At 38.0% G+C, this 72,089-nt stretch overlaps 1 long non-coding RNA gene across 1 annotated transcript; it reads left to right on the top strand.

The window, feature by feature from the left end:
* The first annotated feature begins 39,486 nt into the window (after window positions 1-39,486).
* LOC145546828 (uncharacterized) lies at window positions 39,487-60,486 on the top strand. The gene is made up of 3 exons (XR_014083318.1): window positions 39,487-41,313; window positions 51,593-51,750; window positions 60,215-60,486. It is a non-coding gene; the product is annotated as an uncharacterized LOC145546828 (long non-coding RNA).
* Window positions 60,487-72,089: the final 11,603 nt, after the last annotated feature.

Below are 72,089 nucleotides of genomic sequence, written 5' to 3'. Positions count from 1 at the left end.
AAAGACACATTTTTTTTCCCTTTTGTAAAATATGTTTATTCGCTCCTCAGTACTGTCAAAGTAAATATTTGCTAAAGGTGGTAACATTAATGGAAAGATGGGTCCACTTTCTCTTCCAATAGATGAGCAAAAAAGACCAAAATTAACACAGAAAACCGTTATTGGCATTTGCAATTACAGAAGATCTTACAGCAGAAAATAACTGGGCAATTGTTTTATCAATTTAGAGATCATACCCAACATTTACTTCATTTCACTCCATGTCTTGAATTGATAGAGTAAGCTATCTTACTTATAAGTAAGATGATCTTGATTCAAAATGTGCTGTGGAATTTTTCCATCAAAATCAATATGTCTAAAAATGTGTGCATGATGAATGAAATTGTATACCTTTAGTGATGATCTTCTTAATTCTCAACTATTTCTTACTGTGAAGTACAAAGTAGCTACAGTAAAATAAACTTGCATCAAGCTGTCCATTGTTTTCTTTAAATTGTTCACTGATTTCTCATTTTTGGATTTAAGTGCCTGACCTGAAATTGGCTTATTGATTGTGATTCACCACTGTGTGCTTCTTCTAGTAATTGGTTGTCAGTGAATGTGGCTTATACATTAAACACTAATGGTTTCTGTAGGAGTGGAAGATACTCGTGATGACCCAAGAATAAAATGCTTGGTATATAATGAAATACTGATAAACCTTAATGACATAAATAACATTGCAACTAGCAAATTCCATGAAACTGTTATAATTAAAAATGGCCTTATTGTCACAGACATTCATAATTCTAATATTGCTCAAATATTATCTCAAGTATGGAAGAAATTAACATATATATATATATTAATGATGAATGAGGAAATCACAAATATGCTGTTGGAAAATCAGCTTAACCTGAGACATAGAAAAGACTTCTGCCCTCTTCTCTCTTATTCTCTGTTAATACTAAATTTAGGCCAAGTCTCACAAGCATGAATGCCTTAGGGAACTGTACTGACATACTAACTCTACTACCATTAACTGGTAACATAAATGGGTAAAGAGAGTAGAGTAATAGACAATAAATGTGTTTATGAATCCCATGCATGGCATCTACCTATTTTCACTGCTGCTATTAACAAATATTCCAAACAGATCACACCTTGGTTGAGACTAGTTTTAACAGTTTGGTTTAGACTGTGTCTTCATTTTTGTCTAACTTGTAGCATCTATTCCCTCTGCCTTCCATCTCCAATAATTCAAGTATACTCTGCATGTCACTACACTGTTCTACTGAGTAACCAAGCTGATATTATCATTTCCTGTTGAAAGTGTTCTCAGTTTTCCTTCTTGTGTTGTGCTTAGTTGCTCAGTTGTGTCCGACTCTTTGTGACGCTATGGACTACAGCCCGCCAGGCTCCTCTGCCATGGAGATTCTCCAGGCAAGAACACTGGAGGGGGTTGCCATGCCCTCCTCCAGGGGACCTTCCCAACCCAGGGATTGAATCCAGGGCTCCCACATTGCAGGCGGATTCTTCCATCTGAGCCACCGGGGAAGCCCAAGAATACTGGAGTGGGTAACCTATCACTCCTCCAGGGAATCTTCCTGACCCAGGAATCGAACCAAGGTCTCCTGCATTGCAGGCGGATTCTTTACCAGCTGGGCAACTGGAAGCCCCAGTTGTATTTCTTTCTTGATGTAAACACTTCACTTTCCAATACTATCTTCCACCTTTGGCTTCACTGCAGCAGCTCATGATCCAGACATACGAATGTCTCACTGAGTCCTTCAAATCCCTCAAGATTTTTCAAGACTAACATCCACCTTCTAACATCCCTCACTCCCCAAAATTTATGTAGGATATAATCCGTTCCTTTAAAACCAACTGTTTTTCATCCAGGACCCGGAGTCTACCTAGATCAATACCACTTCTCACACTGTATTGCAAATTTTAGTGTCTATGTAGGCTTCTAGGACAAAGAAAATCTCATTCACATTTAAACAAAACCTAACAATATCTAGTATTCAAGGGACTTTCGATTAACGTGTATGTGTGTAGAAATGAATGAGTAAGATAGCCATGTGGTAAAATTAAAATTTGAATATGTGCTCATCAAAGCATGGAAAATGTTTCCTATAATTTTTTACATAGTGAAGATTGCTTCCAACAAATGTGAAAGCATAGATAGAAACAAAAATGAAATGCAAGTTTTCAAAGGAAACGTTTCCTTTATCTGTATTAGCCAAGGTTAGTTTGTACATGTATCTACCATTGTTTCTTAGCCTTGACCCAAGTGACTTTCATATCTGTGATTCTTTTATGATTTGCTACTTTTCTGTAGAACTTTCACTTGCTTTTCATTTAAGCAACAGAACTGTCCTTGGTATCTCAAAGTTTTTAAAGTAACTGAGTTCTTTAGCTGTATGTTTTTGAGATAACAGACTTTTCTATGATGTTCTGCACCTGGGTCTCAAATACACCTCAAAAGACACCCCCAAAAAAGCATAATAAACTTTCATTTGGTTCATGAATGTGTGTGTTTGTGTGTGTGTTTAACAGTGGGCTAAAGCTAGTGACTCGAAAATTCACTGTAGTATTCTAGAACATATATTATTACCTAGGCATTTATAAAAATCTTTACGTTTCTTTGCTGGACTTAAAATATTGCTACTGCATGTGTCTGTGATTACTCTGCTCTATTATGGGAACAACTCTTAATTGAACTTCCATTAAAATTGATTATAAAGACTGATGGAGGACCAAAGTCATTGTTTACTTTTTTAAATAAAGGCAATGGTGTATGTCTAAGATATGCCATAAAACTTTATTTTTTATTTTTATTTTTTGTATTTTTTCTGATCTCTTTAAAACATTATCTATTTTTATTAAATTACACTTTAAAAATGAGAAATGTTTACATGTCATATTGCTAAGTTACTTTAATATTTCTTTGTCTTTCTCCAGTTCTCTGGTGTACTACAAAGTTATAAAACTGTTCTCTGTGATTTCTGTGTGCACCAGAGAATTCAAATTATGAATCAAAATTTTAGTGTCAGATCCAGTTAGAATAATATCTCTGCCAATTAGTTCTATCTTGATTAAGAGATTTAATGTTTCTGAGCTGTAGAGAAAATAAGAATGCTATTAGAACCCATGTCATAAAGTTGGGAAGATTAAATAATAAAATGCATGTAAAACAGATTGAAAAGTGTATAACACATAATAAACATTCACAAATGTTGGTTGCTGGAATAATAATGAAGTCAATGATGATGATGCTATTTTCTCAATGCCCATTTACACGGCAACACCCTTGCAATCTAGCTTCTGCTTACATTGCTTTATGTATATAACAATTGCTGCCTATAATGATAACCATTCATCATATAGGTCAATAAGACATTCTAACATGCACCAGGCACTATTTAAATTGATGGCTCGGCTGATAAAAAATCTGCCCGCAATCTGGGAGACATGGGTTCGATCCTTGGGTTAGGAAGATCCCCAAGAGAAGCGAAAGGCTACGCAGTCCAGTATTCTGCCCTGGAGAATTCCATGGACTGTATTAGACACAACTGAGCGACTTTAAATATAAATGTAAAAAGCAAACAAAAATCCCAGTTTTTTGAAGCTTACATTTGGGCTGAGAGACAATAAAGAATATGAAAATAAAAGTGCACTGTGTTGTATTTTAGTTGTTAGTAAGTGCCATGGGAAAAACAAAGCAAGAATGGAGTAAAGATAAATAGGAAGCAAATATGAAGTTTTAAATAGGGCAGTCACAGAGCTCCTACTAAGAAGGTGATATTTGAAAAAACACAGAAAGAGGTGAGAAAACAATGTCCATTTCCTAGGAAAGTGCATTTCAGGTATACAGCAAAAGCTTGCTAAGTGTGATGATCAGTACAAAAACAGAGGGTTATAGAGGTCAGGATATGGCTACAGATCAGTTCCACTGTGACAGAGGTCATTATCATATTTTGCTTTTCTTCAAGGGAGTGGAGGTTTTGAGCTCTTGATCATCAAGTCTTTTCAGTTTAGGACTGCTGTATGTGCCTGCTTACAGAAACAATGGGACAAGAGAGCACCAGAAGGCAGCCGGGTTTATCATTTGATTTCTACACAGATCCTTCACTGTTCTTATTGTGTGAAAGCATCTCTACTTCCTACTGAATGGAGTCAGTATCCCGTGGAGGATGGTGAACATCTCTTTTTGCCAGTTGCTCCCTTGATATTGGAAATCTAAAGCTCTGACTGCAGCCATATCTTAAAATTCAGTGGGCCCTGTGGCATCTCCTGACAAGAGTGTGCCTCCTTTGGGCGCTGAAAGCTCCAGCACTGATGAACCCAGAGTGATGGGGCCAGGAAGCACAAAATCCTCCAGTCAATCTTTGTAAGGGACGGTATGTAGGAGAACTCCTGCTTTCTGGAAGGACACATGTATCTTTCCTATTTGAGAATATAACACTATAGCATGGTCTCTGATTTAATGAATGCACTATGTCCCGAGGGGATAACACATCATCTTTTCAGAGTACTTTCTTCAGTTACACCTTTAGAAGACCATTGCAGCTTTGTATGAGACTAGCTGGTTCTGAATGGCATGATGTAAGACTTGATCAATGGATTCTATGATCATGAATTCTGTGATTCTCTGAATCATCTCATATCTCCTTCACCGTGAAGAGGGTCTTCTGGTCAGTTGCTATGCTGTGTGGGATTCCATGTCTATAAATTGGACATTTCATAAGCCCTTCACAGGTTTGCCTGAGGCTCTGCAGGGAGGAAAAGCAAACCCAATTCACAAAAATTTCTCATGCTATGAGGACAAAGAACTGGCCTTTCCAGGATGGAAGGGAGGTGATGTAGCCAAATTTTCTCCCTGACCTTACTGATAGTTACAGTAATTGCTGCCTCTTGGTTTCTGGCAATTAAATGCTAGTGTGTGCTTCCCAGATGGCTCTAGAGGTAAAGAACACACTTGCCAATGCAGGAGACATAAGAGACATAGGTTTGATCCCTGGGTCGGGAAGATCCACTGGAGGAGGGCACGACAACCCACTCCAGTATTTTTGCCTGGAGAATCCCATGGACAGAGGAACCTGGCGGGCTACAGTCCATAGGGTCACAAAGAGTCAGACATGACCGAAGCAACTTAGAAAGCACATACACATGCATATGTGCTCAAGTCATGTCTGACTTTTTGCAACTGCATAGACTATAGCCCCTCAGGTTCCTCTGTCCATGCGATTTCCCAGACAAGAATACTGGAGTGAGATTCTTTCTTACCCAGTGACTGAACGCATGTCTCCTGCATTGCAGTCAGATTATTTACCACTGACCCACCTGGTAAGCCCCATTAAGTACTACCTCTAGCATCTATTATTTCCAGGTTCCCATCATTCCATGAACATTAACAACACCAGCTCTCTAATCTCCTCTCTTACCATCCTTTCTGGACTAGAAAGGATATCCATCAAGGGACTTAGTGATGATACCCCTTTCACCAAACATTCCTGAAAGACTTACTGAATGGTGTGTTCTTTGGATCTTTTCATGGATTATAATCTTCTGGTGGATTTTTTGCCCTTACATAATATAGCCATTTCAGTATGCCCACTTCTTTCAGCTTCTTAATTCCTTCCTCAATCATCTTCCAGGGTAACTTAGGCATTTTTACTTCACATAGACTCAACTATCATCCTTTCCTAGCATCTAATAGCCACTGCAGGAAGAACTTTGCTCCATCTGATGGTATTCTTAGTAGAATATTAAATCCACACCCTGAGAAAATGCCTTGCCCCTTCAGTCAATGAATTCTTCCTTATGCTGTCTTACATTCTGGCACTCTTGAACAAGTCCTCTTAAAATTCAATCCCAGGAGCACCCCTTGGCTCCTTCTGGTAAGTGCCTGCTAAATCTTGCAATTCCTTATTATATATTGTTTCTATCCCCCCTTATCAGCCTGAGCATATCCGCAGCTGGATTATGTTGGGATTTAACATTCATTATCAGCTTGGTGTCCAGGAGAGGGCGTGGAAGAATACTTGGTGCTTCATGAGAGGGAGAGGCTCTGGCAGCATATTCCAGCAAAGAGAAATGTTAGCTCTTACCAGTGACGGGTGGATCACATCTCTGCTAGACCAGAGAGTCTGAGCGGGCAAGGAGTCTCCATCTAGACATACCCAAGTCATAGTTTAACATCTCAGGTTTTCTCTACCATGCCCTAAGCTTTGTAAAACAGACTTGCCTTGACTGAGCATTTAAGTATTTCTGGGGTTTTATGCTTTCAATTCATCCAGGTGCTATGTCTGTTCATCTTATTCAGGTAATAACTCTATCACAGAGGCTCTCTGTCCCACTTAGCCATTAACTGCTTTTGAATAGCCCTCAGTCTCTCTGATGGAGAAGGCAATGGCACCCCACTCCAGTACTCTTGCCTGGAAAATCCCATGGACGGAGGAGCCTGGTAGGCTGCAGTCCACGGGGTCGCGAAGAGTCGGACACGACTGAGCCACTTCACTTTCACTTTTCACTTTCATGCATTGGAGAAGGAAATGGCAACCCACTCCAGTGTTCTTGCCTGGAGAATCCCAGGGACGGGGGGGCCTGGTGGACTGCCGTCTATGGGGTCGCACAGAGTCAGACACGACTGAAGCGACTTAGCAGCAGCAGCAGCAGCGCAGCAGCAGTCTCTCTGATAAGAATCCACTGTATAGCACAGGGAATTCTACTCAAAACTCTGTACTAACCTATGTAGGAATATAATCTAAAAAAGAGTGGAGATATAGATACAGATATAGATATGTATAACTGACTCACTCTTTTGTACAGCAGACACTAACACAACATTGTAAATTAGCTATATTCCAATAGAAATTAATTTAAAAGATAGCCCTCAGTCTCTCATTATCTTTCCATAAAGTGTCAGTATAATTTAGCTGTACTCAGTTAAGTTCACTGCCTTTGTAGGTATCCTCCCACTCCCAAATTTTTCAACGGTCTACATCATTTCATCTGCCGAGTTAAAATCTCCATTGGGACTGTTTTCTTACATTTTTAAATTTTCAAATCACTGCAGGTAAAACTGTTAGCAAGTACGCTGCCAGTGTGTGCCAGTGACTATCCATGTCCCCTTTATCAACCACAATGACACTCTCTTCACCTTTTTGGCAGTGGGTGAGCCAATCTCAAATCCCCATCTTATTGCGCTCTTTCTCAAATCACCCTACTTCTGATATCACTTATAATAGTCCAGGTTCATCAAGAAGCAGGTAGTGAGGAGCATTAAACATAGGCAAGGGCTTTAGTAGAGAAAATGCCTTTAAGACAGAAAATGAGAGGGAGGTGGAAAAAGCTGGTAGAAGCAAGTATGACCCAGAGTAAAGGAAAGTTGAAGGAAAGCATCTTAGTCTGCCTAGGAATTTTAGAAGCTTCGGCAAATTCACTAGAGAGTCCTGGAGCTATTTCAGGATGCACTCAATCATTGACTGGGAACAGCCAATAAAGAATATGGCATTGGTGAAATTATAGTAGTAGGTTCAAAGTGCAGCATCTGATACCTTTGGCCAATTAAACTCCCTAGAATTGGAGGTTTGTAGGTGCAACCTCATGGCTGCCACAGTAGATGAATGAAATACAACATATTAGTTTAGGGGGTGGAGAGGAGTGGATTATGAACTCAAAGCTCTAGAGGTGAGGCAAGTAATACAAATTAACAAAACAGGCAGCCTGATTACTGGAAACACTTCTTAAGCTTGAAGATAAGTTAGTCTCAGTGTTGAAAAAACAAAGTTTGGTGCTGTGAGGGCATGATTGTTGCATACAAAAATTGGAGTCCACCATCGTCAAATCATCTGATATTTTTTTAAGAAGCCAGAAATGTGTATATATATATATATATATATATATATATATATATATATATATATATATATATTAGTTCTACACACTGAAAACTAATTTTAAAAAATCCTATTAGGCTATCAGAATAGATGGCATCAATAAGTTTATGTTGGCTTAAAGACTTCAAAGTTTGCACTCCCCCATTTAACTAATCCTAGTAGAGGATTCATTGTTCTCACCTTCTTCTCTATTTACAGACTACAGGGAGAATGCTCTAGCTCATTCTGTATTCCCAAATGTGAGGTGGGATAACCCTAACTCTACCACCTACTCTTTCTTCTCTGTGCCTCATAGCATTTGAATTCCTGGCAGTGCTGCACAAAGATAACCGAGTGAAGCAAATTCTGTTCCCTGTGCTGTACTGCTGTCCTGGTCGCTACCAAGGATGCCTTCAACCCTTCCCTACAAGTTTCTGTTGATACACTCCTTTGAGTTTTCTCTAGCCCTTGCCAATATCCTTCCCAGATCTATTGTCACCATTGTATACTGGTCAACATTTCGACTCTAAAACTCTTTTGTCAGTTTTACACTATTACATTCTTTGCTTTAAACAAAATACTTTCCACGTGTACATACCTGTAGCTTGCCAGCTTTCTTCTTAATGCAGATGTACAAATGGAGATAATAAAAATGATGAATTTTTTCCGCTTGCTTTAGATTCTCACCATCAAAAATTGTCTAAAGCTAGAACGGGTTGAGAGATCATGTCTGGTACATTAAAATGTGTTTTTCCCCCCAGTGAGAAAATACATAGCTTTTATCTGAATCGTAAAGGAGTCCTTGACCCAGAAAATAAATGTGAAAATTTGTGTTCCTGGGTGTTTTCTTTTTTCTGCCTTAAAAACCCCCCTTTGTTTTGGAAGGAAATGTAGCTGGCCCCAAGCACCCTTGGGGCACTTTTATGTGTTCTCTGTTTCAAAGCCATGACTTCCTCATCCACCAATTATAGAAATTCAGGGAGGTAAATGTTCTCTTCTGCACACTCCTTTATATCTGAACCATTCCTCCTTTAGAATTAGTCTCACTCAATAAATACATGATTGCATCTTCCACCTTTCTTTGTTTAAGTGTTCATCCAAAGGAAAAGCATTTGAGGGACTGAGGTCTATTCACAAACATTATTTTCAACCCCTAGCAACCTAAATCTAAACTATTTATTTGATAAAATGCTAAATATTAGAATGCTAACAGCAGTTTAAACTGAGAAAGAAGAATTATTATCTTATCATGTGTAGATATAGAAGTCTCATTCATCCGTTTCTTTATAAAAACAATTCCACAAACTTACGTGTCCCATAAGAATGTTATTGAAGATGTTGTTCAGTGCATTAACGAGGGTCTTCAGTTCAACTGAGAGGATCCGTGGGATAAAGTTCACTCTGATCTCAGAACCACAAAGAGTTATTGCTTTTCTTGAGAAATTAGTTATTATCTTAACATACTGAGAACATAGCTGAATAAATGCCATTCTTCTGGAAAGCTTGGAGCCAATCTGTGAACCCTTCAGAAAGGTTAATGGTATTTATGTTTTGTTAAGCTCATGCTGGCTCCATTTTACTTCCCCATGTCTGTTTCTCTTTGCCTTGTTTCTATTCTCTTTTTATTGTAGAATTTAATCTTACCCTGTTATATGGCATAATGTCTAAGATCACTGTATATCTTAAGTCTTTTCTGAACCAAAGCAACATCCAAATACATTGAACATAAAGTTAACACTCCTCCAACTAACAAGTTCCTAATTACACTGAATGGCCACATCTGAGGCTTAAATATCATGTAAGATTTTATGAGAGCCTTTAGCCTGTCCAATTCCAAGACATATTACCACAGGTAAGATTAATTTTAGAGTTGTTTTCTGAGTACATGGCGACATTTATTGAAAACATATTGCAAAACGAACGCACCGAGTGAACTTCGGTTATGTTCGCCGGCAGAAAACTTGGGAAGTGTGGCTGCGGAGGCTGACCTTCTTCAATCCTTGGTTCTTACCGGTGTCAGGATAGTTGTGTGAGATGTAACTTCCTGAAGAACTAATCTGAACTTCTAACCCTAGACATTTGTAAAGTAGAGAATAATTTGCTGCTCTTCCATCTAGATAGGGGTAAAGAGAACATCATAAGCAGGACAGGGTTTCACTAAATTTCTAAGACTTCAACTCTTTCTTAGATCAGTAACTTCCCATAAGAAAACATAGACCTTAGTTGATATTTTCTTTATTTATTTATGTTTTGCTTGTAAAATAATGATTGTTGATTTCTCCAGTATTTTTTCCCTGCAAATTCTATGCTGTTTTTTTTTGCAATGTGGATAAAATTACTCCTGCTATTTCATGTGCTATAATTTAAAATGTCATTCATGTAGCTTACATTTAGTTATACTCCTAATAGGTTAAATGGCCACATGAAAATTTTCTATTTCAAAATGGTGGATATCACATCTCCACTGCCTAGCACCCTTCAAAAGCTCCCCACTGAATTTGGAATGAACCTAAAATCGATATCATGATATCTAATTCTCCCCTAATTTAATGTCTTCCTAACTCCTCTGACCTCCCTCACCCACCATTCTCCCTTTCATTTCCTGGGTCCAATAATACAAATCTTCTTTTATTCCTCTAAGGACCAAAATGGGTTTCCTCTCAAGCATTTGCACTCACTTCTCCCTTTTCATGAAGTGTCCCTGAGAATTTTGAAATGGCTGGTTCTTTTTCTTCATAAATAAACCTAAAGAGAAGACTTTAATAAATAATAATCTATAATAGACTACTTCCTTTTGTTTCCACCCAATCACCTCATCACATTATTCCTTTGTTTGCTTTACACAAATTACACTAATTAGTTTGTTTTCTTTTTATTAGTTTACTTACTTCCTGTTTGTTTTCCTTTGGTTGACTGTAAGCTCCTTGAGGGTAAACTAGTTTGTCGTATTGATTGTTTTTCTCCTATTTCTATGACAAAATCTACTTGGCTCTCAATTAACACTTTTTTCTGTTATTTTACTGAATGAAATAAAAAAGTACAATGGCTTATACAAACCATTGTATGTATATTGTGTTGGATATTAATTTAAGCTGTACTTTCTGAGTTGGTGAATAGATGTCCTAGGAATGTCTTCTCCCCCTATTCTCTAGCAGCTGGACTGAGGAGGACTGGAAATGCTGGAACTTTTTTCAATCAGTTACAGTTTTTTTTTTTATGCAAATATTTGGATCTGTGAAATATCTCCATCAGTTTTAGAAGGCTCAAATACATGGCAGAAAGGGCAACCTGTAAGATTTACGTTTCAATTGGCAAATCTCAATGGTTTCACTTGAAAGCAGCTCAAGTGTACTTTCTACTTGAGCCTCTTAATTGAAAATAATATATATTTTGCTCGTCCGCATTATTTTAAAGTTAGTCTCAAAACCCTGAAACCTAGAGTCACACAATGTGATTATATAAATCAGAAGAGCATTAGAATAAAATTGCCTTCTAAATTTCATGTGACAGAGTCTTTATTCTTGTTTAACCATATATTTAATGGTAAGACTACTTCATGATTTAACCTCATATTTTGTTCAAAGTATATGAAAGACAGTTGTGGAAAGTCACGATGAGAAAATAATATTAATTAAGTTTATATCATGTGCCAGGACCTTCTTTTCTGAGTACATTGATGCATTATCTCATTTAATCCTAGAAAAAACTTCTTAGTTCTATTTTACAAATGAGGTGATGGAGGCCAAGAGTGAAGAAATAGTGTGGAATTAGACTTTCAATCAAGGTAATCTGTTCAATGGACTTTGTGACTTTCAAAAGGGAAAAAGAAGAGCATTTTCTTCCCTTTCCACAGAGGAGTCTGTGGACCACCATCTACTTGCTATTTGATCACAGTCTAGGCAGATTGTGAAGTCTTTCGTTCTTCCCCCGGATCTTCCTTTACTTCTACCCAGAATTCTTCTGCCCATATTGTTGCTCATTCCTTATTTAAACATTTGTATTTTGTTTTATTTTTCTTCCTTCCTTCCTTACTTCCTTCCTTCCTTTCTTTCTTTCTTTCTTTCTTGAAAGACATTTACTCAGATTTTGATAAGGAGGTGGGGGAGAGAGTACCAGTCAGTCACCTGGGGATCAATAATGCCATCAAGGCAGGAATGAACTGCCTCAGAACGTGTTGAGGTGGAAGCTTCCCATACCCTCCTAGGCACAGGGCATGGCCTGTGACCTTCCACTCACAACTCAGATCACACAGAGCATTAAGAGCTCACTTTACCTTCTGGGAAAACTGTGGGCTGAGTGAAGGAGCTGTCTTTCAATCAGTTAGAGGCAGAATCCTCTGTCCTCTATTCTGGAGGCACTCAAAAGGCTCTGGCTGCTGGAGCATCATTTTCTGGCCTCTTTGATGGCTTTTTAAAAAAACATTTCTATTGGAGTATAGTTGATTTACAATGCTGTGTTAGTTTCAGGTGTTCAACAAAGTGAATCTATTATACACACATATATATATATCTGCTAGGAGAAGGCAATGGCACCCAACTCCTGTACTCTTGCCTGGAAAATCCCATGGATGGAGGAGCCTGGTAGGCTACAGTCCATGGGGTCGCTAAGAGTCAGACATGACTGAGCGACTTCACTTTCACTTTTCTCTTTCATGCACTGGAGAAGGAAATGGCAACCCACTCCAGTATTCTTTCCTGGAGAATCCCAGGGACGGGGGAGTCTGGTGGGAGGCCGTCTATGGGGTCGCACAGAGTCGGACACGATTGAAGCGACTTAGCAGCAGCAGCATATATCTACTCTTTTTAGATTCTTTTCCCATATAGGCCATGATAGAGTATTGAGTAGAGTTTCCTGTGCAACACTGCAGATTCTTATTAGTTATCTGTTTTATACATAATAGTGTGTATATGTCAATCCCAATCTCCCAATTCCTCCTTTTCCCTCCTCAACCCCTGGTAACTGAAGTTTATTTTCTATATCTATAAGTCTATTTTTGTTTTGTAAATTAATTTGTACCCTAATTTTAGATTTCACATACAAGCAATATCACATATGTGTCTTCTCTGACTTACTTCACTCTGTATGATAATCTCTAGGTCCTATCCATGTTACTAAAAATGGTATTATTTAATTTTCTCTGCTTTCTCTGATTACAAAATTATTCTTCCACTCTGAACAATTGTTAAAGAGTAAAGATATGTTTAAAAAATTTCCTATAATCTCTAAATCGCTAACAATTCTTTCTTTTTTTCCAGTCTGTTGCCATGTCTTCCCTTTATAATTAGAAGCTTTGTGTCCACATATCTTTATGTGTCATTTCAGGTCTTCCTAGAAGTAGATGCCAAGATGGGGCTAGACATGCAAGAGATTCACTGAGAGAAATGCCTGTGCCAGGACAAAGGGAAGAAGATAGGGAATCTTTAGATCATGATGCAGGCCTGATCTCAGGGAAGGAGTGTAGGAAGGAAAGAGGATGGAATAGGAAGAGTTTTAACTGTAAGGCAGTTCTAAAAGTTTCAGTGTAATGGCAGATCAGAGATAGAGCAATTGCAGCTGTCCATCAGTTATGCTCTGCATGGTTCATTGTCAAGATCATCAAATGGCAACTCACTCCAGTATTCTTGCTAGGAAAATTACATGGACAGAGGAGTCTGGTGGGCTACAGTCCATGGGGTTGCAAAGAGTTAGACACACTGAGTGAGGAACTAAGCAGGCACTCATGAGGTCATTAAGGGTGGGGTCCTAATCCAATAGGACTGCTACCCATTTAAACAGATGGGAAAACCAGAACTCAGAAAAAGGCCATACGAGGACACAGCAAGAAGGTGTCAACTGCAAGCCCAGGAGAGAGATCTCACCAGCAATGAACCAAGCTGGTAGCTTCATCTTGGACTTCTAGTCTCCAGAACTGTGAGAAAATAAATTTGTATTTTTTAAGCCACCCAGTCGGTGGTGTTGTGTTATGGCAACCTGAGCAGACTAACACTGTGGCTGATAGGACAGAAATTCAGAGAAGTATCATCTGGATATGTGAGTCCACTATGTTCTCTGCAGCAGCTCTGAGAGAATGGGACAGTATCAAGTCTACCACTCTGCATTTATTATCATATTATTAATTGGGCAGACAACTCTGGAAAAGCTGAGATTGTTTTAAATCTGAGTAAATTATAAAAGAGGTAGCAAGAATATACAGAATAACGATACAAAAAAGATCTTCATGACCCAGATAATCATGATGGTGTGATCACTCACCTAGAGCCAGACATCCTGGAATGTGAAGTCAAGTGAGCCTTAGGAAGCATCACTATGAACAAAGCTAGTGGAGGTGATGGAATTCCAGTTGAGCTATTTCAATCCTAAAAGATGATGCTGTAAAAGTGCTGCACTCAATATGCCAGTAAAATTGGAAAACTCAGCAGTGGCCACAGGACTGGAAAAGGTCAGTTTTCATTCCAATCCCAAAGAAAGGCAATGCCAAAGAATGCTCAAACTACTGCACAATTGCACTCATCTCACATGCTAGCAAAGGGATGCTCAAAATTCTCCGAGCCAGGTTTCAACAGTATGTGAACCGTGAACCTCCAGATATTCAAGCTGGATTTAGAAAAGGCAGAGGAACCAGAGATCAAACTGCCAATATCTGTTGGATCATCGAAAAAGCAAGAGAGTTCCAGAAAAACATCTATTCCTGCTTTATTGACTATACCAAAGCCTTTGACTGTGTGGATCACAACAAACTGTGGAAAATTCTTCAAGAGATGGGAATACCAGACCACATGACCTGCTTCCTGAGAAATCTGTATGCAAGTCAAGAAGCAACAGTTAGAATTGGACATGGAAGAACAGACCAGTTCCAAATAGGAAAAGGAGTACGTCAAGGCTATATGTTGTCACCCTGCTTATTTAACTTACATGCAGAGTACATCATGAGAAATGCTGGGCTGAATGAAGCACAAGCAGGAATCAAGATTGCCGGGAGAAATATCAATAACCTCAGATATGCAGATGACACCACCCTTATGGCAGAAAGTGAAGAAGAACTAAAGAGCCTTTGATGAAAGTGAAAGAGGAGAGGGAAAAATTTGGCTTAAAACTCAACATTCAGAAAACTAAGATCATGACATCTGGTCCCATCACTTCATGGAAAATAGATGGGGAAACAATGGAAACAGTGAGAGACTTTATTTTCTTGGGCTCCAAAATCACTGCAGATAGTGCCTGTAGCCATGAAATTAAAAACACTTGTCCCTCGGAAGAAAAGTTATGACCAACCTAGATGGCATACTAAAAAGCAGAGACATTACTTTGCCAACAAAGGTCCATCTAGTCAAAGCTATGTTTTTTCCTGTAGTCATGCACGGATGTGAGAGTTGGACTATAAGGAAAGCTGAGCACTGAAGAACTAATGCTTTTGAAATGTGGTATTGGAGAAGACTCTTGAGAGTCCCTTGGACTGCAAGGAGATACAACCAGTCCATCCTAAAGGAAATCAGTCCTGAATATTCATTGGAAGGACTGATGCTGAAGCTGAAACTCCAATACTTTGGCCACCTGATGCGAAGAACTGACTCACTGGAAAAGACCCTGATGCTGGGAAAGATTGAAGGTGGGAGGAGAAGGGGACGACAGAGGATGAGATGGTTGGATGGCATCACTGACTCCAAGGACCTGAGTTTGAGTAAACTCCAGGAGTTGGTGATGGGCAGGGAGGCCTGGCTTGCTACCGTCCATGGGGTCACAAAGAGCTGGACATGACTGAGCGACTGAACTGAACTGAAGTGAATATCCCCTAGGACTCAGTCTTTACAGAAGGTAGCTTAGCTGGGAAATTACTCAAAGACCTTTGCCTTCCAGGGTAAGTCCTTGTTTTTGCTTTGTCCATATGACTTTTGTGAAAGGAATGTTCTTATGTGAAAGAAACAGAAATGGTTCACTTGTAATAGCTACGTATTTGACAATCTCTAGTTAGGACCACAGGGGGCAGGCGTCTTGAGTAGAGTGGTTAATTTAGCTTCTCACAGTGATGGCTTCATCAGTCGCCAAGTTTACCTGATGGTAGAGCTGCTTCTGTAGAAGTGAAGCAGTATTTTCATAGGAAAGTAATTCAAGGGCTTCTTTCTCTGGTTTCAAAAGATCAGGCTTAACACTTGTCACAACTTTACAGGAAAAGTGTATCTTCTCTTTCTGTTTAAGAAGTGACAAGTATATTCCTGGCCTCTGTAGTGTTAGTAATGAAAATCTACATTTACTATGTAATAAATTGCTGAACTTTTAGTAACTACTCTAACAATAAAATTACATTAATTATATAATAATTTCTAAATTGGAATATATGTTGTCAAGTCAGGTAATACTTCCTTGTTTTTCCAGAAATAAAATCTGTAAAATCTATTTGCAGAGCAGTCATTGATCCAGAACATCTGAATGATACTCTGTATAGAAGCTTCAAGAGTTTCTAAAAATATTTAGAAAAATTTTATGTTGTGGCAGGCTAACAGGGCCAATGAAGACCTGAAAAATTATTATTGTAAATTAACACAATTGTGTTGAGATTTTGCTTTCAATTTCACATTCAATCTATTTACTTTCTCTGAATATACACATTCACACACATATATAATTAATTTATAAAAGAGAATATTGAAAATATTTATTTTGAAAATATTAGACTGATTATACAAAATTGTCAGACATACTACTATAGACCTTATAAGGCTGTATTTTAGCTGTGTCTTTTGTATTTAAGAACTGTTTTACACAGTTGCTTAGCAACAGTCTGGTCATTTAGTTCAAAAGTGATCTCTAAATCACAAAGCCTTTTGTCAAACAAATCAAATAATCTAATTTTCTTCATGTATAGGGGAAAAAATGCAGAGGTCTTTTGTCATGCATAAAGAGTTATAATATTAAATGCTGAAAAATAACATTCTGACTAGATTACTTGTTGTGATCTTTAAGTCTTTCTATCTAAGATATTCTTAACAATGAAGTCAATTGTTCTTCACTCTATTCCGTTGCTGGTTAATGTGACATCCAATTTATATTTGAAAGGTTAAGTGTGTGTAGAGAGACTAATCTTTTAAGAAAAAGCTGTTTGAAAATGCATTCCTTTATTTTCTGTTTTTGTATTGCCTGAAAAAGAGATACTAAATATATAAAAACATAAACATATATCATATTCATAGCACTTATTCCTATTATGGAAACTTGTAACATCCTGCCTGGTAGAGTTTTGTGCATATTTTATCCTCCACACTAGTCTCTGTGTTCCTTAAAGTCAGAACACTTTCTTATTCATCTTTGAGTTCCTAAACCTAGTAGTATCTTATGTATAACAGACATTACATAAATTTGTGTCAAGTTGAGTATTTAATAATAGTAATAATCGTAATAACAACCATGATATTTTTGAGCAGTTACCTATGTGTCATGTATTATACCAAGTACTCTATTTTAACTATAGAAGTATGGTTATTTTTCCTATTTATCTTAAGGACAGAGGAGAAGGAAATCTTACACTATAGCAACTGTAAGTGTTGGAAAACACTGAAATCGATGACCAAGAATTTGCAGTCTTCCACATTGTGATAAATAAGATAAATTTAAGTATTATATTTTTAAGCACTTTACTATTGATAGGTTGACAAACTGTCTCACAAACTTGGATCTCAAAACATATCAAGAATAACTGGCTATATCTTAGTGTGGCAGGTATCTTGATGGTGTCTCTGCAGCATCTACCATCTCTTCTGGTAACAATATACTGTTTTTATCTTGGGGAACCTCCTCTCCTCTATTCTCAGTTCATGTGGTTATAGTGGGACAACCCAACCCATCCTCCAACTGCAGGTGTGGGAACATGCTCCAGGCCTGGTCTGTGACAGGGGTGTTCCCTTGGATATCCTGAGGTAATCAATTCAGCAATGAATATATGATCTAAATGAAGGAAACAACTGGTAGCACCAGGGGTTTTGTTGCAACTGGAGGAACTGCTTCTTTCATTGGGATTGCTGAGCTGATTGGACATCACCAAGAGCAACTTGTGGTCCCTATTTCTTTAGCACTGTCCCTTTGAGACTGAAGCTAATGAAGAAATATAGCTGTGGCAGACATCATAGAATAATTTTTCTGGACAATACCTACCGACAAGTGATAAAATCATTGGGTGAAAGTTTGAGGAGAAACAAGTTTTTTATATAGTCTCAAAAGCGTCTCTTCCAAGTTATTGATCAATTACAAAGAGAGAAATATTAACTAATGGAGAAACCTGGCAGAGGAAATGTTAACCAAGCGATCAAGGTTAACATCTTCAGAAATAAGATCTATTGGCATTGTGTTCTTTCAACATTATGCATTTGGAGAAGAAAAAAGTCATTATTTCTATGGTATTATTGCCAAAATTGCATAACCTCAACCTAATTACTGGATAAAGAATACCAGAAAAACTCAAATTGAGACCCATCTACAAAACTGAGTGATCAATATTCATCAAAAGTATCAAGGTAATGAAAACAAGGAAAGAATAGAATTTTTACAATAGGAAGAGACTGAAGTGACAAAACAACTAAATGCTTGGTAGCTGTCTGGACTGGATCTTGGAAAAGAAAAAAAAAAACTTTTGGGGAAAACCAACTCTTTGCAACCCTACCAGGTTCCTCTGTCCATGGAATTTTCCAAACAAGAATACTGGAATGGGCTGGTATTTCCTTCTTCAGGGAATCTTTCTGACCCAGGGATCTAATCTAGGTCTCCCACATTACAGGCAGATTCTTTACTGTCTGAGCCACCAGAGAAGCCCCAAATAAAGCCCTAGTAAAATTCAAATATGGTCTATAGTTTACATAATAGCATTGTTTCAACGTTTGTTTCGCAGTTAGATAATTGCATTATGGCTATCTAAATGGTTAATGTTAGGGAAAGCTAAATAAAGAATATATGTGAACTCTCTGTAATAGTCTTCTGCATTTTCTGTAAGTTAATAAGATTTTCAAAATAAAATGGTTAAAAAAAAAAACACAAAGAAATGGAATTAAGAGATAAAAAACAATAGATTCCTGGCACTTTATATACCTCTATCCAGCTATATTTGAATACACTAGGCTTTTCAGGTACATAAACTAACTGAAAATTTATTTAATCATTTTAGCTGGATTTCTCTCATTGCCAAGCAAAAGCCATATACCAAATACATATCTGTTTCCTTTACCACTGAGTTTACTGTGGCTTGTCTAGAAAATGCCTTATGACCAATGAAATGTTTCACAGAAAGGAATTTTCCAGGTCGCTTCTATAATCAAGGCAGTAATTTTTTTACATTTTAATACTTTTGCATGGAGGCATTTCCATACTGTATTTCTCACTTTCATGTCTTTGTGGTAGAATGTACTGAAGATGATTTTTCATTCTTTCAGTGATTTTTGAGGCATCACTCTAAATGTAAATCATCTTACATCATAGAATGTGTTAGTATCATGATCAGTCGAGGTGCAGAAATATATGTTTCAACATAGATTGGCCTCTGATTAAGATTTATTTTGTCTCATGATTTTTATGAAATCCCCTTATCTTTATGGCTTTACAAATATTTTTCATCTGATAACCTTTTTATAGCAGTCCCTTCCCTCTGAACTTTCTACTATATATTTGCTATTGGAGAACACAAACTTGTTGCAATAAAATCTGATGAGGGCATCTCAGATAATCAGAATGCATGGGTTTTATGATATCCATTTAGGACATGGCAATTTTGTTGGGTTTTTTTTCTTTATATTTATAACTGTGGACTATAATCTATCACAGTGAATTTATTACATATGTGACTTTATGTGACTCAATTAGATATGACAGTGTGACTCAATTAGAAACTATAGTTTGTTTTTATTAATATTTTTCAGCACATGCTTCCTTAATAAGTCATCAGTACTCCTGTTTACCATAATGCATTTCTGAAAATGGCTTAAGAAAAATGAACATCACATGATGACAAGAACTAGAAGTTACTCCCTTGAGCAGATTCAATGTGCCTCCATGTGCCAGGGCCTGTGATTACCTCTTCCTGCTTACAGAGTCATTCATGATGTCCCTCTTGTGACAGGTTCTTTTTCCTAACTGATGCAAATGTAGTGTTTTTTGTCTGAATATCAATTCCCTACAGCCATCCTACCTGCTTACTCTCTTTTATCTTGAGTTTCTTCAAAATTTGTCTCTGCACACATATTGGGCTCGTAATTAATCTGAACTGATTGCACTTCTTCTCACTGCCCACATGCATCTGTTACTATCTATTCTTTTATTTTTCCTTCTTCAATCCAGCAGCAGCTACACTGTACTGTCATTTCCTTGGCTTGGAATCAATACTCTTTTCCTGCCAAGTGCCATAGATCCTACAAAGTGCTTCTGTTGCAGTAGTAATTTTGTTACCTGATATAAATGAACAGCATAGCTTCAGAGCCTTTACTATAAATAGCTTGGAGTCTCTCAAAGATCTCCCACTGATTGTGAACCAGATTAACTTAACCTCTACTAAGAGTCTTAATTCATAAATTGACATTTTAGCAGTCATTTCTAAATTTTTTCCCATCAAAGTGTCAACTATTTTTTCTTATTGTTTGTAGGTACTGGCTCTTAATTGTTAATTGTTTGTTTATTTTATAGCACTTACATGTAAATATATATATGATTAAAGAGGAAAAGAAGAAATAAACAGGAAGATTCAGAATCTTCCCCTATTTCTTATTCTTGTGAACTATTCGTCACTTAAACCTCAGAAAAGAATGTAACTGTGAAGGGACTGTTCTGTGCTTTTTGTCAATTCTGATCAGCAGTTGTTAAGCAAATTTACTGACCACTGACTTTGCTCAGAGTATAGTGTTCAGTAAAAGAGAAATGATGTAATGGAGAAAACTTTGGGCAGGGAGCCAGGAGAGGCAGGTTTAAACCCAACTATGCCAATATATTTTTGTGTGCTATTTCACAATTACTGAATTGTGTAAGTTCAATTCCCTTTCTGAAAATAGTTAGGCTGGACTACATAAACCTAAATTGATCTATTTCCAATATTTTATGAGTCTAGAATATGTGTTCCTTGAGGAATTCACAATTTAATTGAGATGTGCACTGAGAAGGGTAGCATTGCCTGCAATTTTTTAAGAGTTCTGTAGCACAGGGACCATGTCTTGCTCTACAGTCCTTAGTCCAAGCACAAAACTCAAACAGAAGTTCCAGTTTTTTCCAACTGAGACACAAATGACAGATGACATTCATATTCATAATACCGACTCAAAGGGGTACACAGGATTATGGACTACTCCATACCCAAACGCTTGCACCCTTCTCTGTCATGTCAAAACCCAATAATACTCTTGAATCTGTTGTTATTCATTTGTTAAAAATTTTTGAGAGCATAAATGATATACAATAAACTTTGCATACTTCAGCGTAAAATTTAATGTGTCATTATATGGATACACCTATAAAATGATCACAATCAGTATAATAAACATATCTATCAATTCCAACAATTTCTCTGTGATTCCTTGTAATTCGTTTTCTACTTCTCCATAGTATTTTTCCATCCTCAGACTGCAACTGATCTGGTTTCTATCACTAAAGATTAGTTTGAGTTTTCTAAAATTTTAAACAAATGAAATCACAGAATGAGGAGATACTATTTTGGGAGGAGGTGAGGTCTGGCTTTTTGTACTGAATAACGATTTTGATATCTATTCATCTTGTTATAAGTATAAATAGATCATCACTTTTTATCCCTGTGTCATTCATATTTTATTATATGAATATACCACAGTTTATTAATCCTTTTCACTGTTGATGAACTTTCACTTATTTCAAGTATTTGACTAATACAAAATAAAGCTACTGTGAACATCTGTGTATGTGACTTGTATGAACATAGCTTTTCATTTATTTTTGGGTAAATATCCAGGAGCAGAATAATTGGATCATATAGTTGCTATATGTTTACATTTAAAAAAATTTTCTAAACATTTCAAAGTGATAGTTATACCCCATTTACATTCCTAGTAGCAGTGTATGAGTGTTCTGGTTCCTCCACATCTTAATCAGCATTATAGTCAATCATTTTAATTTTAATTTTAGCCATTTTAATAGGTGTGGTGGTATATCACTGTGGTAAGTTTGCCTTTCTTTAATGAATAATGATGCTGAGAATTTTGTGTGTGTGTATGATAGAGATCTGTGTATCCCTTGTAATATGTATGCTAAAATTTTTGCTCATTTTTTACAAATTTGGGTTTTTTGTTTTCTCATTATTAAGTCTTGAGAATTCTTTACATACTGTCTATGTAAATTATCAGATATATGGTTTATACATATTTTCATTCAGTCTGTAGCTTGTATTTTCATTCTTTTTTAGTTTCCTTTGAAGAGCAGAATTTTTAAACTTTGCACTCTAATTTATTTTTGAAATAATAAATGGATTGTATATCCTTGAAAAATAACTTTGGCATACAACCACTGAAAATAGGAGATGGCAACACAATAGGTTACTGTATGTAGAAAGATTAGGAAAGAGCTAAAGACAAATACTAAAAGTCCAATATCTATCCATTATCTCATTCTTTAATTTTAGAGCTCCTAAGTTTTAGCAGAGCATATGGTTATCATGTACAGGATATGTTCCCAGTTTTCTCCACAGTTGGTGTACCCGGGTGACTAAGTTCTGGCCAACAGGGCATAACTGGAAACAAAGAATATCATTTATAAGCACATCCATAAAAGGAATTATATTTGTGGTCCCTTACCTTCTCTTTATTTCCTGATTGTGGCAGACAGAAAGAGGGTATCATAAATTTCTAAAGTATAGAATTTCATATATTTTAATTTTTCTAAAGCTTGATAATGTATGGACAACGTTTTTAAATACTAACATTGGACTATTTTTTTCCTAAATACACTGTGTATGTTTTCACATTATAGGGATGTTCAAAGGATTCATCTGCCAAATGATGTTTTTATATGTAACCTGAGTAAAATGGAATTCTTCAGAGATCATTTAAAAATCTAATGGTTACTCCTCTGGAATGGTGAATAAGGTATCTGATCGCAAGATTATGAATTATTGCTTAATTACATATTCAGTGGTTACTTCCTTCCAAACAAATTTGCTGATACACACATATATTCATGCATATACGCATACACATATGAAGATAATCATGGTTAAAACTGATAACTGTCTTTAAGAACTGTACAGATCTTTTTTTTTAAGTTGTGTTATTAGGTCTAAGATTTGTACATTTTGCAAGTCTGAGCATCTTCTGGTTGAGGCTTGACTGAGGTTTTAAGCCTTAGATTAGCATGTGGGAGTTGTGGTAGTTTTGACCTTGATAGTGTTCAGAAGCCTATGTGGTTCTTGAAGTCAGTGTTTCCTGTTTTGCAGTTGACGTTTTATCATCCAGCCTGGGGAGCTTGCCTTGATCGTAGCCTTTTGTAAGGGTTGTCCACATGATTTTATGAATTTGTCAGGTTAATACACTTTAGGAAGACTTTATTCAGAGGCTTGTGGCAGTTTTTATTTAGGTGAGCAAGTTCTATGCAGGAAAGGGGCTACTTTTAAATTAGTAGGACTACAGCAGCAGCATTAGGAAATGCAGGAGGACAGTACTGCCTTTAGCAATCAGGCACAGCAGAGGCAAGGATTCAGTTACAGAGAAAGACAGTAAATTAGATTTTTGTGACTGTGTCAACACATTTCCACAATTTTAATAGTTTAAAACAATACAAATGAACTATTTCACTGTTTCCAGGGTCAGGAATCCAGGCAAATGCTGGCTGAATCTTTTACTCAGATCTTCAACTGTTCTAGTAAGGTATAAGCAGGAGATGCATTTCTTATCTGAGGCTTGAGGACCTCTTCCAAATCCATTGGCAGAATTCATGGCATACTCCAGTTTTTCTTTTAGACCAACCCAGAGGAATCTCTCTCTTATACCTCATTTTATTCTTTGTCTCTATCTATCTATCTCTGCATTTATCTGTTTACTCATCCAGCTGTCTGTCTAGTTATCTATGTATATATCTGAATATTAGTTATTATTGTGGCAAGAATATTTAACATAAGTTCTACTCTCTTGACAGATTTTTAAGTGCACAATACAATATTATAAATGGCAGGCATAATGCTATATAGCTGACATCTACAACTTATCCACCCTGAATAATTGCAACGTTATACCCATTGACTGGCAAATCCCTATTTCCCCCTTTTCCTCTCCCTGGCAAATGCTATTCTACCTTTGTTTCTCTAAACATGAGTTTTTTAGATACTCATATAAGTGGCAGTGTTTATCCCTCTGTGACTGCCTTATTTCACTTAGCATAATGTCCTTTAGCTTTATCCATTTGTTGAATGGTGCTGGGAATGCTGAAAATTCACATGTGCAAGAATGAAATTGAACCCTTATTTGATACCACACACAATATCAACTAAAATGTATTAAAGACTTAAACATAAAATCTAAAACTCTAAAATCTCTAGAAGAAAACAGGAGGAAAGCCTTATGACAATTTTTTTGGATATAACACCAAAGGAAAATACAATAAAAGAAAACATAGACAAGTGGGACTACATCAAACTATAAAGCTTTGCACAGCAAAGAAAACAGTCAACAGAGTGAAAAGGCAACCTATAGAAAGAGAAAATATTTGCAAATCATATCCTTGATAAGGGGATAATTTCAACACATATAAGGAACTCCTACAACTCAATAGTAAAAAAAAAAAAAGACTAAAAAGTAGGTGAAATCTTTGAATAGATATCTCTTCAAGAAAGACGTACATATAACGAACAGGTGTACAGAAAGGTGCCCAACTTCACTAGTCTCCAGGGAAATGCAAACTAAAACCATGGTATGAAAATATCTCAGTTAGAACAGCTATTACATATTAAAAAAAAAAAAAAAAACAACACAAGTGTTGGTAAGTTTATAAAGAAACTGGGATCTTTAAATGCTATTCATTGAAAAGAAAAATGGTGCAGAACTATGTGGAAGTTCCTCAAAAAGTTAAAAAAGGCAGTATCATATGAGCCAGCAATCCCATTTCTGAATATATATCCTAGAGTTGAAATCAGGATGTTGAAGAGATATGTGCACTTTTATTTTCACTGCAGCATTATTCACAACAGTTATCTCCATAATGGCATTTATAGCATAATGGCATTATCTGCTATCTCCAATGGCAGGTGGCATTTAGACCACCTCAATGCCTGTCAACAGATGAATGGATAAAATGGATAAAGAAAATCTGGTATATGCATTAATAGAATATTATTTTAGCCTTTAAAATGAAAGGAAATCCTACCACTTCACTTTAATAAAGGACTTACTGATCAGATCAGACTCCCTTAGGATAATCTCTCCAATTTAAAGCCAGTTGATTAGGGAGACTAATTACCTTCTACATCCCTTCACCTATATTAGTGCTTGAAAAACTGAGAGAAGGGGTGCCTACTAAGGGCTGGAAATCATGGAGCCAGGCAGAGGCTTTATTACTCCTATCAATTCTGCCTACCTCAAGGAATCTTTCCTAAAGAAGTCTTTAGATAATGAGGTGAGGAATAAGTTTTCAGCTTCTTAATTTTTTTTTCTCAGCTGAATATACAAGCTGAGGCCTAGGCTTTTATTCACAAAGAGAGTTGAGTTCCACATAGTGCTATAGAGTCCTGATAACATTCTAAATTAAGACTGTTCATGCTAAGTGTATCTTGCCTCAAAGTCAAGAGTAACGTTCAACCAACCTGCTCTGGAATTGTTAATTACTGAATTCTGAATATAGCTTTAGCTATCTGAGCCTCAACGTGTTATTTCATTCACAGTGGAGTGGTAGATATTATTAGTAAACAAATAAAAGGAAAAAATTCCCCAATCTAAAAAATCCATCTTTCAGGGCTGTATCAGTGGGAAATAAACACAATGACATTATTGCAAGCTTCAAGGATAAGTAGCTCTCATACTAATAAAATAACAAGACAGCCAGAAGCTTAGTAAAGAGAACCAGGGAAAGAGACAGCCAATAAAAGCCCTCCTGAGATCATAGACAACTCTAGGGTTTGGAAAGCATCTATACTACTAGGCTGAGCCTGCTCAATAGTAATCAGAGCAAGGCTTGGAAATATTCCCCAAGCCTCACACAGACCAACAGTATCTGAAGTTTCACAGCTGACAGAATAAGCTACTCTAACCAGGGGTGACTCCTCAAAAACCAAGTTTTTAAATAATATCACAGTCATCCCTGGAAATCTCAAACACTACGTGCATGCCCAAGGCTGTATTCTCTTAGGAATGAACAGAGAAAGAAACTTCAAGCTATTATTCCTGGCTGAACATAGGAAGGAATATAAAAATCCATGAAATGTTACAGTCTCCAAACCACAAAGCACATTCAGCAAAAAGTTAACTGTCTAAGGAGGCTTAAGTATGACCTCTGACCAGTAAGTGATTTATGCTGACCTAGAAGGGACCAGGCTTAAGAAAAAAAAAAGGTGGGTGACAACATGAGCAACATATAAGAGGCTACAGACTGCAGGGTAAACATATTTTATAGAATCATTTTTTTTTCAAGTCACTAAACAAATAAACCACAATGTATTATCAAAAATGTCCAGTTTTCAACAAAAATAATGGAACACGATAACAAACAGGAAAATGTGTGGCTTATAAACAAAGGAAAAATGAGCAATAGCATATGTCTTTGAAATTGTCCAGATAGTGGACTGAGCAGAAAAAAAAAATTCAAAGCAGATATTACAAATGCATTCAAAGAACTGAAGGAAACAAACCTTAAAGAATTAAAATGATGTATCTCTTTTACATCTCATAAAATATTGAATAATGGAATAGAAATTATTAAAAGGAAACAAATTAAATTTCTATAGTCGAAAAATAAAGTAAGTGAAAACCACTAGAATGGCTCAACAACAGAGCTGAACTGGCAGATTTAAAAATATCAAATAACTTGAAGATACATCAATTAAGATTATGTAATCTAAGACAGAGAATAAGGAATTAAGAAAAAACATAACAGAGGCTCCCACATAAAACCTCTAAAACTGATAAATGATTCAGCAAGGTAGCAGGATACAAGATTAACATACAGAAATCAGCTGCATTTTTTACACTAACAATAATATATCAGAAAGGGAATATAAGCAAATAATCCCTTTTAAAATTGCATCAAAAATATAATATTTAGGAATACACCTCACAAAGGAAGTGAAAGACTCATATGCTGAGAACTATGAAGCATTAATAAAAGAAACTAAAGATGATTGAAAGAAATAGAAAGATATCTTACGTAGTTTGATTGAATTAGTATTGTTAAAATGGCCATACTACACAGAGTCTACTGACTTGGTGCAAGCCCTATCAAATTGTCCATGACATTTTTCACAGAACTAGAACAAATAATCCTAAAATTTATATAGAACTATACAAGATCAAGAATTGCCAAAATAACCCTGAATAAAAAGAACAAAGTAGGATGCATAACCTTCCCAGACTTCAGATAATACTACAAAGCTACAGTAATCAAAACAGCATGATATTGGCACATAAACAGACATATGGATCAATGGAACAGAATAGAGAGCCTAGAAATACACCCGCACACCTATAGTAAATCAATCTTGACAGTTCAGTTCAGTTCAGTTCAGTCGCTCAGTCGTGTCCGACTCTCTGCGACCCCATGAATTGCAGCACGCCAGGCCTCCCTGTCCACCACCAACTCCCGGAGCTTACCCAAACCCATGTTCATCGAGTCGGTGATGCCATCAAACCATCCCATCCTCTGTCGTCCCCTTCTCCTCGAGCCCCCAATCCTACCCAGCATTAGGGTCTTTTCCAATGAGTCAACCCTTCGCATGAGGTGGCCAAAGTATTGGAGTTTCAGCTTCAACATCAGACCTTCCAATGAACACCTAGGATTGATCTCTTTTAGGATGGATTGATTGGATCTCCTTGCAGTCCAAGAAACTCTCAAGAGTCTTCTCCAACACCACAGTTCAAAAGCATCAATTCTGCGGCGCTCAGCTTTCTTCACCGTCCAACTCTCACATCCATACATGACCACTGGAAAAACCATAGCCTTGACTAGACGGACTTTTGTTGGCAAAGTAATGTCTCTGCTTTTAAACATGCTATCTAGGTTGGCCATAACCTTCCTTCCAAGGAGTAAGCGTCTTTTAATTTCATGGCTGCAGTCACCATCAGCAGTGATTCTGGAGCCCAAAAAAGTAAAGTCTGACACTGTTTCCACTGTTTCCCCATCTATTTCCCATGGAGTGATGGGACCAGATGCCATGATCTTAGTTTTCTGAGCGTTGAGCTTTAAGCCAACTTTTTCACTCTCCTCCTTCACCTTCATCAAGAGGCTCTTTAGTTCTTCTTCACTTTCTGCCATAAGGGTGGTGTCATCCGCATATCTGAGGTTATTGATATTTCTCCCGGCAATCTTGATTCCAGCTTGTGTTTCTTCCAGCCCAGCGTTTCTCATGATGTACTCTGCATATAAGTTAAATAAGCAGGGTGACAATATACAGCCTTGACGTACTCCTTTTCCTATTTGGAACCAGGAGGTACAAATATTGTTGTTCAGTCACCCAGTTGTGTACAACTCTTTGTGACACCATGGACTGCAGCATGCCAGGCCTCCCTGTCCCTCACCATTTCCTAAAGCTTGCCCAAGTTCATTTCCATTGCATCACTGATGCTATCCAGCCATCTCATCCTCTGATGCTCTCTTATCCTTCTGCCCTCAGTCTTAGCATCAGGGACTTCTCAAATTAGTCAGCTGTTCACATCAGATGATCAAAATACTGGAGCTTCAGCATCAGTCCTTCCAACAAGTATTCAGGGTTGATTTCCCTTAAGATTGACTCTCAGGAGTCTTCTCCAGTACCACAGTTTGAAGGCATTAATTCTTTGGCACTCTGCCTTCTTTACAGTCCAGCTCTCACAACCATACGTGACCACTGGGAAGACCATAGCCTTGACTATATGGACCTTTGTCAGCAGAGTGATATTTCTGCTTTTCAACATACTGTCTAGGTTTGTTACAGCTTTCCTGCCAAGAAGCAACTGTCTTCTGATTTCATGGCTACAGTCATCATCTGTAGTGGTTTTAGAGTCCAAGAAGAGGAAATCTATCACTACTTCCACCTTTCCCTTTCTATTTCCCATGAAGTAATGGGGCCAGACGCCATGTCCTAGCTTTTTTAATATTTAGTTTTAAGCCGGCTTTTTCACTCTCTTCCTTCACCCTCAGCAAGAGGTTCTTTAGTTTCTATTCACTTTCTGCCATTAGAGTGGTATCACCCACATATCTGAGGTTGTTGACAGGCAGACCATCTTACTTATAAGTAAGATTTCTCCTGAGAGACTGGTGTGCGGGTCAAGAAGCAACAGTTAGAACCCTGTATGGAACAACTGTTTGGTTCAGTATTGAGAAAGGAGTACGGCAGGGCTCTCTGTTGTCACACTGTTTATTTAACCTATGTGCTGAGCACATCTTGAGAAATGCTGGGCTGGATGAGTTACAAGCTAGAATCAAGACGGGCGGGAGAAACATCAACAACTTCAGGCAAGAATATATAATGGGGCAAAGACAGTCTCTCCAGTAAGTGATGTTGGGAAAGTTGGAGAGCCACAAATCAATGAAGTTATAATGCACTCTCACATCATACACAAAAATAAACTCAAAATGGCTTGAAGATTAAATTTAAGATATGACACCATAAAAATTCTAGAAGAAAACATATGAAAAACATTCTCTGACATAAATAGTACCAATGTTTTCTTAGTTCAATCTCCCAAGGTAATAAAAATAAAAGCAAAACTAAACAAATGGAACCTAATCAAACTTATAAGCTTCTGCACAGCAAAGAAAGTTATAAATAGAATGAAAATACAATCTATGGACTGGGAGAAAACATCTGCAAACAATGTGACCTTCAGGGACTTAATTCCCAAAATATACAAATAGCTTATACAACTCAACAACAACAACAAAAGAAAACCCCAAACAACCCAATTGAAAAATGGGCAGAAGACCTAAATAGACATTTCTCTAAGGAATACATACAGAGCCAACAGACATATGAAAAGTTGCTCATCATCATTAGTTATTAAGAAGGGTGAGTCAAAACTACAATGAGGTACCACCTCACACCAGTCAGAATGGCCATTATTAAAAAGTCTACAAATAGGGGATTCCCTGGTGGCTCAGTGGTTAAAAAAAAAGAATCTACCTTCCAATGCAAGAAACATGGGTTTGATTCCTGGGCTGGGAAAATCCCACATGCCACAGAGCAACTAAGCCTGTGCACCACAACTATTGAGCCTGTGCTCTAGAGGCCAGGAGCCAAAACTACTGAGCTCATGTGCCCCAACGACTGAAGCCTGTGTACCCTGGAGCCTGTGCTCGGCACCAAGGTAAGGCACTGCAGTGAGAAGTCTTCTCACTACATAAAAGAGTAAGTAGTCTCCTGTCCACCACAACTAGAGAAAAGCCCACGCAGCCATGAAAACCTAGCACTGTCAAAAATAAATAAATAAATAAATAAACAATTTTTTTAAAGTCTACAAATAACAAATGCAGGAGAGAGTGTGGAGAAAAGGAAACCCTCCTACATGGTTGGTGGGAATGTAAATTGGTACAGCCACTATGGAAAACAGTATGTAGGCTCCTCAATAAACTAAAATTAGAGTTGCCATATGATCCAGTGATCCCACTCCTGTGCGTATACCCAGATAAAACTATAATTGAAAAGGACACATGCTTCATGTATTCACAGCAGCACTATTTGAAACAGCCAAGGCATGGAAACAGGCTAAATGTTCATCAAAAGATGAATGGATAAAGAAAATGTGATTTACATATATATAAAAGGATATTACTCAGCCATACTAAAGAATAACATAATGCCACCTTGTAGCAACATAAATAGACCTAGAGATTATCATACTAAGTGAAGTAAGTGAGAAAAAAGAAAAACAAAGGCAAATATCATATGATAGTACTTACATTTAGAATCTAAAATATGACACAAATGAACTCATCTATGAAATGGAAACAGACTCACAGATATAAAGAACAGACCTGTGGTTTCCAAGGGAGAGGAGTGAAGGAGGGTTTGATTGGTAGTTTGGAACTAGCAGATGCAAACTGGTATATATAACATGGATGAACAACAAGATCCTACAGTATACAACAAGGAACTGTATTCAATGTCTTGTAATAAACCATAATGGAATAAAGTATGAAAGGGAATATATATATATACACACACACACATATATATGTATATATATATATACACACACACACAACATTGTAAATCAACTATACTTCAGTAATACTTTTTTAAAAAGACATGAAAAGAATGAAAACACAAAAAGAAAAATTACCAGATCCTCAAGAGAAATGTGGAAGACCATTAAAAACACCAATGTACATGTATGTAATAGGACTACCACAAGGAGAGGAAAGTAAGAGAGACTAACAATTAAGGAAATAAAGGCTAAAAAGCCCCAAAACTGATGAAAAATAAGCATATACTACAATCAAGAACCTCACCAAACTACAGGTAAGACAAGTGTCAAGGGTGAAGCACCCAGACAAATCACACACAAAATGTTGAAAAACAAAGAGAAAATCTTGAAAGGAACAAGAGAAAAGGAATCATAACATCAAACTGACTGCTCATTAGAAACAACAGAAATCTGAAGGCAGTGGGATGACATATTCAACATACTAAAAGCAAAAACTGTTGCACATAGACTGTTATGTCTAGCAAAACTATTTTTCAAAACTGTGAGTGAGATAAAGCCATTCCCAGATAAGGAGAAACAGAGAATCTGTTGCAAGTAGATCTGTTGCAAGTAGAATCTGTTGGAAGGACTTTAAAAGAAATATTAAAAGAAGTTCTACAGACTGAAAACAAATGAAAGATAATAATTCAAAGCCATAAGAAAAAACAGAGTGCCATTAAAAGTAATTATGTAGGTAGTTATTGAGAGAGTCAATTCCTAGGCAGGTTGATAAGAAGTTCAGGGGTCCCCAAGGAGAGAGGGGTCCAGAATTCTCAAGGAGAAGGAAAGGACAAACTTTTTTGTCTATATTCCTTCAGTTCAGTTCAGTTCAGTTCAGTTCAGTCACTCAGTCGTGTCCAGCTATTTGCGACCCCATGAACCACAGCACCCCAGGCCTTCCTGTCCATCACCAACACCCTGAGTCCACCCAAATCCATGTCCATCGAGTCGGTGATGCCATACAACCATCTCATCCTCTGTCGTCCCCTTCTACTCCTGCCCCCATTCTTTCCCAGCATCAGGGTCTTTTCCAGTGAGTCAGCTCTTTGCATGAGGTGGCCAAAGTATTGGAGTTTCAGCTTCAACATCAGTCCTTCCAATGAACACCCAAGGCTGATCTCCTTTAGGATGGACTGGTTGGATCTCCCTGCAGTTCAAGGGACTATCAAGAATCTTCTCCGACACCACAGTTCAAAAGCAACAATTCTTCGGCGCTCAGCTTTCTTCACTGTCCAACTCTCACATCCATACATGACTACTGGAAAAACCATAGCCTTGACTAGATAGACCTTTGTTGGCAAAGTAATGTCTCTGCTTTTTAATATGCTGTCTAGATTGGTCATAACTTTCCTTCCAAGGAGTAAGCATCTTTTAATTCCATGGCTGCAGCCACCATCTGCATTGATTTTGGAGCCCAGAAAAATAAAGTCAGCCATGTTTCCACTGTTTCCCCATCTATCTGCCATGAAGTGATGGGACTGGATGCCATGATCTTAGTTTTCTGAATGTTGAGCTTTAAGCCAACTTCTTCACTCTCCTCTTTCACTTTCATCAAGAGGCTTTTTAGTTCTTCTTCACTTTCTGTCATAAGGGTGGTGTCATCCACATATCTGAGGTTCTTGATATTTCTCTTGGCAATCTTGATTCCAGCTTGTGCTTCCTCCAGCCCTGCGTTTCTCATGATGTACTCTGCATTTAAGTTAAATAAGCAGGGTGACAATATACAGCTTTGATGTACTCCTTTTCCTATTTGGAACCAGTCTGTTGTTCCATGTCCAGCTCTAACTGTTGCTTCCTGACCTGCATACAGGTTTCTCAGGAGGCAGGTCAGGTGGTCTGGTATTTCCATCTCTTGAAGAATTTTCCACAGTTTATTATGATCCACACAGTCAAAAGCTTTGGCATAGTCAGTAAAGCAAAAATAGATGTTTTTCTGGTACTCTCTTGCTTTTTCGATGATCCATCGGATGTTGGCAACTTGATCTCTGGTTCCTCTGCCTTTTCGAAAACCAGCTTGAACATCTGGACGTTCACAGTTCACGTATTGCTGAAGCCTGGCTTGGAGGATTTTAAGCATTACTTTACTAGCGTGTGAGATGAGTGCAATTGTGCGGTAGTTTGAGCATTCTTTGGCATTGCCTTTCTTTGGGATTGGAATGAAAACTGACCTTTCCCAGTCCTGTGGCCAATGCTGAGTTTTCCATATTTGTTGGCATATCGAGTGCAGCACTTTCACGGCGTCATCTCTCATGATTTGAAATAGCTCAACTGGAATTCCATCACCTCCACTAGCTTTGTTTGTAGTGATGCTTCCTAAGGCCCACTTGACTTCACATTCCAGGATGTCTGGCTAGTCAGTATAAACGTGAAGTAGACTCTGATAAGTTAAGATTTGTATTATAAATCCTTGAGAAGCTAATAGCTAATATAAATTACTCAAAATCTAGTTAAAATCTGTTTGTGACTAAAACGTTACACTAAACAAAATCTGCTTAATATTAAAGAGGTCAATAGGGGACTGGCCAAGATGCAAGTAGGAAGACCCTCAGTACATGTCCTACCATGGACATGCAAAAATTACAATTATTTACAGAGCAATCATTGACGAGAAAGCCTGAAAACTAGCAGAACATATCTACAACTAAAAATATAAAGAAGGAACCACAACAAGACATACAGGTGAGGCAGAGATACAGTACAGTCAAGATCGACATTTCCTGGTAGATAACCCACAAGCAGGAGGATAATCACAATTTCAAAGGTTCTCCCCAAGGGCTGAAGTGTTTAAGCTCACATCAGGCTCCCTAGCCCAGGGGTTCTGCATTGGTAATATGAGTTCCCGCAATGTCTGGCTTCGAAAGCCAGTGGGATTTGCCTTTTGGAGAGCTAGAAGGAAGTAGAACAGAGAGACTCTGCTCTTATAGTGTACACACAAACCTCACGTGCTCTGAGATCTATGGCAGAAGCAGTAATTCAAAGGAGCCTGGAGCAGACTCAGTTGCTGATTTTAGAAAGCCTCTAGGAGAGGGCAGGAGACAATTTGGACTCACGCTGGGGACACAGATGCTGGCAGTAGTCATTTTTGGAAGCTCATTCTACCATGAAGACACAGGTGCTAGCAAGTGCCATTTTGGGCTTCTCCTTTTACCTTGCTAGTGTCAGAATCCAGTGCCAACTCCGGCCTGTCTGCACAACTCTCGGGACTTTCCAGCCAGCCTCACAGGGACACAAACCCAACCATCAGCAGGCTGGCAGCAGCCACAGCCCCCCACCCACACCAAGACCCCCACCCACCTTGGGCCTCAGCACTGCCCACCATATGACCCAGCACCCAGCGACACAAACCAATGGGTCAGCACTATCTCTGGATCCTCCAGGACCATACATCCAGTCAAGTTGGGAGCTGAGGCTATCTACCAGTGGGCTGGCTCTGGGAGACCCTGAGCCCCACATCCAGCCACCCCAGGAACCAGCTCCACTCACCAGTGGCTGGTAACCTACCTATTAGACAACAAACAGGACCACGGACAAACCACACCTACCAGTGCACCCACAGTAGCTGGTCCCACCACACAGAAGGGCCGACACAACCCACATAAAGAGCACCTCTAGAGCATATAGCTCTGATGAACAGAGGGGAGTGTGCTGCTGGATCCCATAGGACATTTTCTACATCAGGACACTTCTTCAAGATCGAGAAAATAAATGACCTACCTGATACTCAGAAAGAAAAATAGAGAATCAGGCAAAATTAAGCCAATAGCAAAGTATTTTTGAAAAGAAAGAACAAGATATTTCAGAAGAAGGGCCAAGCACAATGAAGATAAGCAATCTACCCAATAAAGAATTCAAGTTAATGATCTTTGAATGTGGAAGTGAAAGTCACTCAATCATGTACAGTTCTTTGTGACTCCAGGGACTATACAGTCCATGGAATTTTTCAGGCCAGAATACTGGAGTGGATAGCCTTTCCCTTCTCCAGGGGATCTTCCTAACCCAGGGATTGAACCCAGGTCTTTTGCATTGCAGGCAGATTCTTTACCAGCTGAGCCACAAGGGAAGCCCCAAAATACTGGAGTGGGTAGCCTATCCCTTCTCCAGGGGATCTTCCTGACCCAGGAATCAAACTGGGATCTCCTGCATTGCAGGCAGATTCTTTACCAACTGAGCTATCAGGGAAGCCCCCAATGATCTTAAAGATGCTCAACTAACTCAAAAGAAGAATGGATAGTGACAAGTTTAACAAAAACCTAGAAAATATAAAGAAGAACCAAACAGAGATGAAGAATGCAATAACTGAAATAAAAAATGCACTAAATGCAACAGCAGATTAAATGATACAGAGGAACAGGTCAACAAACTAGAAGACAGAGTAGTGGAAATCAACCAAGCTGAACAGAAAAACAAACAAACAAAAGGCATTAAAAAAACTAGAAGAGTTTAATAGACTACTGAGAAAACATCAAGTGTATTAAATACATATCATACAGGTCCCAGGAGAAGAGACAAAGGGGCAAAGAACATATTTGAAGACATAATAACCAAAACTTTTCTAATCTAGGAAAAGAAACAGGTATTTGAGTCCAGGAAGCACAGAGAGTCCAACAAGATTAAACCAAAGACATCCACATCAAGATTGTTGTTGTTCAGTCAGCCAGTCACGTCTGACTCTTTGTGACCCCATGGACTACAGCATGCCAGGCCTTTCTGTCCCACACCATCTCTCGAAGTTTTCCCACATTCATGTCCATTGCATTGGTGATGCCATCCAGCCATCTCATTCTCTGACGCCCTCTTCTCCTCTGCCCTCAATCTTTCCCAGCATCAGGGGCTTTTCCAGTGAGTCAGCTGTTTGCATCAGATGACCAAAATACTGGAGTTTTGCTACAGCTTTAGTCCTTCCAATGAGTATTCAGGGTTGATTTCTCTTAAGATTGACTGGTTTGATCCCCTTGCTGTCCAAGGGACTCTCAGGAGTCTTCTCCAGCACCACACTTAGAAGACATCAATTCTTCAGTGCTCCACCTTCTCTACAGTCCGGCTCTCACAACCATATGTGACCACTGGGAAGACCATAGCTTTAACTATACAGACTTTTGTTGGCAGAGTAATGCCTCTGCTTTTCAACACACTGTCTATGTTTGTCATAGCTTTTCTGCCAAGAAGCAATAGTCTTCAGATTTCATGGCTGCAGTCACTGTCCACAGTGATTTTAGAGCCCAAGAGGAGGAAATCCGTCACTACTTCCACATTTCCCCCTCTTTTGCCATGAAGTAATGACATGATCTTAGCTTTTTTTATATTTAGTATTAGGTCAGCTCTTTCACTCTCCTCCTTCACCCTCATCAAGAAGCTCTTTAGTTCCTCTTCACTTTCTGCCATTAGAGTGCTATCATCCACATATCTGAGGTTGTTGGTGTTTCTCTGGCTTATCTTGATTCCAGTTTGTAACTCATCCAGCCCGGCATTTCTCATGATATGTTCAGCATATAGATTAAACAAACAGGGTGACAGCAGACAGCTGTCATACTCCTTTCTCAATCTTGACCCAATCAGTTTTTTCCATATAGGGTTCTAACTGTTGCTTCTTGACCTGCTTACAGGTTTCTCAGGAGATATGTAAGATGGTCTGCTATTCCCATCTCTTTAAGAGCTTTCCACAGTTTATTATGATCCACACAGTCTGAGGCTTTGGTGTAGCCGATGAAACAAAGATAGATGTTTTTCTGGAATTTCCTAGCTTTCTCTATGATCCACCAAATGTCAGCAATTTGATCTCTGGTTCCTCTTCTTTTTCTAAGCCCAGCTTGGATATCTCAAAGTTCTTGGTTTGCATAATGCTGAAGCCTAGCATGCAAGATTTTAAGCATGACCTTACTGCCATGGAAGATGAGTGCAACTGTCCAGCGGTTATCACATTCTTTAGTACTCTCCTTCTTGGGAATTGGGATGAGGATTGACATTTTCTAGTCCTGTGGCCACTGCTGGGTCTTCTAGCTTTGCTGACATATTGAATGCAACACCTCGATGGCATTATCCTTTAGGGTTTTGAAAAGTTCTGCTGGAATTCCATCACATCCACCAGTTTTATTAACAGCAGTGCTTCTTCAGGCCCACTTGACTTTGCTCTACAGAATGTCTCATTCTGGGGGCTGATTACACCATCATAGTCATCCTGTTCATCTGGATCTTTTTTGTACCATTCTTCTGTGTATTCTTTCTATCTTTTCTTGATCTCTTCAATGTCTCAGTTCAGTTCAGTCGCTCAGTCGTGCCTGACTCTTTGCGACCCCATGAATTGCAGTACACCAGGCCTCTCTGTCCATCACCAACTCCCGGAGTCTACCCAAACCCATGACCATCGAGTCGGTTATGCCATCCAAACATCTCATCCTCTGTTGTCCCCTTCTCCTCCCACCCCCAATCCTACCCAGCATTAGGGTATTTTCCAATGAGTCAATCCTTCGCATGAGGTGGCCAAAGTATTGGAGTTTCAGCTTCAACACCAGACCTTCCAATGAACACCCAGGATTGATCTCTTTTAGGATGGATTGATTGGATCTCCTTGCAGTCCAAGGGACTCTCAAGAGTCTTCTCCAACACCACAGCTTCAATTCTTTGGCGCTCTGCTTTCTTCACTGTCCAACTCTCACATCCATACATGACCACTGGAAAAACCATAGCCTTGACTAGACGGACCTTTGTTGGCAAAGTAATGTCTCTGCTTTTCAATATGCTATCTAGGTTGGCCATAACCTTCCTTCCAAGGAGTAAGTGTCTTTTAATTTCATGGCTGCAATCACCATCAGCAGTGATTTTGGAGCCCAAAAAAATAAAGTCTGACACTGTTTTCACTGTTTCCCCATCTACTTTCCATGAAGTGATGGGACCAGATGCCATGATCTTAGTTTTCTGAACGTTGAGCTTTAAGCCAACTTTTTCACTCTCCTCTTTCACCTTCATCAAGAGGCTCTTTAGTTCTTCTTCACTTTTTGCTATAAGGGTGGTGTCATTTGCATATCTGAGGTTATTGATATTTCTCCCGGCAATCTTGATTCCAGCTTGTGTTTCTTCCAGCCCAGCGTTTCTCATGATGTACTCTGCATAGAAGTTAAATAAGCAGGGTGACAATATACAGCCTTGATGGACTACTTTTCCTATTTGGAACCAGTCTGTTGTTCCATGTCCAGTTCTAACTGTTGCTTCCTGACCTGCATACAGGTTTCTCAAGAGACAGGTCAGATGGTATGGTATTCCCATCTCTTTCAGAATTTTCCACAGTTTATTGTGATCCACACAGTCAAAGGCTTTGGCATAGTCCATAAGGCAGAAATAGATGTTTTTCTGGAACTCTCTTGCATTTTCGATGATCCAGTGGATATTGGCAATTTGATCTCTGGTTCCTCTGCCCTTTCTAAAACCAGCTTGAACATTTGGAAGTTCACGGTTCACGTATTGCTGAAGCCTGGCTTGGAGAATTTTGAGCATTACTTTACTAGCATGTGAGATGAGTGCAGTTGTGCACTAGTTTGAGCATTCTTTGGCATTGCCTTTCTTTGGGATTGGAATGAAGACTGACCTTTCCCAGTCCTGTGGCCAATGCTGAGTTTTCCAGATTTGCTGGCATATCGAGTGCAGCACTTTCACAGCATCACCTTTGAGGATTTGAAATAGCTCAACTGGAATTCCATCACCTCCAATAGCTTTGTTCGTAGTGATGCTTTCTAATGCCCACTTGACTTCACATTCCATGATGTCTGGCTCTAGGTGAGTGATCACACCATCGTTATTATCTGGGTCGTGAAGATCTTTTTTTGTACAGTTCTTCTGTGTATTCTTGCCACCTCTTCTTAATATCTTCTGCTTCTCTTAGGTCCATACCGTTTCTGTCCTTTATTGAGCCTATCTTTGCATGAAATGTTCCTTTGGTATCTCTAATTTTCTTGAAGAGATCTCTAGTCTTTCCCAATCTGTTGTTTTCCTCTATTTCCTTGCACTGATCGCTGAGGAAGGCTTTCTTATCTCTCCTTGCTATTCTTTGGAACTCTGCATTCAGATGGGAATATCTTTCCTTTTCTCCTTTGCTTTTCGCTTCTCTTCTCTTCCCAGCTATCTGTAAGGCCTCCTCAGACAGCCATTTTGCTTTTTTGAATTTCTTTTCCATGGGGATTTTCTTGATCCCTGTCTCCTGTACAATGTCACGAACCTCTGTCCATAGTTCATCAGGCACTCTGTCTATTAGGTCTAGTCCCTTAAATCTATTTGTCACTTCCACTGTATTATCATAAGGGATTTGATCTAGGTCATACTTGAATGGTCTAGTCTACTAGTCTACTAGGTCTCTATCATTTATGTCCTTTATTGTACCTATCTTTGGCCAAAGTGTTCCCTTGATATCTCCAATGTTCCTAAAGAGATCTCTAGTCTTTCCTCTTCTTTTGTTTTCTTCTAGTTCTAACACTATTCATTCAAGAAGGTCTTCCTGTCTCTCCATGCTGTTCTTTGGAATTCTGCATTTAGTTGGATACACCTTTCCCTTTCTCCCTTACTTTTCGCTTCTCTTTGTTCTTTAGCTATTTGTAAAGCCTCCTCAGATAACCACTTTGCCTTCTTGCTTTTCCTTTTCTTTGGGGTGGTTTTTTTTGCTGCCTCTTGTACAATATTACAGACCTCCGTCCACAGTTTTTCAAGCACACTATTTACAGGTTCTAATCCCTTGAATCTATTCATTACCTCCATTGTATATTCATATGGGATTTGATTTAAGTCGTACCTTGCTGGCCTTGTGGTTTCCCCTGCTTTCTTTAGTTTAAGCCTGATTTTTTCTATGAGAAGATGATAATCTGAGCCACAGTCAGCTCCAAGATCTTGTATTTGCTGAGTGTATACAACTTCTTCATTTTCAGGTAAAAAGAATGTAATCAATTTGATTTCCATATTGGCTATTTGGTGATGTCCATATATAAAATCGTCTCTTGTGCTGTTGAAAAACAGTATTTTCTATGACCAATGCATTCTCTTGGCAGAATTCAGTCAGCCTTTGCCCTGCTTCATTTTGTACTCCAAGGCCAAACTTGTCTGATACTCAGGTATCTCTTGACTTCCTACTTTTGTGTTCCAATTGTCAATGATGAACAGAACATCTTTTGGGGGGGGTGTTAGTTCTAGGAGGTCTCTGATCAACTTCAGCTTCTTTGGCATTGGTGGTAGGGGCATAGATATAGATTATGTGATGTTGAATGAATGGTTTGCCACGGAAATGAATCGAGATCATTCTGTCATTTTTGAGGATGCACCCAAGTACTGCATTTTGGACTCTTTTGCTGATTATGAGGGCTACTCCATTTCTTCTTTGGGATTCTTGCCCACAATAGTAGATATAATTGTCATTTGAATTAAAGTAGTCCATTCCTGTCCATTTTAGTCCACTGATTTCTAAGATGTTGATGTTTATTCTTACCATCTCCTGCTTGACCATGTCCAATTTACCTTGATTCATGGACCTAATATTTCAAGTTCGTATGCAATACTGTTCTTTGCAGCACTGGATTTTACTTTCATCACCAGACATATCCACAACTAAGCGTTGTTTTCACTTTGGCCCAACTGCTTCGTTCTTTCTGGGGCTATTAGTAGTTCTCCTCCACTCTTCCCCAGTAGCATACTGGATACCTTCAGACCTGGGGGATTCATATTTCAGTGTCATATCTTTTTGTCCTTTTATACAGTTCATGTGGTTCTCACAGCAAGTATATTGGGGTGGCTTGCCACTCCCTCCTCCAGTGGACCATGTTTTGTCAGAATTCTCCTCTATGACCTGTCCGTCTTGGGTAACCTTACACAGCATGGCTCATAGCTTCATCAAGTGATGCAAGCCCCTTTGCCACGACAAGGCAGTGATCCATGAAGGGGCCTCATCAAGATACAGTGTAATTAGAGAGGCGGGGCTAAGATGGCGGAGAAATAGGACGGGGAGACCACTCTCTCCTCCACAAATTTATCGAAAGAACATCTGAACGCTGACCAAACTTCACAAAATTACTTCTGAAGGCTGGCTGAGGACGTCAGGCTTCCACAAAAACTGCGCATTATCTTCAAAAGAGGTAGGAGAAATTATAAAAGATAAAAAGAGAGACAAAAGAGTTAGGGACGGAGACCCGTCCCGGGGAGGGAGTCGTAAAAGAGGAGGAATTTCCAAGCACCAGGAAACCCTCCCACCGGCGAGTGTGGGGGAGGATTTTTTATCTCGGAGGGCAACGTAACTGGGAGGAAAAAATAAATAAAATCCACAGATTACGTGCCTAAAGCAACTCCCAGCAAAGAACCCCAGACGCTCGCATCATCCGCCACCAGCAAGTGGGGGCTGAACGGAGAGGAGCGGGCGGCATTGCCTAGGATAAGGACCGGGCCCGAGTGCCCCGAGGGCAATCTGAGGGAGCTAACGTGAGATAGTAACCTAAACTGTGGGACAGCCAGAGAGAGAGAACTATCCCGCGAAAAGCCCAACTCTAAGGCACTGCCGGCCCGCTCACAGAACAAAGGACTGAGCGATACCAGAGGAGAGCTAGCCGGCTGCGGACCGCCCCATCCCCCGCCGGACACAGCGGGCAGGCGGGGCCCGCCAGAGCCGGAAAGGGGCAAACTCGGCTCCAGAGAGGGCACCCCCTACCAAACTGCAAACAGGCTCCCAGTTTCTAAGCAAAGACTGTCTGAGATCCCGGAGGGTCGACAGCCGCCGGGAGGGTCGCAGCCAGAGACCAGCTCCCCAGAACCGACACAAAGCACATCGGAGCCGGGCGCGCCCGTAAACCGAGGCGGGGACCAGGGAGGTGATAAGCCGCACCGCCCCAATAGGGGAGAGCGCCCTCGCCAAACTCCTGGCCGCCTGGGCAGCTCCGACCGGGAACGGCACAAGCCGCGGGCGAAACCGAGTCTGCGCCTTTGTGGAGTAACCGGGAGCCTGAACCTGAGCGGCTTAGACCTGGGAAGTGCACGCAGCTCAGGGCCCGCTCCCCGGCCGAGTAACCTGAAACCTGAGGAGGGTAGACGGGGAAAGCACACACGCTGTGAGCGGGGGCGAACCCAGTGCGGCCGAGACACTGCGAGCTTACCACACACACGCCAGAATTGCAGTGTTCCTTCCTCCCCACAGCACGATTGAACAAGCGAACCTAAAGAGATCACCTCCACCGCTTTGTTGCAGGGCGGAAATTAGATACTGAAGAGATCTCCAAACAGAAGCCAAATAAACAGAGGGAAGCGCTTTGGAAGGGACAGGCCAACAGATTAAGATCCCTGTAGTTAATACCGACTGCATTGAAAAGGACCTATAGATCTTGAAAAGTATAAGCAGGAATAAGGATCTATCTAAAACTGAGCAGATCCCACACTGCTCACAACAGCTCCAGAGAAAGTCCGGGATATATATATTTTTTACTATTATTTTTTTTTTTTTAATTAAAAAAAAATTTTTTTTCTCTTCTTTCCTTTTTCTTCAAGTCCTCTATTACACCTTTAACTTTCATTTTCATAACCCACTATTAACTTGCAAAAAAAAAAAACCCTATTTTTGAAGCAAACTACATACATATATCTTATACCTTTTGTGTTTTCTTTTTTTTAATGTTTTTTTCCTGTTCTACATTTTTTTAATGTTTCTTTTTTTACTGTTTTACTGTTTTTTTTTACACTGTTTCCTTTTTTCTTTCTTTCTTTTTTTTTTTTTTTAGATTGTAAGTTTTATAAGAGTCTAACCTCTACTCTAGATTTTTAATCTTTGTTTTACATATTTGATATCAATTTTGTACATTTAAGAACCCAATCTTTAGGACCCATTTTTACTCAGGAGTGTGATCACTGGCCTGATCACTCTCTCCCCCTATTGATGCTCTTTCTTCTCCCTCAGGGAACCTCTATCTCCCACCCTCCTCCTTCTCTTCTCAACCCAATTCTGTGAATCTCTGAGGGTGTTCTGGGTACCGGAGAACACTTCAGGAACAGGATACTGCCCAGATCTCTCTCTCCCCTCTTAATTCCTCCCTTTCTACTCATGCTCACCTCTGTTACCTTCCTCCCCCCTCTCTATGTATCTCTGTGAATCACTCTGAGGGTTCCAAACTGTGGAAAGCACAGAGGAAAGTGCTTACTGGCTAGATTGCTCTCTCCACATTTGAATTCCCCTCTTCCCCTCCTGGTCACCTCAACCCACCCCCCCCCACCTCATCTCTCCATGTAACTCAGTGAACCTTTCTGGGTATCCCTCACTGTGGAGAATCTTTTCACCATTAACCTAAAAGTTTTATTATTGAGGCTGTATGGAAGGAGAAGTCTTGAGGCTACTGCAAGAATAAGACTGAAAGCCAGGGGAAACATTAATTAATAAGAGACCATCCAATAGCCTCCATAAATTCACTGAAACCAAGCTCCACCCAAGAGACAATAAGTTCCAGAGCAAGACATACCACGCAAATTCTCCAGCAACGCAGGAACATAGACCTGAGCATCAATATACAGGCTGCCCAGAGGCACACCAAATCCATAGACATCTCAAAAATTAATACTGGTCACTCCATTGCACTCGAGAGAGCAGAAATCCAGCTCCACCCACCAGAACACCGACACAAGCTCCCCCAACCAGGAAGCCTTGACAAGCCACCTGTCCAACCCCAACCGCAGTGAGGAACCTCCACAACAAAGAGGAACTTCATACTACCAGAATACAGAAGGGCCACGCCTAACACAGCAATCTAAACAAGATGAAAAGGCAGAGAAATACTCAGCAAGTAAAGGAAAATGAGAAATGCCCACAAAGCCAAACAAAAGAGGAGGAGATAGGTAATCTATCTGAAAAAGAACTTAGAATAAGGATAATAAAAATGATCCAAAATCTTGAAAGCAAAATGGAGTTACAGATAAATAGCCTGGAGACAAAGATTGAGAAGATGCAAGAAATGTTTATCAAGGACTTAGAAGAAATAAAAAGGAATCAATATAGAATGAATAATGAAATAAAGGAGATAAAAGACACTCTGGAGGGAACCAACAGTAGAATAACGGAGGCAGAAGATAGGATAAGTGAGGTAGAAGATAGAATGATGGAAATAAACGAAGCAGAGAGGAAAAAAGAAAAAAGAATCAAAAGAAATGAGGAAAACCTCCGGGACCTCTGGGACAATATGAAACGCCCCAACATTCGAATCATAGAAGTCCCAGAAGAAGAAGATAAAAGGAAAGGCCATGAAAAAATACTCGAGGAGATAATAGTTGAGAATTTCCCTAAATTGAGGAAAGAAATAGTCACAGAAGTCCAAGAAACCCAGAGAGTTCCAAACAGGATAAACCCAAGGCGAAACACCCCAAGACACATATTAATCAAATTAACAAAGATCAAACACAAAGAACAAATATTAAAAGCAGCAAGGGAAAAACAACAAATAACACACAAGGGGATCCCCATAAGGATAACAGCTGATCTTTCAATAGAAACCCTTCAGGCTAGAAGGGAATGGCAGGACATACTTAAAGTAATGAAAGAGAATAATCTACAACCCAGATTACTGTACCCAGCAAGGATCTCATTCAGATATGAAGGAGAATTCAAAAGCTGTAGAGACAAGCAAGAGCTGAGGGAATTCAGCACCACCAAACCAGCTCTCCAGCAAATGCTAAAGGATCTTCTCTAAACAGGAAACACAGAAAGGATGTTTCAACACGAACTCAAAACAACAAAGTAAATGGCAACGGGATCATACTTATCAATAATTACCTTAAATGTAAATGGGTTGAATGCCCCAACCAAAAGACAAAGGGTTGCTGAATGGATACAAAAACAAGACCCCTATATATGCTGTCTACAAGAGACCCACCTCAAAACTAGAGACACACACAGGCTGAAAGTGAAAGGATGGAAAAACATATTCCATGCAAACGGAGACCAAAAGAAAGCAGGAGTCGCAATACTCATTTCAGATAAAATAGACTTTAAAATAAAGGATGTGAAAAGGGACAAAGAAGGACACTACATAAAGATCAAAGGATCAATTCAAGAAGAAGATGTAACAATCATAAATATATATGCACCCAACATAGGAGCACCACAATATATAAGGCAAATACTAACAAGTATGAAAGAGGAAATTAACAATAACACAATAATAGTGGGAGACTTTAATACTCCACTCACGCATATGGATAGATCAACTAAACAGAAAATTAACAAGGAAACACAAACTTTAAATGATACAATAGACAAATTAGATTTAATTGATATTTACAGGACTTTCCACCCCAAAACAATCAATTTTACCTTTTTCTCAAGTGCACATGGAACTTTCTCCAGGATAGATCACATCCTGGGCCATAAATCTAGCCTTGGTAAATTCAAAAAAATTGAAATCATCCCAGCCATCTTCTCTGACCACAATGCAGTAAGATTAGACCTCAATTACAGGAGAAAAACTATTAAAAGTTCCAACATTTGGAGGCTAAACAACACGCTTCTGAATAACCAACAAATCACAGAAGAAATCAAAAAAGAAATCAAATTATGCATAGAAACGAATGCAAATGAAAACACAACAACCCAAAACCTATGGGACACTGTAAAAGCAATACTAAGGGGAAGGTTCATAGCAATACAGGCGTACCTCAAGAAACAAGAAAAAAATCAAATAAATCAACTAACTCTACACCTAAAGCAACTAGAGAAGGAAGAAATGAAAAACCCCAGGGTCAGTAGAAGGAAAGAAATCTTAAAAATTAGGGCAGAAATAAATGCAAAAGAAACAAAAGAGACCATAGCAAAAATCAACAAAACTAAAAGCTGGTTTTTTGAGAAGATAAACAAAATTGACAAGCCATTAGCCAGACTCATCAAGAAACAAAGGGAGAAGAATCAGATCAACAAAATTAGAAATGAAAATGGAGAGATCACAACAGACTAACAGAAATACAAAGGATCATAAGAGACTACTACCAACAGCTATATGCCAATAAAATGGACAACTTGGAAGAAATGGACAAATTCTTAGAAAAGTATAACTTTCCAAAACTGAACCATGAAGAAATAGAAGATCTTAACAGACCCATCACAAGCACGGAAATCGAAACTGTAATCAGAAATCTTCCAGCAAACAAAAGCCCAGGACCAGACGGCTTCACAGCGGAATTCTACCAAAAATTTAGAGAAGAGCTAACACCTATCCTACTCAAACTCTTCCAGAAAATTGCAGAAGATGGTAAACTTCCAAACTCATTCTATGAGGCCACCATCACCCTAATTCCAAAACCAGACAAAGATGTCACAAAAAAGGAAAACTACAGGCCAATATCACTAATGAACATAGATGCAAAAATCCTTAATAAAATTCTAGCAAACAGAATCCAACATCATATTAAAAAGATCATACATCATGACCAAGTGGGCTTTATCCCAGGAATGCAAGGTTTTTTTAACATCCGCAAATCAATCAATGTAATACACCACATTAACAAATTGAAAGAAAAAAACCATATGGTTATCTCAATAGATGCAGAAAAAGCCTTTGACAAAATTCAGCATCCATTTATGATTAAAACCCTCCAGAAAGCAGGAATAGAAGGAACATATCTCAACATAATAAAAGCTATATATGACAAACCCACAGCAAACATTATCCTCAATGGTGAAAAATTGAAAGCATTTCCCCTAAAGTCAGGAACAAGGCAAGGATGCCCACTTTCACCACTACTATTCAACATAGTTTTGGAAGTTTTGGCCACAGCAATCAGAGCTGAAAAAGAAATAAAAGGAATACAGATAGGAAAAGAAGAAGTAAAACTCTCACTGTTTGCAGATGACATGATCCTCTACATAGAAAACCCTAAAGACTCTACTAGAAAATTACTAGAGTTGATCAATGAATATAGTAAAGTTGCAGGATATAAAATTAACACACAGAAATCCCTTGCATTCCTATACTCCAATATTGAGAAAACAGAAAGAGAAATTAAGGAAACAATACCATTCACCATTGCATCAAAAAGAATAAAATACTTAGGAATATATCTACCTAAAGAAACAAAAGACTTATATATAGAAAACTATAAAACACTGATGAAAGAAATCAAAGAGGACACAAACAGATGGAGAAATATACCGTGTTCATGGATTGGAAGAATTAATATAGTGAAAATGAGTATACTACCCAAAGCAATCTATAGATTCAATGCAATGCCTATCAAGCTACCAATGGTATTTTTCACAGAACTAGAACAAATCATCTCACAATTTGTATGGAAATATAAGAAACCTCGAATAGCCAAAGCAATCTTGAGGAAGAAGAATGGAACTGGAGGAATCAACCTGCCTGACTTCAGGCTCTACTACAAAGCCACAGTCATCAAGACAGTATGGTACTGGCACAAAGATAGAAATATAGATCAATGGAACAAAATAGAAAGCCCAGAGATAAACCCACGCACATATGGACACCTTATCTTCGACAAAGGAGGCAAGAATATACAATGGAGAAAAGACAATCTCTTTAACAAGTGGTGCTGGAAAAACTGGTCAACCACTTGTAAAAGAATGAAACTAGAACACTTCCTAACACCGTACACAAAAATAAACTCAAAATGGATTAAAGATCTAAACGTAAGACCAGAAACAATAAAACTCCTAGAGGAAAACATAGGCAAAACACTATCCGACATAAATCACAGCAGGATCCTCCATGACCCACCTCCCAGAATATTGGAAATAAAAGCAAAAATAAACAAATGGGACCTAATTAAAATTAAAAGCTTTTGCACAACAAAGGAAACTATAAACAAGGTGAAAAGACAGCCTTCAGAATGGGAGAAAATAATAGCAAACGAAGCAACAGACAAACAATTAATATCAAAAATATACAAGCAACTTCTGCAGCTGAATTCCAGAAAAATAAACGACCCAATCAAAAAATGGGCCAAAGAACTAAACAGACATTTCTCCAAAGAAGACATACAGATGGCTAACAAACACATGAAAAGATGCTCAACATCACTCATTATTAGAGAAATGCAAATCAAAACCACAATGAGGTATCATTTCACACCAGTCAGAATGGCTGCTATCCAAAAGTCTACAAGCAATAAATGCTGGAGAGGGTGTGGAGAAAAGGGAACCCTCTTACACTGTTGGTGGGAATGCAAACTAGTACAGCCACTATGGAGAACAGTGTGGAGATTCCTTAAAAAACTGGGAATAGAACTGCCATATGACCCAGCAATCCCACTGCTGGGCATATACACCGAGGAAACCAGAATTGAAAGAGACGCGTGTACCCCAATGTTCATCGCAGCACTGTTTACAATAGCCAGGACATGGAAGCAACCTAGATGTCCATCAGCAGACGAATGGATAAGGAAGCTGTGGTACATATACACAATGGAATATTACTCAGCCATTAAAAAAAATACATTTGAATCGGTTCTACTGAGATGGATGAAACTGGAGCCCATTATACAGAGTGAAGTAAGCCAGAAAGAAAAACAACAATACAGTATACTAATGCATATATATGGAATTTGAAAGATGGTAACGATAACTCTATATGCGAGACAGAATAAGAGACACAGATGCATGGAACAATTTTATGGACTCTGAGGGAGAAGGTGAGGGTGGGACGTTCTGGGAGAATAGCATTGAAACATGTATATTATCATATGTGAAACAGAACACCATTCCATGTTCGATGCATGTGACAAGGGCTCAGGGCCGGGGCAATGGGATGATCCAGAAGGATGGGATGGGGAGGGAGGTGGGAGGGGGGTCCAGGAAGGGGAACACATGTAAACCCATGGCTGATTCATGTCAATGTATGGCAAAAACTATTACAATATTGTAAAGTAATTAGCCCCCAACTAAAATAAATAAATTTATTAAAAAAAAAAAAAAGAAAAAAAAAAGATACAGTGTAATTAAAATGGCAGAAATTAAAGGTAAAGAGAGAATATTAAAAGCAGCAGGAAAACAACTAGTTATGTATATAAAACTTTCATAAGATTATCAGCTGACTTTGAGTGGAAACTCTACAGGCCAGAAGGGAGTGAAACAATATATTTAAAGTGATGAAAAGAAAAAACCTACAACTAATGATGGGTCAATATCTGCAAATTAATCAATGTGATACACCATATTCCAAACTGAAAAATAAAAATCACATGATTATTTCAATAGGTGCAGAAAAGCTTTTAACAAAATTCAGCATATATTTATGATAAAAAGCATTCAACAAAGCAGTGGGACTATAACTCAACATAAGAAAGGCCGTATATGACAAGCCCATAGCTAATATCATACTCAGTGGTAAAAAACTGAAAGCATTTTCTTTCAAGAAGAAGACAAAGATCTAGAAGAAGACAAAGATGCTCAACCTCATCACTTTTATTCAACATAGTATTGGAAGTCCTAAACACAGCAATCACGAAAACAAAAACAAAAAAAATTGGAAAGGAAGAAGTAAAACTGTCACTATTTGTAGATGACATGATACTACATAAAGAAAATCCTGAGGATGCCACAAAAAAACTCTTAGAACTTACCAGTGAATTCAGTAAATTTGCAGAATATAAAATTAATTGCAGTGCTATTCATAATACCTACGATATGGAAGCAATGCAAATGCCCAGTGATAGATGAATGGGTAGATGAGTGTTTGTTTGTACTTGTTTGTGTGTGTGTGTGTGTGTGTGTGTGTGTGTGTGCCGAAAGAAATATTCAAAGAAGAACAAAGTTGGAGGGCTTAAACTTTCTGATTTCAACCCTACTGCAAACTATAGTAATCAAGACAGTTATCATTCCAGCAGTTCTGACATAATTATAAACATATGGTCAATTTATTTTTTAAAAGTAAGAAAAGAAAATTAAATAAAGAAAAAATAGTTATTTCAACAATGCTGTACTGAATATTGAATGACTATATGCAAATGAATGTAGTGGGACTTTACCTCAAATCATATACAAAATATCACAATATAAAACAACACAATACAATAAAATGAAAATAACTCAAAATTGATCATAGACCTAAATGTAAGGATTACAAATACAAAATTCTTGGAAGAAAACACAGACGTAAATCTTAACAATCATAAGTTAGGCAATGGTTTCTTTGGTATTATACAAAAAGCCCAATGATGAAAGAAAAAAAAAATGGACTACATTATTTCAAACTTTTGTGCTTCAAATGATACCATCAAGAAAATAAAATAAGCTTCACAGACTGGGAAAATACACTGGCATATCATATATTTGATAAAGAACTTTTATCCAGATATTTAAAAATGACTTTTCAATAATGAAAAAACAAATAATGAAATTTTAAAATGGGCAATCAATTTAAATAGACATTTTCTCCAAGGAAGGTGTATTAATGACCAACAAGCACATATAAAGATGTTCCACATTATAAATGAAAATTAAAGACATGACATACTACTTTACACTCACTGCTGCTGCTGCTGCTGCTGCTGCTGCTAAGTCGCTTCAGTCATATCCAACTCTGTGTGACCCCATAGGTGGAAGCCGACCAGGCTCCCCCGTCCCTGGGATTCTCCAGGCAAGAGTACTGGAGTGGGTTGCCATTGCCTTCTCCAATGCATGAAAGTGAAAAGTGAAAGTGAAGTCGCTCAGTCGTGTGTGACTCTTCGCGACCCCATGGACTGCAGCCTACCAGGCTCCTCCGTCCATGGGATTTTCCAGGCAAGAGTACTGGAGTGGGTTGCCGTTGCCTTCTCCATAACATCATTGGGGGTAGTATAAAGTGTAGCCATTTTGCAAAACAGATGGTGCCTTTTCAAAAAGTTAAACACAGTATTATCATATGACCTGAAATTCCATTCCTAGGTATATACTCGAATGAAATAAAAATATATGTTCACATAAAAACTTGTATATGAATGTTCATAACAGCAGTATATAGCTCAAGAGTGTAAACAACCCAAAAGTCCATCAACTGATAAATGGATAAATGAAATGTGGTATCCATATAGTGGAACATTATACAGCAGTAAAAACTGAGGTATTGATATATGCTGTAACATGATGACTGTTGAAAATATTATGCTAAGTTAAAGTTAGTCACAAAAGAACATATATTGGATTATTTCATTCATATTAAGTAGCAAGAATAAGAAAATTTATAGAAATGGAATGTAAATTAGTGGTTGCTTAGTGCTAGAGTTTAATGGGGAAAATGGAGATTGGTTGCTTATGGGAACAGGTTTTTTCCAGGGAGACTGAAGATGTTCTCAACTAAGATTTTCACAATGATTGCACAGCTTAGTGAATATACTGAAAAATGTTGAATTGTATACTTTAAATGGATAACATATAAGTATGTTAATTATATCTCAATAAAGCTGTTTGGAAACAAAAAAAAAACAACAAAAGGAGCAACGATATACAAGGCCTGAGACTTTCCAAAGCTGTACAAGACAATGTATTTAAGACTACCTGACAGAAGTTGGTCCATTCTAAGCCTCTGGGGTTACAAGCCACAGCGGGGGAAAAAAAACAAGTAAGTTTTACCTTAGAAATACGCTGACAGTGATTCTCCAGTTGAAATACACTAGAGGACTAGAGCAAATGTTTCTTATGCCACAGATTTCAAAAGTATCTACCCTTATTAAGTGACCTAAAATAGGAGGCTGAAATGTCTGCTTACATAACAGTGTGAAAGCATACAACCCAAAGAGAAATTGATTAGAAGGGACTGAACTGAATTTAAAGGTTAGACAGGGAAGGCGTAAAACAGCATATGGTGACTGGAACTGAAAGCAAATTTCTAGGCTTTACAAGAATGCAACAATGGCTCAAATGTTGCATGAAAAGACAGTATGAGTAGGTGGCTTTCCCAGCTCCAAATGAAAAACACTTAGTGAAAAACATTAATCCCTCAATGGGAGCTTTCTCCTGATTTTGTTTATTACAAGTGTGTTTAAATATACACTGACAATGAGTAGTCTGACACCCAGCCATGGCTAAAATAAATGTTTCCCAATTTCTTCTCCTTTCTTCAAAACCAATTAAATTTCTGCTGTGGTCTATGGCAGTAATTTTTTAAACTCTGACTGGACATTAAAATACCCTGGGTCACGATGGCCTTCAATAGGTCAATAGGTAAACTGAGATATATCTTTGTGTTGGAATTTTATTCAACAATAAATAAATGAGCTCTCAAATCATAAAAAGACATGGAAGAATCTCAAATGCTTAGTGGTAAGTGAACACACTATATGATTCCAACCAGGGTATTCCTGTGGAAAGGCAAAACTATGGAGACAGTAGAAGAATCAGCGGTTTCTAGAGGGTGGGTGGAGGGAAAGAGAGATGAATAGGAGGAGCCCAGGGGATTTTTAGAGCAATTAAACTATTCTGTATAATACTGTAATGGTGGATACACATAAAGTTTTTTTAATAAAGCACACAAGAGACTTCGGCTGAGATAAGCTGAACTTTATTGGTGCTGTGGGATTTATACTTTACTCAGTAGACAAAAACTGAAACTATCACTGCAACTGTTGAGACCTCTTCTTACAGAGATTAAATGATTTATGAAACTGGGTAAAACTTTAAATTAATTAGGCTTCAAATTCATCTGAAAATATTATTTTAGTTTTAAATATAAAATTAGTTTGGACTGCTTTTTCACATCTTCCTGTGAATTAATAATGGAAGAGATTTATATTCAAATATGGCACATATCTTAGTTGTTATTTTATAACTAGTATACTTAAAGTCACTTAATCTTATTGCTGAAGCTGATGAGCTATGACATGAACTGACATAATTTAGGTAGGGAAATAGTAAAGGGTATTAACTTTGGATTGAGAAACACTTGGAGTTAATTTGATTGATGTATTAGGATGGGTTTAGGATGGATTGTGCAGCTTTTTCTGGGATATACCTTACCAACCATAAGATCAAAGATAGTCTGAATAGGAGTTGTTGTATTTTGGTTGGAGCCTCTTGGGTATGGTAGTGGGATAATCCTGGGGAGATTGCTGATATGCTTACCTGAGAGGGAAAACCACACCTAGGTAGGTCATAAGTCAGATGATCAAGTCCTACAGCTGAGAGAAAAAAAGTCCTGGGAGGTTGACAATGGCCATTTCTTTCTCTAGCAAGTCTCCCTAGAAATGAGGTTTCCAGGATGGGCTGTATGTTAGAATCACCCGGAGAACTTTAGATAGTATCAATGTCTTGCTAACACCCAGGCTAATTAAAGAAGACTATCTTTGATGAGAACTAACATCACAGACAAGTAAACATGACACTATTTAGTGAATTTTGGAGAACACATTGAATGTATATAGATTACCCATTCCTTTCTTTGAGTGCAGAGAAATGTATTACCTATACCTCCTTCTTCAGATTCAGGACCTCATGAGTGAAACCTACAGTATTCCTTTTAGGTTTGTAACTGGGTATGTATATCTGACAAATTTAGGATAAGTTATTAGATCTCCCTTTTCTTAGATTTTATTACTAATTAAAGCTAACCGTTTGGTCTGTTATGCTTCCAAGGTTGTCTCTCCATTGGTTCTAAGCTAAGGACCTAATTCACGAGCTCCATTGTTGTTCAATTGCTAAGTCCTGTCAGACTCTTTCCAACCCCATAGACTACAGCACACCACACTCCTCTGTGTTCCACTGTCTCCCGAAGTTTGATCAAATTCATGTCCATTGAGACAGTGATGCTATCTAACCATCTCATGCTCTTCTGCCCACTTCTTTTGCCTTCAATCTTTCCCCAAATCACTGTCTTTCCAGTGAGTCAGCTCTTCACATCAGGTGGCCAAAGTATTGGAGCTTTAGTAACGGTCTTTCCAATGAATATTCAGAGTTGATTTCTTTTGTATTAACTGGCTTGATCTCTTTGCTGTCCAAGGGACTCAAGAGTCTTCTTCAGCACAACAGTTCGAAAACATCAATTCTTCAGCACTCAGCCTTCTTTATGCACCAACTCTCAACATCCATACATGACTACTGAAAAAACCATAGCTTTGATTGTATGGAACTTTGTTGGCAAATGATGCCTCTGCTTTTCGATACACTGTCTTTGTTTGTCATTGCTTTCCTTCCAAGGACAGAGCATCTTTTAATTTCATGGCTACAGTCATCATCTGCAGTGATTTTGGAGCCCAAGAAAATAAAATCTGCCACTTGTTTCCATTTTTTGTACATCTGGAATTTCTTGGTTCACATACTGCTGAAGCCTAGCTTGAAGGATTTTGAACATTACCCTACTAGCATGTGAAATGAGTGCAGTTGTACTCATTCAGATAGTCTGAATATTCTTTGGCACTGATCTTCTTTATTCCTGTGGCCACTGCTGAGTTTTCCAAATTTGCTGGCATAATGAGTGCAGCACTTTCACAGCATTATCTTTCAGGATTTGAAATAGCTCAACTGGAATTCCATTACCTCCACTAGCTTTGTTCACAGAGATGCTTCCTAAGGTCCACTTGACTTCACACTCCAGGATGTCTGGTTCTAGGTGAGTGATCACACCATTGGTTAACTGGGTCATTAAGATCTTTTTTTGTATAGCTCTTCTGTATATTCTTGCCACCTCTTCTTAATCTCTTCTGCTTCTGTTAGGTCCTTACTGTTTCTGTCCTTTATCATGCCCATCCTTGCATGAAATATTCCCTTGATAGCTCCAATTTTCTTGAAGAGATCTCTAGTCTTTCCATTCTATTCTTTTCCTCTATTTGCATTTTTCATTTAAGAAGGCTTTCTAATCTCTCCTTGCTATTCTCTGCAACTCTGCATTTAGTTGTGTATATCTTTCCCTTTCTCCCTTGCCTTTCACTTCTCTTTTTTCCTTGGCTGTTTGTAAAACCTCCTCAGACAAGGAAACAATTTATACAATTAGCTCTGTACTATCGTGATACATCTATGAAGCACTTAGGAACCAGAGTACTCTTGAGGAACCAAGTTGTAAAGAATACAGATAGTTTCATGTGTATAAGGTTAATAAGTAGCATCTGTTCTATTCTTTTGTCCTCTTTCTTACACTCAAATTCTCTCTTCTAATTATTTGCCTCAGGCTGTGTGCTGCACATTGCCTTCTTTCTTTCTCTTCAGATGGGCAATCTTGTCAATCTCTTTGTAGTTCATGGTGACTCTAGGTTTCTGTGACACTGGTTCAAACACTAATTGAACTGAACAATACCTTACAATTCCAAGAACCAATACCAACAAAGTAAGTCCCTGAATCAGAAAACATAAACTTCTGAAAGAAACAATAAGGATAGGTTATTTTGGAATTTATGCCCACATTTGTTCTCATTAGCAGTGCTTGGAGGGAAGTCACAGGTGAATAGGAGGGCAGTTTAACTCTTCATCAGAGCCTGGGTCTGGGGATGCTTCTCGGATAAGTATTGGCTGGGAAGATATTCCATTGTATACTTATAGAATCACTAGTTTTTATCTTATTTCAATATTTATTCCAGGTCTTCTATGCAATTTCAAAAAGCCATGGCAAATTTTCACCCATAATTGCAAAATTACAAACATTCTCATTGTAAAAATAAATGAGATAATTGTATGCATCATTTTGAGAATCTAAGGAAAAGCCCAATTCATTGTAGTTTTAGGTGGTTCAATTGTATGTATTAAAATTCACATGAAATAGGAGCAGTTTAAACTTCAAAAGTTGTTACTATTTTAAAAAACATAGAATGATTACTGCTGGTAATACTACCTTGGGAAAGATAATAATCACAATCATTTTATTTCAACAATGATTCTTTTTTACATACTAATTATTGTTCTATAATGCTTATTTTTTTTTAAAAAAATTCTTTAAAGTGTATATTAACTGCTCTCTTGGATATGTAATTTTGTTTAAAAATAGTCTCCACAGAGTTTTACCTCTCTAGTGAACTATGTACAAATTGAGTTTTGCTTTTCAAGAAGAGTGTTGAAAAGGTAGCTTGTTAAGGAAAGACTGTTTCATTTTGTTTCCTTCCCCATGTTCTCTTGCATTGTTTCAATTCTTTTTTCATTAAGTTGTACTTTTATGAATGCTACCCACTCCAGTATTCTTGCCTGAAGATTTCATGGCAGAGGAGATTGGCAGACTACAGTCCATGGGGTCACATAGAGTTGGACACAACTGTGTGACTAACACTTGTACTTTATGTTGTAGGACTTGAAAATTTCCTAGGGAGATGAAAGTGCTTATTTTGGTTTCCTTTTTTATTAACCAATCATTGATTCTAGGTAGTACTTTTGATAGTTGACAAAGCACTGGACAGAACCTCAGAAGACCTGTATTTGATTCTAACTCTCTAACTAATGAACTAGTTTGGGCGGGTCACAATATTTCTGAACCTCATCTGTTTTCTGAAACTCATCATAGTTTTCTCACCCATGAAATATGTTAAAATACATTTTCTTTAGTTACCCTTCTAGCTGTGACCTGCTCTTCTATGAGTCACTCTGTGGCAGAATTCTTGCTTTATGGTTATTATGATGAACAATCACACAACCAGAGAATTACATTTAAAAATATTGATGAAACAGCTTCAGAGGTTCACTGCTAATGAGAGAGGCTGTATCACAAGAACCTGACACAGGATCCTAAAAACTGCTAGCAAATCTTGATTTATCCATGTACATGAGTTGATCTAAATGGTCTCTGAATTTGTCTGAAGAATAGAATGCTATGACAGTAAAGGTGGGGAGTGACATGTGTGCCCAGAAATAAAAGATATGTGCAGAGTAGGATCTTTTCTGAGAAATCTGAAAGTAAGTCTCCCAAATACAAATTTAGGAAAGCTTCATGGTTGGGGTCCACTCCCGGTTTTGTTCATTCATCCCATTATCTTTAATGTGTGCTTTGAATCAGGGGTGTATGGATGGTGGAGGACACACAAGACAGAGGTCCAGACTCTGAGCTGGTATGACCTCACTCCTATTGCCTTCAAGGGGTAAAGCAAGCTACATGACCAGGCCCTGTGAGGAAAAAGACTTCATCTCTTAATGGGAGAAGCTGCAAAGTATTGAAGCTATTTTTGAAATCTATGCATCCTTAATTTTTAATAAGATTAACATATAATATATAGCTTAGAATTTTCATGAGCATTGAGTAAAATACAGTGCTTGTTTCAGTGCCTGACAAAGAGTAGCCACTCAATAGATGTAACTGTTTATCAGCTACATGCTGTTGCTGCTGCTGCTGCTAAGTCGCTTCAGTCCTGCCCAACTCTGTGCGACCCCATTGACAGCAGCCCACCAGGCTCTTCTGTCCATGGGATTCTCCAGGCAAGAATGCTGGAGTGGGTTGCCATTTCCTTCTCCTATCAGCTACATGGCTATTGTTAAAAAATATATGGAATCTAGAAAAATGGTACTGAAGAATTTATTTAAGGGCAGCAATGGAGAAACAGACATAGAGAATAGACATATGGACATGGGGAGAAGGGAGGAGAGGATGAGATGTATGGGAAGAGTAACATGGAAACTTATATTACCATATGTAAAATAGATAGCCAATGGGAATTTGCTGTATGGCTCAGGAAACTCAAACAAGGGCTCTGTATCAACATAGAGGGGTGGGATGGGAGGGAGATGGGAGGCAGGTTCAAAAGGGAGGGGATATATGTATACCTATGGCTGATTCATGTTGAGGTTTAACAGAAAACAGCAAAATTCTGTAAAGCAATTATCCTTCAGTAAAAAAAAAAAAAAAACTTACCTGTGTTTGTTGTTATTCAGTCACTCACTCCTGTCTGACTCTTTGCGACCCCATGGACTGCAGCACACCAGACTTCCTGTCTTTCATTATTTAGAGTTTGCTCAAACTCATGCCCATTGAGTCGATGATACTATCCAACCATCTCATCCTCTGTCATCCCCTTCTCCTCCTGTCCTCAATCTTTCCCAGCATCAGGGTCTTTTCAAATGAGTCAGCTCTTCGCATCAGGTGGCCAAAGTATTGGAGTTTCATCTTCAGCATCAGTCCTTCCAATGAATATCCAGGACTGATTTCCTTTAGGATGGACTGGTTGGATCTTCTTGCAGTCCAAGGGACTCTCAAGAGTCTTCTCCAGCACCACAGTTCAAAAGCATCAGTTCTTCGACACTCGACCTTCTTTATGGTCCAACTCTCACATCCATACGTGACCACTGAAAAAACAGAATAACCAAATCCTGTTACTTCTACTCCTATTTTGCACTATTTCTTCTCTACATTCTCAACAGTACCTGTTGCTACTGACTGAATTGTGACCCCCATCTCACCACATTTATTGAAATAACTTATTAAATTATAAGCACTTGGCTATCTATCTCTGTTGAGGAACTATAAACTCCACGAGGGCAGGGACCCTAACTCTAATTTATAGTTGCACTTTTATTTCTTGATTCAGTACATTCTAACAGTAGATGCTCAACAAATATTTGCTGAATATATGAAGAGAAAACTCCAGATACAAAGAATGTTTTAAAAACAAATCAAAATCTTGTTACTCTGCTTTCTTGTGTTCTTCCAATCGTTCCTCATAATGTTCAAAATTAAAGTTTCTTAGTTTAATATTCATGGATATGTGATCTCACCCCTGACTCTTGAAACTTCATCTATCACTCTTCTGGTACATGTAACCTATTTGCTAGGAGTTTTCTGTATTATTTACTGAAAGATGTCTTTTTCCCCTGGAATAGCCAGATATCCCTTTTTTACCTGGCCTGGTTCTCTCTCTCTTAGGCTTAGGTCAATAATTTCCTTCTCTAGGACATCCTCTTTGAAGTTCCATCATTAGTCAAACATTACTCCTTTAATTGTATGCATAAGCCTGTCACCACAATTATCAATCTACACATCACATGCTACATTTCCATCTTCAAGAGACCAGCAAGCATCTAGCATATAGTAGATGTTTCATAATTACTATGTGAATAGACAGAGGCAGGATAGCAGGTGTGGAGGGAATGAAGCTTTCAAATTCAAAGCCAGGAGTTTGATGAAGTGTCCCTTGTAAGCCTGGAGATGTATATTTCTTCTATTACTAAGGTCTCATTAGAGTTTCCCCCACTGAATGGACTAAATTGCCTTTTTTTTGTTCTTGAAATAACTTTGTTGTGAGCTTGGTATTACTCTATCCCCAAATGACTATTGTCCTAACCTTTTTTTTTTTTTTCTTTTTGGACTAAAGCTTGACTTCATTTCTTTTTGACCAGTGGTTTATGTTTTATTCCTAAACACTTTCACATGAGTTAGACTACTCCAAATAAAGCTATGCTTGTATGATGCCAAACAAGTCATTTGGTAGTGACTAAATTATTTTGGCATTTTGAGCACAAAGCCAACCTCAGCTTCTTTAATAATAATAATGATACTTTGTTAGTATAAGTGCCTCCAGGAAAAAAGAGAAATCCAGCATTGATTTGACAAGACTAATGCTTAAGTGGATCCTGCTTCATTTGTTTTTCAATAGAAAGAGAAAGGTGATAGTTGTACAAAGCAACTATCCTGTGTGTGCCATTGGTGCATCAGTTAAAGTAGCCCTGGGCAACTTTTTACTTACTCTTCTTTGATTTACTGTATTTCTTAAAGTGGAATACAAATGCATTCTAAACAACTTTAGGTCACCAAGGGATTTCCCCTATTTCCCAGCTGTAGGCCAAATCTTAAAATTCTTAACCAGAGGAAGAGCAACAAAAAGGGACACAATTTAGTAAAGAAAAATATAGCAGAATTATCACAAATAATGAACAATATACAAGTAACCACAGTTTCCCATTTCTTAAGAGTAAGCTGGAGTTAATCTTTTCATAAATACACTTGATAATTTCAGAAGATGAGTGGATTTTTTTAAGAAAAATTTTATCTCTTACTTTTCTGTGTAATGTTACCTAAGATGGAGCATGTGTTTCATTGTGTATTAATTAATTCCTCTCCTATTGCACTAAAATGCAACTTAGGATGAGTAGAGGTATCCTTGATGAAAACTGACATTCTCTTTATTCAGGAGAGAAAACTGAGACCCAAGGAACCCATGTGACAAGGTCATACAGCTGTGGACAAAGAATATCATCTGCCATTTTCATAAACAAGGATGTCACAGCCATAAAGCCGTTGCCCACTGCAACTGCCTGAGGGTGTCCCCTGAAGGGAAACCAGGGTGGGGAAAAGCCGGAGACTGGCCCAAGACCATGTCAGGTACACATCAGGAGAGTGAATTTCCATGAGCTCGGCATCTTGTGTTCTCCCATAGAAATGCATTAAAATCATTAACTTTGAGTGTTTTTGTGATTAACAGTAATCTTTTGATGTTTTACTACTTTTTCATAAAAAACTCCTATATATCCTGGCTTCTCTGCTATGGAACAGTCCATCACAGCTGTCAGAGCGGCAGTATCTTGGGCTTAAGTTCTCAGTAAGTCCACAAAATACAACATAATTCTCAACTTTTAGGTTGCATTTTTTTTTTTCAGTCAACAAAGGTATCTAATTCAAGAACTAAACTAGATACTAAGACATCAGTCTCTTTCTATTCTTTCTACTACATCAATATATTTTTTTCGTCTTTATTATTCTTTTGGTATCATCTTTCTGAATTCTTAGTAACTATAAATTGTTTTAAAGGTAGCTATACATTTTAAAAGGAGTGAGCAATTTAGCTTAGTGAAATTATTTTTAAGAAGAATTTGTTTAAAAATACAAGACAATTACTATCTTGTCCTAATTTCAAAAAGCACTCTTTTTGATGATATTTTGCATAGGCAAGAGAAATTAATATTTAATATATGTTACTATGAAGATTGTAAGTCTTATTGAGAGGTTATTTTGGGATATATGCTATAGCAAAATACATCTTGGAAGTAAAATGTATTATCTATTTTTAATTTGTATTGAATTTTATTTTTGCTTGATGCATTGGGAATTGCTTGGAAGTATTCTAAAGCATTGTTCTGGATCTGCTTACAACATCTTACGTTGCACTAAGTACCTAAAATAAAATAAATCTATATATAGAAACTAAGTATATTTATGATCAGTCTATTTTGCAGTTCTGGCTAGATCACTATTAATGCAACCAAGATATAAATATGTCTGTATAGTATTAAACAGTAACTGAGTTCCTTTCCCTTTAAATTAAATCCTTTGTATGCACATTCAAGTGCTATAATGTATATGAATTCTATACAGTTTACTATATTTGTAAATACATGAAAGAACTTGCAGTTTTATTTACAAAAGTATGGTTATTGAACAAGAATACAAATGTTGTATATTTCAAGATAAAAATGACATATAAGTAAGTATTTATATAGGTATTTCTTTTGAGATTTTGTCCATTTAATGTCTCCTAATTTTCTTTTACTTTTAAATGTGTATCTAATTCTTTGGAGATGTCATTGTCAAAGAACAATTTCTCATGGGTAATGGCAACCCACTTCAGTATTCTTGCCTGGAAAAATACCATGGACAGAGGAGCCTGGCAGGCTATAGTCCAAAGGCTCACAGAGTCCTACACAACTGAGTGACTAAGCACACACACAACACTATGAGGGGTGGGAATTATAGTTTTTATTAGGGGAGACATAAAAAGGTAGAAGGAATTTTTTAAAATCTGTGTTTTCTCAGCTAGTTTTATTGTTAAAATAGATGGAATGAGTCCCAGGTTTCTTGAGTTTATATTTTACTACCGGTCATGCTTATACCTTATCTTTTCCTCTAGTGAAAATAGAGAACTGTGTTTAGATTAACTTTGATAGCTACACATTCTCAAAAGAACTGTTTATTAATTAAGAGCAAAATGATAACTAGCATTTCAAGTTCGTTTCATTGTGTCTGTATATGCATGCGTGTGTTGACTTAGGAAAAGTTCATGATAATAAGAAAGTGAGAATGGTTCTATAAGAGCATAAGAATATTTCCTGTGATTGCTATTTGCCTGACCTTGGGAGAAAAAGAAAGAAGGGACCAAGATAGGAACTCTGGGGCAAATGGCAAGAGGAAACATTGAGGAAGAAACCAGTCTAAAAAATATCCCTGAATCAGCGAAATAAGCATTTGTAAGTAATAGAAATTCAGCTCAATATGGCTTAAGCAAGAATTCTTATTACAAAACAACCCAGAGACAGATCTAGTTTCAGGTCAGATAAATCTAGAGTTTTGACATTTTTGATGTCATCAAAATTTTCTCTACCTCTCTTAGCTCTGTTCTTAGCCTGATAGTTAGGAACGAAATCTGTAAAAGAGGAATAAATTTAGGCATTATCACTGGATCAGTGTTGATTGTATCCTTGAGAAAGGATGAAATCACCCAGGAGAGGGTCCCAGAGAGAAAGGAGAAAAGGACCTTGAAGAGAATCCTGGAAAACACTAACAAAATTTCAGGATGAGGGAAAATAGTCCAGTAAAGAGCCTGAGAAAGATTCTCCTGAAAATAAAGAAAACTAGGAACACAGGGTCCATGGGAAAGATGAATGTGCCTCACATTTTCGGACTAATTTACAGCAGTTTCTCTTTATCCAGAAGTAGTCTCTATACTCAGGTATGGCCACCAGGGTTATATGACTTGACTCCTGACCACAGCTGAATGCTTTAGTGGGTCCAGTTGAGCCAAGCTGGCTCTGTCAGGTTCTTTTTCCCAATAAATTGAAATTTAGAACTGAGAGACACAGATACCACACACGGCATGTTGGTTCAAAACAAACAAGTAAAACAAATTAAGTAAAAATAAAGCCAGGAACAAATCGGGAAGTAAAAGAGTTTAAAAGGTCTCATCAGCAAAAGAAGCAACGGTTGGAGAAGGTTGAGGAGCAAAAAGCATACAGATTGGGCAAGTTTTTGTTTTATTTTAAAGTTGTAATGTCTTAATGTATTTGCCTCACCATTCTCACCAGATGAACTTGATTCCTGAACCACAGGAAAAAACAGAACTCAGTAAGGAGATCAAACCAGTCGGTCTTAAAAGAAATCAACCCTTAATATTCATTGGAAGGACTGATACTGAAGCTGAAGCTCCAATACTTTGGCCATCTGATGTGAAGAGCTGACTCACTGGAAAAGACCCTGGTGCTGGGAAAGACTGAAAGGAGAAGAGAAAGGGGTGGCAGAGGATGATATGGTTAGATAGCATCACTGACTCAATGGACATGAATTTGAGCAAACTCTGGGAGATAGTGAAGGAGACGGAAGCCAGGCATGCTGCAGTCCATGGGGTTGCAAAGAGTCAAACACTACTTGGTGACTAGACACCACCACCAGCAAGGTAGAAAATTCCTCAACTCCTTGCTACCAATGTTGGAACTATCAGCACCTTTGTTCCTTCCTTTGTTTTTCTCTGTCCTGTGTCACAAAGGAAAAAGGTGTCTCTCGGGTAATTTACCCCACTCTAATATAAGTAGATCCCCAAATTAAATAACGTAATATGTGGGGGTCACTTTATAGCAAGATTAATGAAATGAAGTCCAAGCCTGCACAGCAACCATCCTGGGTTCCAGGGATCTGTCCGCAAGGTCCAAGTGCAGTTTGTTCTGGCTGCTATTCAGTACCATTTAATGCTGCTCCCCACTCTGGTTTAAATATACATGAGGATGATTCTAGGGCCTGAAGCTGGCTGTGACTTCCAGGATAGGACTTGCAATTCCAATACTCCTAGTCATTTTGCCCCTGAGACCAGGACTGAAAAAAACTGAAAGCATAAAAATCTGCAATGCTTGTGGTTTCCCTGCCTGACTCCAACCCCCTTCCATATACTTCTCTTCCCCTCAGGAAACAAAAGTTCTGATCTGCTTTCATTTGAAAATGGGAGCTGGATGGAAGACAGGAGCCTACTGCCAGGTTCCACTGGGTTGCACGTTTCTCCTGTTTTCTCAAGCATATTCTCTAGGATTATTGTACCCTCATCGCTAAGCATAGTGCTCAGTACATACTTGGATTGCCACACAATTTTGCAGAATATGCAGAAGGATGAATAAATGAATGAACAGGTGGATGATTTATGCAAGTTTGGGAGAGGTCAGGGTCCAGAGTACAAGGAGAGGGATATATTTTCAGGAAGAGGAAATTTTCTTTCCATTAAAACCTTTCTATTCTGCAGGAAGGGAACAATATGGGATTCTGCTTCACATACTACAAAGAAAAAAGAAAATCAGATAATAGGTATTTGATATTCTTTCAAATTCTCAGAATAGTGTTCTGTGTGAATAAAGAATTATAATAATTGGGAATATCTTTCAATGTTTACTTCTGATTTTCATTTACAAGTGAATTAATTAAAGTAGTTTGATACAATTTTCTTATTTTGGAACCAGCATTATTAAAATAAGTTATCATGATTTTACCAGTTGCAAGATTTAAACTAAGCATGACTATTAAAGCAATGTATCTTGTGTTTGAAAACAAAGTTGCTTATTTACATTGCTACAATTAAAATGTGGCTGCATTTAAAAAAAAAAAAAACCTTTAGGGTTTTTTTGGGTATTTTTTTTTAGAAAAAATATGTATACATACCCTTGTAAAATACTAATGTTCACTTTTTGCACTGTTGTTCTTTAAAACAAGCAGAAACAAAATCTTATTTCCTAATTCTTTTGGAATTTTAATCTAAGGCAGGCAGAAGCAACTATTTAGAATGGGTTTTATTTTTATTGTATGTCTAACAGTTCCTTGGACAGCAAGGAGATTAAATCTGTCAATCCTAAAAGAAATCAACCCTGAATATTCATTGGAAGGACTAGTGCTAAAGCTGAAGCTCCAATACTTTGGTTACCTGATGTGAATTGCTGATATTGGAAAGACCCTGATGCTGGAAAAGATTGAAGGCAGGAGGAGAAGGGGACGACAGAGGATGAGATGGTGGGATGGTATCACTGACTCAATGGACATAAGTTTGAGCAAACTCAGGGAGATAGTGATGGACAGAGAAACCTGGCATGCTGCAGTTAATGGGGTTGCAAAAAGTTGGACACAACTTAGCGACTGAACAGCAACAGGTTACGCTGGTCCAGAACTTTTTCATATTGCCTGGTTTTATCTCATTATGAAACCATCCTGGAACACTCTATCTGTTTGATAGACCCTTACTGATGAGTAAAAAAATAAACTGCTTAGAAATCTATTTTCAAATTGCAAAAGGTTGGAGATCCTTTAGTATACAAGGGAGTAGATCAAAAGAAGTGTAATTTTGTTACTTTAATTGCACTTGGCCTCCCTGCATAGAGCAGAAACCAAGTTATAGTGGTAATATCGTTTCTCTGGGGCACCTGTTAGGGACAGTGTCCAGTGATGGTTAATTTTGTGTCAACTTGACTGAACTAAGCTATGTCCAAGTAGCTGGTAAACATTATTTCTAGTTAGCTCTGTGAGGGTGTTTCTGGAAGAGATTAGCATTCAAAACAATAGACTGAGTTAAGTTCTCCTCATCTCTGTAAGGGAGAGAATTATCAATTCTCTGTGTGTCTAAATAAAATGAAAAAGCAAGGTAGAGGAAAGATGAATTCTCTCTCCTCTCTTCTTTAGCTGCCCTCAGACACTGCAGCTACCTGCACTCAAGCTTATGGTCTCAGACTAAGAATTATACTATTTGTTCTGCTGGTTCCCAGTCCTTTAGACTCAAATAAACTACCATCTCTCTTTGTTCTCCAGATTATAGATGGCATATTGTGGGACTTTTTGGACTCCGTAGCAGTCTGAATTAGCCTTTAATAAATCTCTTATATATGTATAAGATATAATTATTATAATAATATAATTATTATATAGTCAATATATTATATATAAAGTCATATATATACACATATGCATATGTATATATATATATATATATATATATATATCTCCTATTGGTTCTGTTTCTCTAAAGAACACTAATACATTTATTTTAGAGAAAAAAGACTGAGATAAAATATTTTTATAATTTAAAAAATTAATAGTATTTTTATTTTGAAATAGGCTTTTATATTTCTCTAAATTCAGCCTCTGCTGCTGTGATTATAATTAGTGCTGTTTATCAATGGCTTTGGTTCTCCTTCCAAACGTAGGGTAGGATTTTTATCTCTTAGCCTTCTTGACAACAGGCATGGACATGACTTCATTTAGGAAATGTAGTGTAAGCAGAAGTAGCACGTGTAACTTGAGAGCAGAAGCCTTTGAGGACTGAGACATTGTTGTTTGTGTTCTTTTCTTCCTTTTGTGGCAAACTACAACCTTTCAGGAGGTGGCCTCTCCAGCAGCCTGCAACCCTAAAAGAGAATGTGCTGTCACTTCAGTCATGTTCAACTCTCTGTGACCCCATGGACTGTAGGCCACCAGGCTTCTCTGTCCATGGGATTCTCCAGGCAAGAATACTGGCATGGGTTATCATTTCCTCTTCCAGGGGATCCTCCCCACCTGGGCATCAAACCTGAGTCTCCTGTGGCTTTTCCACTGGCAGGAGGATTCTTTACCACTGAATCATCTGGGAAGCCCTAAAGAGAGAATGAAGCAGAGCAGCTCACCCAAGACGGACAAGCAGCATGAATGAAATATAAACTTTTGCTTTAAGTCACTCTGATTTGGAGATTCATTAAAAAATAAGAAACTATCTGATTTTTACTTATACAGGAATTGATTATGAGTAGTAGGGGTCTTCCATAAAAACTTAAAAGTAATATATGATGTTGGCTTAGTAGCTGGTGGCTAAGAAGGCCATCAGGTTTTGTGGTGACAATTCATGCTATTCTGTAGCAAAATATTTGGTGAGTCTGTTTCCAGTGGAAACTTGGGAGGCAGACCATGTACACATAGAACTTAGCTTGAGAGAAAGAAGTCAGAAAACAGAATACCAATGTGTATGTTGGTTTTTGTTGATCACATTTTCCCAGGAATCACAGAAGGAAATGAGCTTAAAAAAGAATTTGTTAGCTCTGCAAGTAAGAAATAACAGGACTATATATCCCAAAAACTCAAAGTCTTAAAAAGCTGGCAGAGACAGGTATTTTTAGAACCTAAATAGTGGCGATAACATTGAAAAACTCTTTAAGCAGCAAAGATATATGTGTGTGTACGTGTGTGAATGGGTGTGTGTGTGTGTGTGTATACCTACATACACAAGTGATGCCATCTTACCACACTACATGTATCAGAATGCCTAAAATACAGGACATTGACAATATCAAATGCTGCTGAGCAGCTGAACATGTATAGCAACAGAAACTTTCATTCATTTCTAGTGGTAATGCAAGATGGTATAGCCTCTTTGGAAGACAGTTTGATAATTACTTAAATATAGTCTTACCATATGATTCATTAATTCTGCTCCTAAATATATACATACCAAAAGGAGATGAAACCTTATGTTCATACAGAAACCTGAACATGAACATTTATGGCAGTTTTCTCATAATTGCCAAAAATTGGAAGCAACCAAAATGTCCTTCAGCTATAAATCTTAAATTTATACAGTGATGTATGTCAATTATTTCTTAATAAAAGTGGAAAAAAAGATGTCCATCAATAGATAAGTGGATGAACAAGCTGCGGTCTCTCCACACAATGAGGTATTATTCAGTGATAAAAAGAAATGAACTCTTAAACTAGGAAAAGACATAAAGAACGCTTCAGTGTATTTTGCTAAGGGAAAGAAGCCAGTCTAAAAAGGCTACATACTGTGTGATCCCAACTACACAACATTCTGGAAAACTCAAAACTATGAAGACAGTAAAAAAAACCATGGTTGCCAGTGCATCAATGAGCCCTCCTTCCTGAAAGTAGGTCAAATACCAAGATGTGGAACCAGCACAGTCATTTCAGCTTTGACTGGAAATTTCTGTTGATATTTGAGTAGCCTTGAAGAAGGATGAGGTTCAGCACTCAGCTTATTTGTCATTCTCAGCAAGGCCAATGAAAACTACTGAAACAAGAGTGCGAATCTAAGTGTTTGGTACAAATAGTTTGCATGCTTCTGAGTTCTAATTCCATGTAAACTTTGGTAATATTCAGGTAAATATTTACCTCCTTATTATACTATCTTATTTGAGAACAAATGGTTACCTTTTAGAATGTATATTGTGTGTGTGTGTGTGTGTATACTTAAGTATATTGGACTCAGAGCTGCACATCTGTAAAATTAAGAAGTCTGTGGAAATCATACTTGTAAGAGATCTGAAAGGAGAAGAGACATGGATCGTCAGAGTATAAGTAGGCATTGCAATAGCACAGTATAGTGGGAAGAACCTGGGCTTGGAGGTCAGGCTTTACTGTTAGGGCCACTGAAGAATTTTTGTCAACCTTGATGAGCATGATTGAGCTTGCCAGGTGCTAGTGGTAAAGGATTCGCCTGTAATGCAGGAAATGTAAGAAGATGTGGGTTTGAGCCCTAGGTTGGGAAGATCCCCTGAAGGAGAGCATGGCAACCCACTCCAGTATTCTTACCTGGAGAATCTAATGGACAGAGCAGCCTTGCAGGCTACAGTCTGTGGGGTTGCAAAAAGTTGGGCATGACTGAAGCGACTTAATGTGAAGGCAAGTGGGCCTTAGGAAGCATCACTATGAACAAAGCTAGTGGAGGTGATAGAATTCCAGTAGAGCTATTTCAAATCCTAAAGGATGATGCTCTGAAAGTGGTGCACTCAATATGCCAGCAAATTTGGAAAACTCAGCAGTGGCCACAGGACTGGAAAAGGTCAGTTTTCATCCCAATCCCAAAGAAAGGCAATGCCAAAGAATGCTCAAACTACTGCACAATTGCACTCATCTCACACACTAGTAAAGAAATGCTCAAAATTCTCCAAGCCAAGCTTCAACAGTATGTGAACTGTGAAATTCCAGATGTTCAATCTGATTTTAGAAAAGGCAGAGGAACCAGCGGTCAAATTGCCAACATCTGTTGGATCATTGAAAAAGCAAGAGAGTTCCAGAAAAACATCTACTTCTGCTTTATTGACTATGCCAAAGGCTTTGACTGTGTGGATCACAACAAACTCTGGAAAATTCTTAGAGATATGGGAATACCAGACCACCTGGTCTGCCTCTTGAGAAACCTGTATGCAGGTCAGGAAGCAACAGTTAGAACTGGACATGGAACAGACTGGTTCCAAATAGGAAAACGAGTACGTCAAGGCTGTATATTGTCATCCTGCTTATTTAACTTATATGCAGAGTACATCATGAGAAACACTGGACTGGAAGAAACACAAGCTGGAATCAAGATTGCCGGGAGAAATATCAATAACTTCAGATATGCAGATGACACCACTCTTATGGCAGAAAGTGAAGAGGAACTAAAGAGCCTCTTGAAAGTGAAAGAGGAGAGTGAAAAAAGTTGGCTTAAAACTCAACATTCAGAAAACTAAGATCATGGCATCTGGTCCCATCACTTCATGGGAAATCATGGGGAAACAGGGGAAATAGTGACAGACTTTATTTTGGGGGGCTCCAAAATCACTGCAGATGGTGACTGCAGCCATGAAATTAAAAAATGCTTGCTCCTTGGAAGAAAAGTTATGACCAACCTAGATAGCATGTTAAAAAGCAGACACGTTACTTTGCCAACAAAGGTCCGTCTAGTCAAGGCTATGGTTTTTCCAGTAGTCATATATGGATGTGAGAGCTGTACTATAAAGAAAGCTGAGTGCCGAAGAATTAATGCTTTCAAACTGTGGTGTTGGAGAAGACTCTTGAGAGTCCCTTGGACTGCAAGGAGATCAAACCAGTCCATCCTAAAGGAAATCAGTCCTGAATATTCATTGGAAGGACTGATGCTGAAGCTGAAACTCCCATACTTTGGCCACCTGATGCGAAGAGCTGACTCTTTAGAAAAGACCCTGATTCTGGGAAAGATTGAAGGCAGGAGGAAAAGGGGATGACAAAGGATGAGATGGCTGGATGGCATCACAGACTCAATGGACATGAGTTTGAGTAAACTTGAGTTGGTGATGGACAGGGAAGCCTGGTGTGCTGCAGTCCATGGGGTCACAAAGAGTCAGACACGACTGAGCGACTGAGCTGAACTAAACTGAAGTGACTTAGCATGCACACACACACCCGAGGGCAAGATTATATGTTAAGAAAGATAATTCAGAAGAAAAAGGAAATATAGGAGTGAAAGAGAGGGATACAATGCAAGCAAAATTATAGACTGTGAAAAATCAGTTAAATGCAGTCGTAAGTGACATATAAAATCTTTGATAAAAATGTAAGTAGTCCATTTCTTATGATGGAAGTGAGGTAGAGAATACAAGTATTAGTGCAGTAGATTGAAGTATATCATGGTGAGAGAATGAGAATTTTCTGACAGACTAGGATATATCTCTTTACTTCCTATTCTCTGAAAATTCTGAAAAGATCTGATCTTTGAGCTTTCTTATTTCATGAGAGAGAAATGGACAAAGAATAAGGATACCAACATTTATGGAATATTACTACATTCCACACACCCTAAAGTAATTTTACTTGCTATCACATTTTATCCTCATAAAACTCCTGAAATAAAGGCATTAGTGTGACTATTCTGTTGACAAGAAACAGAGAGAGAATAAGTTCTTTGTCCAACATGATACGTTGAAATGACAAAGTCAATATTTAGCACAAAAGTTTGTTTGACTTTAGACTCCCTGTTCTTTCCATAACTCATAACTCATGCTTAAACAATTGAAAACCACATGCATGAAAACCTATTCAAATTCATTTTAATGAAAAATTAACACTAATATGTTTTTTTAAGTACTTATTTCATTTAGTTATTTATTTTAGTTGGAGGATAATTACTTTACAATACTGTGCTGTTTTTTGCCATACATCTTTCCTAGGGTGTAAATTTTATGATAATGGTTGGAAATGATTATTATAATCTTTATTTTCAGTTTTCAAGGACTTAAGACCACATTGGCACTCTTGTAAGTACTTAACAGGCAATTCCTAAGGGCAGGCACTTAGAAACTACTATGTATTTTTTAGAGTTCAAAATATGTCTTGACTTGCTATTCATCCATTTTATTATATAATTTAATACCCAATAATTACTTATAATTTTTGAAATTGACAACACACCACATGTTTAATGTAAGAAATCCACTACTATTTTCACAAAGCCTTGAATTTCAGGTAAAATATCTTCATTCTGAAAACAGTGCAATATCAGAAAGTAACTGTACAGATGTTGCTGAATATAAGTAATTCTTTTCCATTTTCCTACAATAGGAAAATACATTGTGTATTCTGTTATTTTATTAATATTTATGGCTATTTATAAATCAACAGCTTAACTTTAACAAACATTTTACAACATTAACAGATAAATATTTGATGCTATCCATACATAGGAGATTCAATAATATTTGAGAAATCCTTATAAACTGGAGAAAATAAATCTCTATTCTGCTTTCTGTGCTTATTATTAGTATTAAGGAAAATCTCAGACACATGTACATCACAAAAAGAGATTCTGTTATATACAAAGTTAGTAGAATGCAAAATAATTTCATTGGCAGTCAAAACAAGCTGCACAAGAAGCAAACTAACATTATATGTAACTTCACTCTCCTCATCCTTCTCAATGATGGAGACAAATCACCAAGACAGAACAGGTCTTAGAAAATGTGAAAAACGTTAAGGCTGCTCAAAATGAAAATTTTCAGAAAAAGTATTATATGATATGTAGGGATATATGAGACAAGTCTGTTATGTTTAAAAACACAAATTATAACAATCAGAAATATTTAGACAAATTATTTTATGATGAACATTCTGGATGGTACATTATAGAAAGTCTGGAGTATGTTGACTTTTTGAAAAGAGTATTGAACTTCATTCTGGAAGGCAGTTAAGTAGATCCTTTTGATCCCATAAAGTTTTATTCTTTGGGAAATTTATTTTAGTTTTATTTTTACTCCTAGGGTGTAGTCTTACTCTAT

The sequence above is a fragment of the Giraffa tippelskirchi genome, chromosome 4 (genome assembly GCF_054371585.1).
Source record: "Giraffa tippelskirchi isolate mGirTip1 chromosome 4, T2T-mGirTip1v1.2.pri, whole genome shotgun sequence".
Lineage (NCBI taxonomy): Eukaryota > Metazoa > Chordata > Mammalia > Artiodactyla > Giraffidae > Giraffa > Giraffa tippelskirchi.
Note: the sequence above shows the minus strand (reverse complement) of the source record. Positions and strands in the feature narration are given on the sequence as shown.